This window comes from Diprion similis, chromosome 13 (assembly GCF_021155765.1).
Source record: "Diprion similis isolate iyDipSimi1 chromosome 13, iyDipSimi1.1, whole genome shotgun sequence".
Lineage (NCBI taxonomy): Eukaryota > Metazoa > Arthropoda > Insecta > Hymenoptera > Diprionidae > Diprion > Diprion similis.
In genome coordinates this window covers 5,307,817-5,364,123 of record NC_060117.1, presented here as the reverse complement: position 1 = coordinate 5,364,123, position 56,307 = coordinate 5,307,817, and the positions used below count along the sequence as shown (strand labels likewise).

Here is a 56,307-nt window from a genome sequence, read left to right as displayed (position 1 = left end):
ACGAAATCGGTAATATATTAACAATTGTTTAACAATTGTTGTGATTATTATTGTTACCTACTATAACCACGGTTAAATTATAGAATTAGATTAGGTTTGTGATAATTTGTGTATAGCTGTATTGTATAGGGTATATTCTGTGTTAAAGACTCGTGACTTTGCATAATATTCTAAACATAAATATATACGTATATAATAACACGCGTCGCTAAGAGAGCTTTAACTGAGTGTAATATTTTTTTAAATTAAATTCAAAAAAAAAAAAATATACATATATATATATATATTAAATAAGAACCTAATTATGTACGCGATAGTACATAATAAATGGTCAAAGTATTTAACCTTGTACATAGGTACCTACACAATGCATATTGCAGGAATATTTTTATTCAAAACGACAAAGATATGAGAAAAATATAGAAATAAGAATAGAAAATTATGTGATTTTTTGAAATTCTAGTTCAAACATCCAAAAAACAAATTTTTATTCTAATTCCGAATTTATATATTTCGAGATAATTCCTCGATTTGAAGAAAACAAGAAAATTTTATTAGAATCGATTCTCTGTAAAAAAAAAAAAAAAAAACAACCAAAAAACAATTCAATTCAAAGAATTTCAACTTGTCAAAATTAATGCTACGATTATTAAAGCAAAGAATTTTCTTGTGTTTCTTTCGAGCGTATAAAATATGCGTGTATTTGATTATTGTATAATGTTACGGTAAAAGTATAACGTTGTATGAAAAGTGAAGAAACGGTTTTCAAAATCGTTGCAACTATTACAAAATAACAATAATAATAATAACAATACTGTTAATAATACGTTGGGGGCCAACGCAGAAACGTGCGCGTTGTTAAAAAAAAAAAAAAAAAAAAAAAAAAAACACAAACAGAATGTTAATATTTTATATCAAAAATATAGATATACACAAATACATTTACATGTATCGAATGCAGCTTTAGCTGGTGTCTGGTATTACACACGCCTGACGAAAATTTATGCACACAATTTGCAGTTTTCACGAAAACACTGTCATTCTATTAAAAACATTGGCATTTGGATATGAATACCAGAGGCTTGCAAAAAACTGCGTTAATTTTCCACACTCGATAAGAGATTTAAAGTGTACAAGCATTAATAGCGTACATAACGATTGTGATAAAATCATACATATATAATTATATTTTTCAATTACAAATGAGTAGATGAATTCACCCGACGATTTTCCTCAATCCCACATCATTTCCTGACGTCTTCCAGTATTGCCATTCTCTGTGTATCTGCATTTATAATCTAAATTCAATTGTAACGATGTCTGAATTATTATCTTGAATGTTGACAGTAAATAATTCAACGTTTTGAAAGATGATTAGTCGAAAATAGGCTACGGTGAGGTTGAAAATGAGACGCAATTGAATGAAAAGGTTGCAGTTTTTGGGAACACCTGATTCGATCTCTTTACTCCAAGTTTCATAACCAAAAAGTTTGGAATTTCACGCTTTTGGGACTCTCCAAATTCGGAACTTCAACCTCCACTCCGATGATGGTTGCGCTTTTTTTTACGACTCTTCAGTACTGAAAGAAAAATTTAAAACAGTATTTTTTAACTAACATCCGGTTTACCAAACATCGACTTTGAGTATTCAGGATTCGTACATGGATTTTTTGCTAGGTACATACTAACAAAAAACATCGGTTTGGTGTCCCCTCTGATTTCGTTGAGACTCAAGTATTTTTTTTTATCTTCAGAAAAACGGTTTAGAGGGGTGAAAACGACCCCCAAAGTTGTACACCCAACGAGGTAATTTCTTAATGCACTTGATGGATTTTAATGAAACTAACGCTGAAGTTTTTCTATTCATTAAAAAACATGTCAGTGTTGGTTTCATTCAAATACACGAAGCGGGTCTTTGGGGGTCGTTTTCACCCCTTCAAACCGTTTTTCCCGCAGATAAAAAAAAAATACGTGTCTCTTAGTTTTCAATGTTCTAAAACATACATGAGTCTCACCAAAATCAGGTGCAGGGGGGGGGGGGGGGCACCAAACTGATATCCCTCGTAAGATCGAAGTAGGGAGAGTAAAACCTGGCGTCTGGATCCTCCTGATCGTTCATCCGCAATCTTCATCATCGTGAAGATATCTGTCGACGATCCGAGTGACGAAATTGACGAAGATCACGGCTATCCATATCCCGATGATCGTAAGTAGCAGCAAAACTGCCAAGTTGACAATGTCGTAAACCAGTACAGCGGTGCACCACAAGAGTTTAAACGGTATTAGAATGACGCCTAAAACGGTCCCCATGTGATGAGGTGTGATGAGAAGGGAGTCAACTAATCGCGACGGTTTGACGGGAGTTTAAAATTTGATTTTGGCAACTTCGGATCAAAGTCAAAGCGTCATTCGGACTGGCGATCGTGCCTCCCGAATATCGCGGAAAAAAAATTCACCGCGAGTAGTAAAAAAAGTATCATTAACAAGCAGGATATCAAAAGTAAAATTAGAGAGAGGAGAGTTAATGCTAAGATTTTGAAAATCGTCATGCATCCGGACATTAACCAATTCCATACAGATTTCAGGGTATCTGATACACCCATTATTATCTCATCTGATTAATTTTACTAATCGATTTCAGGTTATTTCAAGGTATTCGTACATCAATTTTGACATTTTTATTCGATTATACCCTTCTTCCGAACAGCTGAGTAATATAACTCTAAAAACACACTCGAAATAAAACCCACAATTCTGATTTCTGCTGTCAGCAGCTGTTTGCAGACTTCAAAGTGCTCGAGCCATATTTATATAATGGTAATACAAAATGTGGGTAAAAATGATTTCGATATTTTTTATTTAGTTCCAGGCTATCCCCTAAAGGAAAGGTGTATGTGGGGGGGGGGGGGGGTGTCCGCCATCTTGGAATAAAGGTACAAGGAATTGGTTTTTTTTTTAAATAACTCGTTACGCATCAGATTTGCAAAAAAAAATGCTCGCTTTGAAGAAAACAATTTTTTGTACCTTTAATCCAAGATGGCGGACCTCCTTCCCCCCTCAACATATATCGACGTCATTTATACCCCAGATTTTTTTAGAGAAAAAGAACTCTGTTTACTGTTTTACGTCATTTTAGAGAAAATAAGGAATTATTAGGGCTCGAATATGTTTTTTCGTCGTACCGACCGCATTTGATATTTTTATAATTACTATTTTTTAGTTTTTTTTTTTTTTCTTTTTCAAAAATTAAATTGAACTGAAAAAATCAATTTGATGCATGAGAATAATTTTTATATTTACAACTAAATCTAGGAAGAAAATAATTTGTAAAATATAAAAGAGTTTTTAGCTTGAGTTTGTCAATCGAAATGAATATCCGTAAACACATTATCATCAAGTTCGAAGTAGTTCATTCTACGAAGAATTTCAGATCCGGCAATAATTATTGTATTGATATTTTGTGGTAGAATGAAATTATGAACGAACTTGCAAGACGCTATTTGGATGTTCAATCATATTACTGTATAACAATAATAATTTATTAATCACATACAATTTATAGATTCTTACGTACTCCTCAGAAAAATGGAAACACAGTCCTGCACAGCCTGTAAGAAATAAATGTAATTCTTCCTGGCACCATAACGTCAAACGACTGTACTCTGACATAATCGTTCTAAATTTCTCCAGGAGAAAGGTCACCGAATATACTACGAACTTTCTCTCAAGGAGGAATCGGACCTTGTCCACGTGGTTGACGCAGGTGTGCAGCATCGAACGCAAGCCAGCGAAGTAGGCATACTTTTCAAACGAGCAGCTGCGAGTGGACAACGAAAATTCATGGCCTGATTGGACTGTGCGAGAGGTGAAGACCGACTGCGTGACTTCCTGCAGGCGAAATAATTAATCCGAATATAAAAGCTTAGTCAAGTCGGAAAGCGGTTACCTCCAGGACCTTTTCGCCAACTTGGTTGTCTCAGTTCCTCGTCTCAATTCTCGGCTTTTGAAACTTTTCTGCGAAGGATAAAACCGTCAAGATTAGAAAGAAGTATAAGATAGGAACTGGAAGAAATGACGTCTTAGACACGAAGACGAGTATTTTGTACCTTCGCCTAGTCGTCCTTGGCTGATTTTGGCATGTTGGCCCGCTTGTAATGGTAGAATATGTCGATGTTATCGTCGTAAGTCTTCTTCAAAGAGCCGCACTGCAGCGAGTCCGCAGCCAAGTAGCAGGCTCCAACGGCAGCGGAAGTCTTCAGACGAAGGAGAGTCAGCTCATCGACTCCGGGGGTCCCGTGAATCTGCTCGACAAATCCCTTTTTCATGTACGGCCACGAATGCCAGACGGATCCAACGCAGACGACTCGAAGTCCACCAGGAGACAGAAGCAAGTCCTGAAATTAAGTCAAGGGAACCGTTTATAGGGTGCAAGAAAATGTCAACTTTGCACTTCGAGTAGGTAGCATAAACTTTGGAGATTCGAAAAGGAGACGATTTGGTAGTTTTTTTTTTTTTTTTTTTTTAAAGAGGAAACTTTTCCAGTTGGATAGGTTAAAAAAATTTTACGTTCTGGTGGGTGAAACTGCCAAATCACCTCTTGATAGACTTTACTTTGGAGGGTGGTTTCACCCCTTTGAAGTGTTTAATGGCGGATAAAAAAAAATACGTGCTGCTTAGTTTTTAGTCAACTATAACATATTACAAAAGAAATCAAATCGGAGAGATCGAACTGGGATACCTTCCTGTCAGTTGGTTCAATTCAACTTCGCGTGGCATTATTCTTTTCAAAGGACGTGCCATTCCGGCTTAAGGTGCTTATGAAGACGCGTTGTACACCTCGAAAACGCGGGGATGCAAAACTCCTATACCGCTCAAGCGATCAGAGTGAAACTTGGGCAATTAATGCCTAATTTTGGCAAAAAGTGGAGCTACTTTTTACTTTTTTAAAATTTGGAAAAAAATTTTGCAGATTGGTTACCACCCATAGAAATTGGCCAAATTTTCAAGTTGCACTGAATGGATCGACCTATCCGGTATGATGCCACTCGGCGTTGATGAAACACACATTTTGAGCCTAGTCCCAAGAGATTTGATCGTGAAATGACGAAATGGCAGCTGATTTGGTTTTCGATTACGAAGAACACCGAAATCTCATTTTGGCGACATTTGTTACCGACATTAAGCGTATGCTGGTAATGTATGCGTGTAGTGTCGGTAAAAAATTACCGGCAGGCATGAAAGGTCGGCAACAAATGTCGCCAAAATGAGATTTCGGTGTACTTCGTAAGCGAAAACCAGATCAGCTGCCATTTCGTCATTTCACAATCAAATCTCATGGAACTAGGCTCAAAATATGTGTTTTATCACCACCGAGTGGCATCATACCGGATAGTTCGATCCATTCAGTGCAACTGTGAAAATTTGGCCAATTTCTGTGGGTGGTAACCAATCTGTAAAATTTTTTTCCAAATTTTAAAAAAGTAAAAAGACGCTCCACTTTTCGCCAAAATAAGGCATCAATTGCCCAAGTTTCACTCTGACCACTTGAGCGGTATAAGAGTTTTGCATCCCCGCGTTTTCGAGGTGTACAACGCGTCTTCATAAGCACCTTAAAAATGGTCTTACGAGCTGATCTATACTACTTGAGAGTACAACAATGTCACTCACGTTATGCGCCTTGGTGGCAACGACTTGAACATAACGCGCCAAGATCTTCCCCGTATCTTCGAAGAGTAGAAGGCAGAGGGGGTCCTCGTGCTCGCAACCTTTCGCCAGTTCTTTGGCAAGCATCGCGAACTTGCTTTTATCAAAGTTTGCGTAGAGGTGGGGCAGCAGGTCGGTCCTATCTGCCACGTGAAAGAAGTTTCGCATCGCTGGCCAAACGTAGCTGATGGGTCGTGGTGACTTTTCAAGGTTGTCCATATCGTCGAAGACGTACTTCGTAGCGCGATGGGCTATCCAATAGGCTGCAGGAATTGATTAAATTTTCGCTTCCATTTTCTTATTCTTTCCAAAAATGCTCTGAACTGTGTAGTCTGGGTTCAAAGCAATGATGGAAACAAGCCCCCCCCCAAAAAAAAAATGGAAACCATACCGAGAAATTAAAGAGTAAATAAAAAAAATCTAACCACTGCCTTCGTCTCCAATCATGTGACCCCATCCTCCGCAACCGTGTTTCTGCCCATCTGGATTGATGAGTAGAGCATTACTTCCGGTTCCCGCAATCAGAACAACACCACCATTCTGAATGCCGGTTTTTATGCTCCCCAGGGTATCGGATCCTATGAAGTACTGTCTAGACGCCGTTGGAAACTCGTGGAAAAGCGTCTCCCTTAAGTGACGGTTGCTTTCGTCTTGTTCGCAACCACTCAAGGTCAGACCCTAAGTTGCAAATTTGAGAATTGGGTCTGAGATAAGACCGTGCAAGTACACTACTCCAGTGGTCATTCCATGTTATTCTATTCATCAGCAATCAGTGACAGAGTTTTAAGTGACTGCAAAACGTCAGGGCTGCCACTTACCACAGAGTCCAATGGCGATGACGTGCGAATGTTCAATTCCTTTTTAGCCATAGTTATCATCCCGTTGATCCTAGCGGCTGTTTCTTTCATACCGAGTTGCTGCAAGAGAGCAATTTCAAAATCTTTCACTTGGTCGTTATAACTGGCGACTTTCGTTATTGGAATACTTTGATACTCCAACGCTTACCCAATGATTCGTCCCCGGACCTTTCATCTCGATTAACTTCTCTCCGTGTCCGTTCATGATTATGAGTGTCGAGTGAGTGGCACCACTGACATAAAACAGTAATCAGACATTGTCAAACAACGTTTACAAAAGAGGACCTGCCATTGGTACTGTTTTACAAATTATTTTTCAACTTTCATTTATGTAATAACGGCTATGAAATCGTGGTGATATCATGGCGTAGTTTTTTCACGAAAATAACTCGAATCGCCGTGACAACGGTATAAAACCGTTGATTAGATAAGATAGAAGTCGGAAAGAATTCGCAATCAAATAAAGTGCTTGAAGCCGTTTGAAACGTGCTAAGTTTAGCGGTGCTGGGTACCTACAGACGAAGATCCAACCAACCAAAACAAGTTATCAACATCAAAATAAGTTAAGAGAACCTCGATTTCAGTGTTACAAGAATTGGAATTCATCGATACTACGTTTGGCCAATATGACTTTGAAATTGTGTGCCTCGACTCTCGCTGTAAGAAGCTTTATTTATTATTGACTGGTCTCGACGAACTGTTGTAATTGGAGCAAAGGTCAGAATGCATGGAATATTGTTCTTGGTAAAATAAGCACGCATCATTCCAAACTAGTGACACAAAAACGTGTGGAAAATACCCGATGACACGTGATTTTCTTGCAATGTTTCAACAGAGGTTAAAGTATGTCAAGTTTTGACAAGTCGTGAGGTTTAATCAAGTATTTTTCCAAACCAGATGGAGTTTTTGAAAAACATTAAATGTCTGGTTCTAACTCTGCATATTTATTTCAATATTTTAAACGACCAAGTCTCGGAGCTTCTAGTAAATACCACCGATTTATAGATCAATTTGTCCCACTTGTTGGATTGTACGTGTTGTAAGTATTGCCTGCGTGAAAGACCATAACAGAGTGACAAGACCAATTGCGAAATGGTACTTGAGGCAGAAATCAATTTGAAACAAATTTATTTACTAACAATAAAAATTTGCATACACTTGTGTACCAGACGAGCACGTGTGATCTATACACTCTCCACTACCGCTGGGATTCTCTTTGGGTCAAAGCGTGTCACATTTATCTCATTATGTCCGAATAATTAATGCTAAGTGCTTATCTTTCGAGGTATAGTCACGCCAGAAAATGTTTTATCATTACCAATTGGAATTACATACTTTTGTTACAACTAAGTGTACGAGAAATTTTAGGTAAAACTAGCCATAAATCCATGAACGCTAGGGTGATTTTTTTTGAACGACTATATTTTTTTTCAGTCCTCATCAAAAAATTGGTCTATGTGTAGAACAAATAATTCACTAAAAGTTATAGCTCTTAATATTAATATTAAGTATTCGCCCAAGGCGTGAAAAGATTTCCCATATAAAATACACGTGAATCGAAGCGTTGTTTTTTCAAATCTCTACAACTCAGCAGAATTTTATGATATCACATTGGTCTTGGTCGCAAATTACGCAGAATTGAACGATCTTCAAAAGTGTTTAGAACGGCGTAAGTGCAACTTACATTTGTGAGGTGGTACAGGGCACTAAAGTTGATTTTTACCCAAGATTCTCCTTTTTTCGCTGTTATCTCCAAAATGATTAACTGTACCACAAAAATGTGAAGAATAACTTTGTTGAAAATTTGATTTCCTACAAGAAAGGTCCTTTAGACCAAAATGCTCAGATTGATATTTCTTGAGATATCGAAATTCAACTTACTTGACGTATAAAATTTTTATGTTCTATTGAATTAAACGTTTTAATCTAATATAACCAATAAACATCATGGTTTATTGAATCAAACGTTTTGAATTACTGATATTCCAATAGAATAGATCGAATGGATCAAATCGAATCGAAAAAAATCAAATTCCAACGCAATATCAATAATTTAAAACGTTTGATTCGATAAACCATAAAAATTTTATACGACAAAAAGTTAAAGTTCGATATCTCAAGAAATATCAATCTGAGCAATCAGGTCTACAGGACCTTTTTTGTAGAAAATTGAATTTCCAACAAAGTTTTCTTTCACATTTTTTTGGTAAAGTTGATCATTTCGGAGATAACAGCGGAAAATGGAGAATTTTGGGTAAAAATCAACTTTAGTGACCTGTACCATCTCACCAGTGTAAGTTGGACTCACGACGTTTCAGACACTTATGAAGATCGTTCAATTCTGCGTAAATTGCGACCAAGACCAATGTGATATGATAAAATTCCACTGAGTTGTAGAGATTTGAAAAAAAAACCGCTTCGATTCACGTGTATTTTATATGGGAAATCTTTTCACGCCCTAGGCGAGTACTTAATATTAATATTAAGGGCTATAACTTTTAGGGAATTTTTTTTTCGACATATAGAACAAAATTTTCGATGGGGACTGAAAAAAAAAAATAGTCGTTCAAAAAAAATTCACCCTAATGAATACTATTTCATTGTAGGCACCTTAAAATTACTTTCAAATGCTGGAACTTTTCGCTTCCGAATATGCTTCAACAGTTGTCCATCAAAGTTGTTGGAAGCTCGTCAATCAGACACTTTGAGAGAAGTGTGTCAAGTGGTAAGTATAAGCCAAGACTCACCCTTCAACACCGCCAATTCTTATTTCATCCGCAGAACGTTCCTCGAGGTTCGGACTTTCGGCGGTTCTATTAACCCGATCATCATCACCCACTTCATCATCCGTCTTGATTTCTTCGGACCCTGCAGCTGCTTGTTCTTTTCTCTCATCTCGTTTCGCTCGTCTCAATTCGTTCTCATTGATCTGAGCTTTTTTTTCCTGACTCACTGCCACCACCGGCTTCTGAAGATCCTTTTTACCCATCATTTGGCACCGCCTTTATTGCCCTGTTTCGTAACAACGAGCAAGGAATTATTCCATTCAAATTATTACCGTCCGGCTAACCAATTTCAACATCCATTTATGTCCCGCTCGAAAGAATATTATTCAAGGACAATAATTTATGATTGAACCTCTTTAACCCTCAGGACGATCTGCATTGTTTAATAATAGGCTCATTTGTAACGAAATTTTCCGTTATGATGTGTGCAATTTTTTTTTATTCTTACAGTATAATCAATGTGTGACATTTTTTTCGCGAATTTAAACTTTTGGCCCGCAACCGTAGAAGAGTAATTGCAATTTTATATTTGAATATTATAACAACATTTTTATATTTGTTGATAATATAATCTCTATTGCGCAACTGACATTAATTTCTGTGAGATTTTTCACCGCTCCGTCGAATTGTTTCTTGTTGTTGTTGTTGTTTTTTTTTTTCACGTTAAAATTCTGTGTAAATTGAAAGGTAAAAACGCAGGTGTCGGTGACATATGGAAAGTTATTTTTTTTTTTTTTTTTTCTATAGCTGTCGCGTTTATGTTTCTGCAAACTATATCGGCGTGCATAATTAAGTTAACTGTGTAAGGAAACAGGCTGCCATATAAAAATATCGAACAGCTTACGATTAGTCTAAAAAAAAATAATAACGTTATTCCTTGCAGATTTGAGATAAAGTAAAACATCTTGTGTGTAAAATTTTTTGTGATTCTATGGGATAATTATTTGGAAAATTTTTATACACAATACGTATATATGCAACGATATTTGAAAAAAGGTTGAAAATCTTCGGGAGAAAATTAACGACTAAAAATACTTCGAGTATTAAAAAAACGAGTTTTAATTACCAGTGATGTCCTGAATCGGGATTTTCGACACCGGTCGAAATCGATCGCAGCTAGAAACGTCAAAGTGAAATTTAGCAGTTGGACTACACTGCGGTGAAGGTATTCGTGGCACTGTCAGCGCTGATCGAGACTAGTAACCAACCGTTCGCTCTCTACTCAAGTCGACGATTCGAAGTGAAAAGTGGGGAAGGGGCGGTCACGTGACCGCTCCTGATAAACTCCTCGCATTTAATAAAGAATTATTTTATTCTCGAGGCTATCGCCGACATTTTGCCAACAAATGACATCCAGATGTGACGCCTGACCGCGCTCGACAATCAATTGTTTCATTTATATATATGGGGCATTCCGTGACAGCACGATCAAGATTCTAAGTCGATGTCTTATATTGGCTTCATAATTTTTTTTTTTTTTTTAACCTATATGGCGAAAATAAGATTTATTTTTTTTTAGGTTATGAAATTGAATTTTAACAAGTTTTTCTTAATTATATATGTTTTTGTTGTGGATGATCGTGAGATTACGCAATCGATCACCGCAATCACATCCAGTTGTGATGTTATTACGGTTCCTTTCGGGCGAAGGAAGATTGAGAGAAAATAAGAGGGACTTGAATTGTGGAGTTGAATGAATCATGAAATTGTCAAAGATATGGAGAGCGGAATTGGAAGACGTGGAGGAGGGAAAAGGAAAGGTGACTAGAAAGTGTCCTTGATGGAGGTTAGAATTGAAGTGCACGAAAGGTAACGAGAATCCAGAATAGTGGGGAACAGAAATAGCAGAGTTATTGGGTGATGGTCCTGGATGGACACTATGTGGTTGGTATGAGGAATGTGGGAGGATCAGCAGGTACGAAAAGTTGTAAAAAAAATCAGGATTGAAAAAATCATAAATTCATTCTGAGACATCGACCTACAACTAGAATTTTGATCGAGATGTCATGTCATGGAATGCCCTATATACGTATCATCGGCGCTTTTCGTTTATTCTAGTCATTTATTCTGATTCGAAACTTACTTCACTGCGTGCACAAAATTGAAGGAATTACGCTGTTATGTACCGACCGAGCTGGGAATTCTAGACTATATCGATCGATAGTTTCTAAGTGGGTTCAATTCCGAGGCGATTCTTTAAAATGATTTCGCACTGAACTCAAACATCACAAATATATATATATTTATATCGCTCGATCTCGATCGACTTATGACTTAGAGAGAATTCTATAGTCAGTCCTTACCGACCGAGTTAATGAAATGTCACTGATTTCGATTGTTATCAGAACCTACGCATCTTTGATCCGAAAAAGTCTCGATGCTAAAAACAAAAAAAAAAAAATATTAATTTTAAGTTACAATAATGCCAGAAAATGTACGCGGAATGAAAAATATTGTAGAATGAATACTTTTGTTCGGTATTGTATGTAAAATTGCGCTATCTGGGTCACGAATAAGGAACGCTAAGACGAAAAAGTTGCTTAATTAGTTTACGATCGTAGGACAATAATAATTAGAATAAAAAATATATATTAAATGACAATTTAAGGTTATTGATTTTAATTAAGAAGTTTTGTCTTACTTTATTGAAATTATAGCCGATAGAAGGATCAATTTATGGTTTCAAAAAAAAAAAAAAATAAGACTTCAAAATATTACTTTTTTGATCGAAAATACAAAGTTTTTGAAGAATAACAATAATTTTTGCTAGTTTTGAAGCTTTCGTAGACACAAAAATCATGTTTACCGATGTAATGGTCAAAATAAGTGACATTTTTTCGGGTCGGTAAAATGGAACGAGTCTAAAGCTAGCAGCCTGGCGACTGATTATAATGTAATTTCACTTTTCACATTTCCTACCATCCAAGCATGTCTTCCAAGCTGATTGGGTAACCAAACTTTGTAAACCAATCAGAATGCTTGGATAGTAGGAAATGTAAAGAGCGAAATTACGTGATCGACCCCAAACCTTAGCAGCCAAACGTTCTAATGTGTATTTGAACAAGGTAGTAAAGTCCAAAATTTTTTGTGACAATACCTTGAACTCCCAATATGTCCTTTTGTAAAATTATGAGGATAAACGTTGACTTCATTTTTCTATTTCCAAAAAGTTTAACTTGTCTGGCTACTAACTCTGGCTGCTAGTTTCAGCTTCATTAAAATGGACCGACTGCAACATCTTATAAACCTTATGTTCAGACACTCCATACTTGCAAAAGTATGTAAATTTTGTATTTTTCTTGCATAGAGGCCATTATCTAACGCTGAAACAGAGGTAGAACATTCAGAGAAACGTTATCAAATGTTACCCAATCGCGGTATAGGCATTTCAGGTAAGCGTTAACTGACATAAAGAATTCGAAGTGCTTATGCTCAATGCCAGCGCACCGCTTGCTTGAGAGTAAAAAAAAAAAAAAAATGCTCGAAAAGAGATGTTAATAACGCATGAATTGCTCAACAATAATATCTCAGCAAATATAAGGTTTATTGCACGCATTTAAGAAGATAGACGATGTATAATGTACTTGAAACTCGCCGAGTAATATGAATTCACGTTTTACTGAACATGTCAATATGTATTAATAGTTAATAATGACTAATATTTAAAAAAGTAGGAATGAATTGATAGTCGTGATTAGCCTCGAGACGATGCGTATTGTCATTTCGAGGTAATAAAGAGCGTTAATCGCACCGTCCGATGCGTTCCTTTCCAACAATCCAGTCTCTCTCTTCTAGCCTCGGTCGGTAAAACAGCGACCTACGATAAAATCTGTTTTACCTTACGATAATCGCGCCAGAGTCCGCCATCTACATACGAATTCCTGACCAAGGGTCAAAGCCACAGGCACATCGAGGTTTCCGAGACATCCGTAACGGCAGCACTGAAACAAAATTTCGTTTAGATAGAGGCTGGCTGTGATCAGCGAGAGAGAGCAAAGCTGGCACGTCTATCAGAGTGCCGCGAGGGGCAAGAGCGACAGCGAGACCGCGCGCATTGCCGTCGTTGATCGTCGACGGCCATTGACTGACCTGTCATGGGCAACTTCCAAAATGGCAGAAGCCGTGCAGATGTTTTTGTTCCTATTTAAATCGAAGTACAGACGAAAAGGCGACGACGCCTCGTCATCCGAGTCCGTTTCTATACTCGCTAGTGTTGTGCCGTGGGTGTTGTGGATCGTCGTGATTTCCGCGTTTATCCGAAGGACCAGCGGTGCCGTTTCTTCAATCGACGAGACAACCTCCGTCTGCAACCTCGATTCATGCGTTAACGGTGATTGCGCCAACGGAACATGCCTCTGTCACGAAGGATGGCAAGGACCCGCCTGCCAATATTGCGGCGGCAAAGTAAGGTACGATCGGCTTGTCAAATCGTCATTCAAAAGGCTTACAAAATACTTACAAAAGCGTCTCTCTCTCTCTCTCTCTCTCTCTCTCGAGACTCGAGACTCGAACGTCTCGTCGAACGGTCCTCGCAATCAACTGGATATGATCCTGTCGTTTCCCGGCGAGCTCTGCACTTTTATTCTGCATCAAACTCTTATCTTTGTTTCATCGCACATCCTCCTCCTTCTCCTCCCCCCTCCCCACCGTCCCTTTCCGCCCTCTTTTAACCACCGAAATACTAGTAATTATCTGTGCATACGGATTGTATGAATGTACTTTTCACCACCGCACCGTATTATTAACTGTTATGGCTGACGTTTGCATCAAGCTTTTTCACACCGCAACCGTCTTTTGTCTTTGCGGCTACGTTCGGTAGAGACTGGCTTTTGTTTTTGTACGAGATTGTCTGTGACTGACTGACGCCTGACAATTCGGGCGTAACGTACGTACGTACGTACGTTCGTACGCAGCACCACGTTATACCTACTTCAACTTGTGACCAACGAACACGGTCACTGGCCCATGAAATTTCACAACTGACGAAATTATAACGAATAAAGTCGTTATTAGAAGTCCTTGTGGGGTTTTTTTTTTTTTTTTTATGTCGCACAATTTACGGATATCCAATTGTAAGCGATTTTTAATTTTTTGTCAGGACTTGAAACGACGATGTTCGATGATTTTTTTTTTTTTTTTTTTTTTTTTTTCTTTCTATCAGACTGAAATTCGCAGCGATACGCAGCTGTGATGCGTATTTGGTGAAAATTTTTTTTTTATTTTTCAACTTTTGGATTACTTGATAATATTAGTAAACTTTTGACACAGCTTCGATAAACTCAGAACTTTTAAATTCAATTTCTTTGGGTATTCTAAAAGAGCGAAATAATGATTTTTATTTCAACCTTTCGATTAACGTTAAACGCATCTAAATTCAGTCTCGTGATTTTTCACGGGCTTAACATAGAAATCGGAAACACCCGTTTTGTTTACAACGCGATCTACTCTTTCTGGTTTTTTTTTTTTTTTTTTTTTTTTTTTCCGTCTTTTCTTTCCTTTTAAACGTATCTGATACCGCATTTGGCGGAACCGAACGTGGTTCTTAAAATTCTGTGGGTTAGAAAAGAAGATTCATTACAAGGATGCCAGATGTTTCTAACCGGTTAGGAGTCGACATTTCTATGCGGTTGAAGTTAGTAACGTTAACGAAACGATATATCATAAACGATAAAAAAAAAAAAAAATTGTTATTGAACAATTTCAGAACATTTTTCAGTGATTTGAATTTTCGGAATAAAATTATATTTTCTTTACAATGATTTGTTAAATTTTTGAAACTCATAAGGGATACGATTTGGCGATTTTTACCTAAACACGCCACCGTTGCGCTTCTGATAAATGAAAAATTGTTCAAAAATTTTTTGAAGAAAAAGTAAAACAAACCGAGTAAAATCAGTATCCTTATACACAAACACTGATGAAACAGGTTCAAAAAAAAAAAAAAAAAAAAAAAAAAAAATGATTCAGAGTACTAGCTTTGAAGTTATAAAACTTTCGAAATGAACTCTTTATGAAATTCAGCAAAACTTTTTACCGTTGAACCCATTCTTGCCCTAAAACTATAGTAGTCAACGAGAGTTTTTTGTTTCAGGTTTTTCGCATTATCTTCAGCCAAGATGGTGTGGAACCTCTTTAACAAAACTTTTTCGAGACTTCTTGGGGCTGAAATGTATTTGTTGTACTATATCTTGTTCTTTTTATTGTTCTTTTTTTTTTTTATGGCGGGGTTGAGACGGGATTAGCTGAAGGAGTTAGGAAGGATTTGCCGTTATCGTTTGGTCCGAAAGGAGAACAGAAAGTAAAAGTTGTGAGAGAATGGTTTTAGAGGTGCTGCTGCTGGCTGCTGAAGTTAATCGTACCAAATTCGGTTTAATCAGATACAGAAAAAATTCAAAACTTTCTAAGTCCAATTGCATCAATCCCGTCCATCAACAACTTCAGACAAATCGCGTTATTGGATGCGTTTTTTTTTTTTAAATTCGACGCGTTTTTGGTACCTAGTAAAAAAATATTTACATAGGATTATACGAACGAAGCTAAATATGATTGCCAACTTGCAAACTCAACTCTCTCTCGAGATCATCATCATTATAAACAAAAGTTTCGAAACATTGAGGTTCTTTTTTTCTTTTTTTTTTTTTTTTATCGTTCCGGCATACGTCGAAGTTACTAACTTCAGTTTCGTTAGATGAATTTGGCTATTTCCCCGCATAGTTTTAGACGACGCGTCGTCGTCGTCGTCGTCGTCGTCGTCGTCGTCGTCTTAATTGACATAAGTTACTACCTAACCGTACAGAGGATGTTATAACGGTAACCAACTCGGTAAATGGAATTAGTATAGTGACGTTTGCACTGCAGAGACGCATGGATCGACGAACGATGCTAGGAGAGAAAGAGAGAGAGAGAGAAAGAGAGGCAAAGATAGTGTCCCGGATACCAAGGCATTCCTTGAAGGTCGAAGCTTATTTATTGTCGCTTCTGATAGTATGACCAGATTGAAATTAGTAACGTTAATGTTTTAACGAAATATTGAAATGAAAATCTTTGTTTTGAAAATTTAGAACGAGTTTAAAGGAATTTAATTTCCAAAATCTGAATACGATTTACTTTTTAGAAATAGATTAGTCAATTCGAGACGATCTTACACATTTGCGAAATAATGATTTTTCCCGATAATAAATCCTTTACATTAACGTTAAGAAATTCACTCTTTTATATATTTAATCCCATTTTTTTTTTCATACGAATACATCAAAGGAAAATTTTGAAAAACTTAGTTCAAAGTCACGATAAAATTGCGAAATAGTTACTACCCCCCCCCCCCCCCCCCCCCCCCCCCCGTCGACAAAGTTTTTCCTCCTGATCATTGCGACGAATGAGAAAATCCGACTTTGATCCAATATTTTTTTATATATACTTTTTATATCGATAATTTTAAATTCGATTTTTACAATCTTGCATATTTGAAGAAAAAAGAAAATTCTTACATCTGTTGCGGTCCTTTGAATAATAGAATAAAAAAAAAAAATATATATATTAGAAAAAAGAAATCATATCGTGTATAAAAATAATTTCAAACGATCCGAGAAAATCTGTTGAGTTCATATTTTATTGGCGTATGAATGTAAAATTTATTTTTTAAATAACAGGTAGCAAAACTACGCGATTGAAGTTTTGTCCGAATTTTTGGCAATCATTATATTTCACAACTAAAGAAAACAACTGTTTATACAAAACTTGAATGAAATTTTTACGACAATAGAGCAAATATACTATGAAAAACGTAACGCGTATAAAAAGAAGATAAATTTCGATGTCAGGGATGAGATTAAAGAAATTTCAAACTCTTGATAAAACCAGAATTTTTTTCGAAGTTTATACGTATCCGCATAGATTCTAGATAACTATATTCAAACAATTCATTGATGCAGCTTACAATGCAGCATACAATTGGACCATTTAGACCTGTACATAGGTGTAACCAAGTTAACAGCTACATAACCATGCAGCGACGACTAATGTGGGCTGTTACCACGCGTAATAGACTAACTAAAAAGATTCATTGGTCTCGAGTCTATATAATGGAAAGAGAACCACTGATTGTGAGTTGTGTTCACGACGGAAAAGAGGTCGTCCATGATTTTTTGATTTTCATATTAGTCCAGTACCAACACGTTTGTCTAGATTTTTTCCAAGGTCCAAGGTTATTATTAACAAATTAAGTTATTCCCTTTACATTGGAGAAGAGTTTGGCAAATATTACGTGACTGAATGACGTAACCGGTGTCGAATAAAGCGAGTCACTCGTGGCTTCTTCGGGCATGATGTAGATGTAAATTTATATATATATATATATAAGGCAGTGGGTCTTTCCTTCCTTTTCGAAAGAAGAAGATGCTACCCCTGCCAAAGTTCATAAATAATTCAAATTCACTAGAGAATAAGAGAGAGAGAGAGAGAGGGAGAGAGAGAGAGAGAAGGAAGGAGGAGGAGGAGGTGGTGGTGGTGCAGATTTCGATGGCCATGTGCTGCAGGCACCCATGCACAGTGCCTTTTGATCGTAATTCTGTAACCGGATTATCAAAGGTTTTATCATTCACGTAACGCCCTCTAACAATACCAGCTTTCTATTGGATCAAAGTCAGATAATCATCAGACGGATTTACAGGGATTGAACTTCGTCGTTGCATGTAGTTTTGAGAAATTTTTTTTTTATTTTTTTTACAGTCATGCGTTTTACTTACTGACTGTGGACAATTCCTAATTATTCGTATTTTTAATTAGAGAAAGAAAATGCAGTTATATGGGTACGAGTTGAACATTAGTTTGCTTTTTTTTTTTAACTGTCATTAACAAATATACTATGTTTGATATTAAATTGTACTGAATCGATTGATAAACCATTTAGAACAGCGGTTGTGAGTGATTTTAAAAACGGTTTCTAGCGGTTAGAAATTCATTTTAAATGCTGGGATTATTACAAATAGTTTGAAACTAATTTCAAAGAGTTATAAATTATTTCTGAGCTGCTTTAAACGGTTAGAAATTCATTTCAAACTACTTCGAACTAGTTTCAAAGATTCCCAAAAGGTTTCAAGTGGTTTTAAAATGATTAAAAACAGTTTGAAACTAATTTCAAAGAGTTACAAATTATTTCTGAGCTGCTTTAAACGGTTAGAAATTCATTTCAAACTACTTCGAACTAGTTTCAAAGATTCCCAAAAGGTTTCAAGTGGTTTTAAAATGATTAAAAACAGTTTGAAACTAATTTCAAAGAGTTACAAATTAATTCTGAGCTGCTTTAAGCGGTTAGAAATTCATTTCAAACTACTTCGAACTAGTTTCAAAGATTCCCAAAAGGTTTCAAGTGGTTTTAAAATGATTAAAAACAGTTTGAAACTAATTTCAAAGAGTTACAAATTATTTCTGAGCTGCTTTAAGCGGTTAGAAATTCATTTCAAACTACTTTGAACTAGTTTCAAAGATTCCCAAAAGGTTTCAAGTGGTTTTAAAATGATTAAAAACAGTTTGAAACTAATTTCAAAGAGTTACAAATTATTTCTGAGCTGCTTTAAGCGGTTAGAAATTCATTTCAAACTATTTCAAACTGATTTCAACGATTCCCAAGCGGTTTCAAACGATTTCAAGTGGTCTTTATACGATTACGAAAAGTTTCAAACTAACTTCAACGAGTTTTGAAATGATTAAACTAATTTCAAACCGTTTCAAATGACTTCTAAGTAATTTTTAATGTTGACACATTGATTATAAAATATTTTAAACTAATTTTAACAATTTCTAAATGCTTTCAAATAGTTTAGAGTGGTTCTACAATGATTACGAACAGTTATAAACTAATTTCAACGAATCCGAAGTGATTTCTAAGTGGTTTCAATTAACTTTAAACCGTTACAAAATTATTAAAAATTGTTCAAATTAAATTTCAAGAAGTTTCAAACGATTTATATTCAACTAGTTTCGATCTGTTTCGCATGATTAAAAAAAATCGTTTAAAAAATAATTCCAAATAAATCCAATCGATTGGAATCAAAGTGATTCCAAGCACGATTTTCAACAATTTTAAACCGATTTCAATGTAAGAATCTATCTTGAGTAATTGTGATGAGAAGTGATTTATGATGAAAAATTAAAAAAAAAAAAAAATTGTAAAACTAACCAATAAATTTTACCGTCGTAATAGCTGAAAAATTTAGTATCGACAAACATAATCAAAATCAAAATTTTCTTTCAATACTAACTATATTAAACGTTGGGAAAAAAAAATAAAAAATAAAAAACAATCGGAATAACCATATAAAACTGCGTATAAAAAACGATTTCTTTTTTTTTTTTTTTCTTTTCTTTTCTTTTTTCTCTCAATATTTAATCAATATCAATATCCCGACAACAGAGAGAGAAATCGCAATATATATATATATATATATACATGTAACGTAACTTTAAGGAACGGATGACGAAGTGTTATTAATAGAATATATATATATACATATAACACATATGGAAGTTTATTAAGACAAGGAGGAAAAGAAGAAGAAGAAGTAGAAGAAGAAGAAGAAGAAGAATAAGAAGCTGTTGCGGTATATAAAACTAATAAACGGGGGCTTTGAAAAATTCAATTTCATTAAAAACAATTTGCGTATATAAATATATAATAATAATTTAACTTTTGTCACGTGATATACATAATGGAGAAAATTGATATTATTATGCTGCTGCTGCTGCTTTTGTCTCTCGTTATTACAAAGCGTATTGAACTCCACACCTACCACCTACCACCTACCACCACCTACCTAGAAAATTAAATAGCTCGACGGGAGTTCAGGGTCTGCATTCGCCACGTTGCGTTGTTACATCCATGGCAAAGTTTGTGCTAGATTAGAGACGACATTGTGCCGAATAGACAGCCCGAATGATTTCTGTCTCTGCAGGCAAACGCGCAGGTTAAAATACAGGGCATTCCATGTCAAATTAGCAGCCCACGTACCTCACGTCCTCATAGATTTTCATCATTTTTTTTTTTTTTATTACGATTTTCGTACCGGATCAAAAGTATCGCACGGAATTTTTTTTTTTTTTTTTTTTTTTTTTTTTCACATTTTCATTTTTTTACCAGCCGGTGAATTTTGAATTTTTTCGTTTCCCTTTTCTAATATCTGGCAAAATAAAATCACACTCGTTCTGTGATTTGATATGTGATCTTTAAACACCCAGCGATAATTTGATCTCATTGTTTGATGTTTTTTTTTTTTTTTTTTGTTTTTTTTGGTTTTTTTTTTCTATGCCGAAATCGGAGTTTTTTGTTGATTTTTTTTTTTCTCCAACAGATCACGAAATTGTGAATCTTGTATGATTCAGGAATTTGTTCAGTTCGAGGCGCATATAAAAAAATCATGATAAAAATTTGAAGAAAAAAAAAAAACAAAAACTATTCCGATGCGTAAAAACTAAAAACTTGCGGTGAAAATTAAGATCCCGTTATCGCGTGATGCTGAAAAGTCAAATTTTGATTCACAGAGACGAGTGTGAATTTTTTCAGATTCTTAAAAAAGACCTTTTTGAAATTGGTTTCGATAAATTTGTCTAGTGGTTAGAGAAAATTTTTCGAAAATTCCCGAGAATCTTTCGAGTCGGTAAGAATATCATACCTACTAAAAAATGATCAAAATCGAAAAGGGTGAAGTTAATGGGCTGTTAATTTGGCATGGAATGCCCTATATTATAAATACGTTAAATACAATTCTATGACAAAAGATTCGGGCCGTGTTTTTCACCGAGTAGATTGTTAGGAAAAAAACATGAAACGATCTTGAGATGATCGGGGTTTAACACTGGTCGAATTGGCACGGAATACCCCATATATGTTTTGAAATTTTCAAATGTTCGTGGATCGGTATTCGAACCATGATGACCTTTTTCCCATTATTATAAGTTCAAATTCACGGTGTATGATTTTTCCTGAAAAGGTCAGCACACCGTTTAGTATGATAATAATAATAATAATAATAATAATAATAATGATAATAATAATCATCATCATCATAATGTATCTACTTGATTAAAATCGCAATTTGTGTAAAAGAATAATTGTTTTTCTCTGCGGCAAAACGGCCTTCATTGTTATTCCAATGTCGCAATATCGCTCGACAAGGTTTTTTTTTTTACAATATTTTGTTTATCCATTCATTATTCAACAATACGTGAAATTTGAAAAAGAAAATCTAAAAATTACATTATTTCATTCAATCAAACTTTGCAATGAAATTATTCTTACGATTCTTTCTTACGATGGGAAGTTTTCTTGTTTTTTTTTTTTTTTTTTCTTTTGGAAAACGAATGTTGTGTAGAATATAGCATTCAATTTAGAAAAAAAAAAAAAAAGAAACTTACTTTTATTCGTATTATACTCGATGATCGATCGATATCCTTTTTTTTTTATCTTCTTTTCATTTTTTGCAAACGTTCTAAAAATCGTTGAAACGCAATTGTTTAAATTGAAATTAACGAAAATTCAGAAAACTTAAAAAAAAAAAAAATATATATATATATATATATATATATATATATTCTCGAAGATAAAAACAAAATTTTCTAACCGCCAATTTCATCTTCTTACAGAGAATTTTATCGATTTAATTTCGTTACCGTTCAATATATTAAATCCAAAAATAAAAGATAACGCCTGAAGACTTATGTCATTAAACAAATGATACAATAATTAGAATAACATTTAAATTATCGTCAATCGGGTTTCACACCTTTTATCAGATATTCCCAAGGTCGAGAGGAGGTGGTCGAGGAATGGTATTCAAGAGTATAATTCATGGATATTATGGAATCAGGCAATTCTCAGGGAATTTCATATCCCTTGGAAAAAAAAAAAAACGTGGAAATCTCTGGGAATTTCATTGTCGTATATGGAATATAATAATTTTCATCCTTGGTTCGTAAAAATTTAACCATTTGGTGAGGAGAAAAAAATTTTTTCTTTCAACTTTCAGGCAATGGTCGTGAACCAAGCTTTGATTTCTTGAAAATTGTTCGTGCTAGCGAATTCTAACTAATTCGCCACACAATGAGCTGTGCTCTAGTCAAATATAGAATATTCTTGTCCGTATGATTCTTGCATTTTTTATTTACTATGTTCACTAGAACAAAAACTGGATAAACAATGTGATTTTTGTCTGAAAAAAACCTGAAATTCTCAGCGAATTTTTACGTTTTCACAAATAACTGGATACCCTGGTTACTAATGAATCAGAGCCGTTATATTATCGCGACGTGACGCGTATCTCGTCTACACAGTCATTATTGATAATTAAGATGACTGGTTGGCCTGAAATTAACAATTTTCATCGTTAACTTTATTACGATATAATTGTACGTTGAGTGAATTTATCAAATTATTACACTCGTAAGCTGTGAAGATTACTTTAAAGAGACAGGAATATAAAATACTAGAATTATAAAGAAAAGTTTTCGTCTCAAATCGCCTTGAAAGTCAAGTTGAAAGTCTTGTAGATTCGTTTGATTTTAGAGGCTCATTTTATTCAGCGACTAATTTTTATTTTTTTTTTTTCAAACACATCAATGAGACAGATTTTCTTTTTTCTCAGTAGTCTATTCAATATTAAGTATCTTTTATCAATGATATAATCATTATCAATGCAGTCTTGTAAAAAAAAAATAAAATAAAATAAAAAAATTAAAAAAAATGAAAAAAAGTGGACTTCAAAAAATTATCTTTTGAATAAAATAAACCATCGTAAAATAAAAACGAAGGCATTTACTAGTTTTTCATATTTTTTCAGTTAATTTGAAATGTCAATCATCAATATCCTAACTTTTGTTTATAATTATAGTCAAATTTTAATGACCGTTAAAGAGGTATTCTGGACTAGAAATTTGAAAAAATCCATTTTCTTTTCTTTCCATATTTTCAAAGTTTTTACCTTTAAGAATAAGTCTCTGAGAGGATTTTTGAAAATTCAAATTATTTTCGAAGTCACAGTTATTTTTCCAACTAAACCAGTCTGGCCGGAAGAAATCTTGAAACACGTTTTTGTCGAAACTACTTTTGTCGATACGTTTGAAATATTATCTCAAGTTCTGATAGACCGATTTACTTGAAATTTGTTTGAAATGTTCTTTGTATATATATCCCTCTATGGTCGGAAGCACGGATGTGAAAAAAAAAAAAAAAAAAAAAATTTGAAAAGGTCAAAAAACAGGGGCGCAGAAATTCTTCTTTTTTTTTTTTTTTTAAATCGTCGTCATTTTTTGAAAAAAAAAAAAAAAAAATTTCTTCCCCTTCCATGCTCCGGACTATTGAAGACGTCTTTACTGATAAAGAATTTCTTTGGATTTTTTGTATTCGAAACACTACAAAACTCAAAAACGATATTCCTGAAACACGAATAAAAATGTTTTTTATTTCCTTTTTTTATCTCGCTTAGAAATTTTTTTTTTAAATTTATGAATCCCTGCGCTGCAGCTGCCTGGTATTCAAGGTGATCGGCATGTATATCCATTCGACACGGCTTAACGCTACTTCATCGCCAGATTTGATCAATTCATATTGTTTTCGTTCGTTTGTACCGGGAATATTACGTGTGATAACTGCAGATGACGATGAAGCGGCAATCCCTCGCCTGAACAAAGACGCACGTGAGACACGAGGGGAGAGAAATAAAACTCATTGTCAGTTCAATCCACCCACCACCACCATCACCACCACTACCACCACCACCACCATCACCACTAGGAGAGATGGAAGCCACGGCTGCATTTGTGCATTTATATTCCCATCGGGTTTAAACAGTTTGCATCGCTTCTGCACGCTCAAGAAAATCAATATTTCCTTCTGTTCATGGTAAACTCTTGTTCATCTCCAATGACAACCTTTTTACCTTCGCCAAAAAGGTGCGACAAAAGTCACACACCCCCTCCCCCCCCCCCCCTTTTTTTTTTTTTAGGAGGTTTTCGGCTTAATTATCACTTATTTTTAACAATCGATTTATTTTAGTATCTGTAAACGTAACGTCGAAAAAAGTAAATCGAAATCGGTTGTTCTAGAAAACACTTATCCCTTTTTTTTTTTTTTGGATACATAAATAAAATATTACTTTATTATTAAACTTAATAAAAAAATTGGTTAATCAGAGCTATTAATGTGAAAATTTTTTCAATGAATAACGTATCTTTTACTTCCTTTAAGAAACAAGTCTGAGAAAAAGAGAATATTTCAATGCGCACTTTTCATTAGTAACGCACATTGTAATTGTTTGAAATCATTTGAAACTCGTCTGAAATTATTTTGCAGTAGGTTGTAATCATATTGTCACAGTTTGAAATCATTTGCAACTCGTTGAAATTAGTTTGAAATAATTTGTAATTATATTGTAACGGTTTGAAATCATTTGATACCCGTTGAACTTAGTTTGAAATAATTTGTAATCATATTGTAAGGGTTTGAAATCATTTGATACCCGTTGAAACTAGTTTGAAATAATTTGTAATCATATTGTAACGGTTTGAAATCATTTGAAACTCGTTGAAACTAGTTTGAAATAATTTGTAATCATATTTTAACGGTTTGAAATCATTTGAATCTCGTTGAAATTATTTTGTAGTAGGTTGTAATCATATTGTAACGGTTTGAAATCATTTGAAATTCGTTGAAATTATTTTGAAATTATTTGCAATGAAATTGTAACGGTTTAAAACCATTTGAAACTCGTTGAAATTAGTTTTAAATAATGTGTAATCATATTGTAATGGTTTGAAATCATTTGAAACTCGTTGAAATTAGTTTGAATCGTCTGAAAATGAATTTCAACGGCTTAAAATCGTTGAAAATTTACTTAGAAACCGTCCGAAAATTGTTTCCCCCTCAATCCGTGATAAAACACTCGATCAATTTATTGCTGTACCAACATCAAATTATTGTTATAGTTCCAACAATAATTCAGTACGAGATGACTATAATAAGAAATAATAATACAACAAATACAAAATTTTCTAATAATAATAATAATAATAATAATAAAAAAAAAACATTTCAATTTCGTACCCAGAGCTGTATTTTTTGGCTAACAACAATCCAGAACTTCTAGAACATGGGTACCAAGTGCTTAACTCGAAAACATTGTTGTTCTTATTTTAATATAATTGTTAATGTTTGATTGTTTATTTTCTTTTTTCGATATTTCAGATTGACTGAGCCATCGGGAAGCATTCACGACGGCAACGGGAACTATTCAATAGACGTGAAATGTTCCTGGCTTATAGACACCGGTACGAATTCCTCGATAAGGATGCACATCGAGGAGTTCGCTACGGAATGCGGCTGGGATCATCTTTACATATACGACGGGGACAGTGTGAACGCACCTTTGCTCGGCGTGTTCTCGGGCCTAATGTACAAAGATGGCTACCACATCCGGAGGGTGCCGGAAGTGATCGCACACTCCGGAAGCGCCCTGCTACATTTTTATTCGGACGTAGCTTACAACATGAGCGGATTCAATATTACATACAAAGTGAACGCTTGTCCGAGCAGGTAATAATCCGTAGTTTTAGTAGTAAAATACTTTGGTACGAATTTTTAATCGATCCGGAAATTGAAGATCGAAAAATCGGTGAAAATACGATTTACTTTACATTTTACAATGCAGTTATATTATTGATCTGCGATCGATCGATTAATCGATAGCTTCGAATGATCGTTTTTTTAGACTAATCGATTAATCGACGATTTCGGATAATCGGTTCCTTTTTTTTTTGACAGTTAATCGGTTAATCGTTTTTTCGACTAAACGATCAATTAACGATTTCGGTAAATCGGTTTGTTTTTTTTTTCTTCAATTCATCGATTAAAGTACGATTTCGGTTAATCGGTTATCATTTTTCAGTTAATCGATTAATCGACGGACTAAACGATTAATCGACTATTTTGGTTAATCGTTTCTTTTCTTTTTTTTCAATTAATCGATTAATCGACGGTATCGATTATCACTCTTTTGTTTTTTTTTTTTGTTTTTTTTCCTCAATTACTCGATTCATCGACGGTTTCGATTAATCGTTTATCTCGATTACTCGATTGATCATCGAAGTTGCCTCATAAAAATTCTACAGTTCGATCGGTATACGAATCGATCCCATCGATTAATATCGATTAATCGAGAAACTAAACTAACCTCAACTAATCGATTGATCGAAAAAATGTTTAATCAATTAATCGCTTAAACTATAATCGCACGTCGATGCAGTTCATCCGTGTTTCGAATTGATGAAATATTACGGCAACGGAACGAGCCTCGAATGGCGTTACTCAACGTTTGTAACGAAATAGTGAAATTTCGTGATGTTTATTCCACCTTCGTGCCGCCTCTCACCGTCTTTCCCAATCATACCAACTTCCCAGGCACATCGTTGATCCTTAAAGATTATCTTGAAAAAAAAAATTTTTTTTTTTTTTTTTTTTTATCTTGTCATCGTCGACCATTTATCACGATGATCGCGAATTCTAGTTTAGCGAATAAGTTAATTATTCATACACGTTGAAACATCGCTAAGGATGCACGTACACTCATTATGTATTTTGTTTATTAGTTAATCACTGTTGTTGCAAATTCAGTTCAACTATAATGAAATTACCACAATTTGCATGAAATTTGCGCAAATGTTAGGATAATACTTGTTTAAAGTGTTTATTGTTAGTTAATTTTTTATAATTTTTGAATTTTTGAATTTTTTTTTTTTCAAAATTTTTATCCAGACTATAAAATCCAAACAACAAAATTAAGATCATGTCGGGTGATCTAAACTAATTGCACTTCTGATAAATGAAAATGAACAAAAAAAAAAAAAAAAAAAAAAAAAAATTGCCAAATTTAAAAAATTTGAAAAAATTACACAATTGTTTTTTAGCTATCCGAAAAGTTGTTTTTGAGGAGACTGTGTGGAAAAAAATCGTCTACACCTTAATTCTAATTGTAAGGACGATCCTGGTACAATAAGCTATGCATATTATGCTCATTCAGTAAATCGTTGACGATTTTGCAATAACCTAAGTCAACCTAAGTATGTTGATTAATAGTCAGTGTCGTGAGATATTGAAACTGGAAATTCAGTTGAATCTCGGTCAACCTTTCTCTTATATTTCATGGACCGAAAACGACGAGAAAAGACAACTATTTTACACATCCTACTCACGTAGAATTTCTTTTCACACCGATGCCTGAAAGGATTAAATAACAGCTTTTCATTCCGTCACTTTCAATTCACTTCCGGACAGAAATTAGTTATCAATTGTGCAATGTTTTTCTTTTTTTTTTTCTTTTGTTTGATTTTTTTCTTTCGTACAGAGATTCTAACAGTTTATAGACGAATCATGATTTTTTACAAAGCTATTCACTTTCTGAGTATTCGTTAACTTAGGATCACGTTGACCAATGTGATCCTAATTTGCATATATATATATATATATATATATATCTGTTATTAGTAATATTAATTCCGGACGTACAGTCTAAGTAAAAAGTTGAGAAAAGATAAAACTTTAATTAGGACTTTTAATTAGGTTATGAAAAAAAATTGACGACATGAGTTTTATTTTTCTATCATGGAAAATAGAAACTTATTTTTTCATGTAACAAGCTTAGCTTTTTTTTTCCTCGAGAAAAGAAATTGGTTTGAAATTTTTTTTTGTAGATTATTATTATTGTTATTTTTTTTTTTTTAATTTCGGATTGAATTTCAACCGAATATAGATTTAATGAGTTGAAAGATTTAGGTCTTGGTAATTTACTAGAACTGGGAAAATGTCAGGGAAAACTGGTTTTTGGGTTCTGAAAAGTCTGGAAAAGTCGTGGAATTTTTTTTTTTTAATTTGTGGCCACTCGGTTATCGAACACGTGCTAAGATGTAAAAAATTTGATAAGGATTCCAATACTTATGTAATGAAAAAAATGTTCTCAAATTTTCGATATTATCTCGACTTGTTGTTTTCCAATTTTCTCAAATTCATTTCCGCTCCAAGTAGTTATTTATACGGACGTTGTTTTATTCTTGGATATTTTTTTCTCCGTTTCAAAATTTTTATTCTAACAGTTAAGTTAGTTAATTATTATCGTTGGAGGGAGCAAAATTTTTCACGAATACAATTCCTCGATATTTTTGATTTAGAATTTTTTTTAAATTACCTTCCGGTGTCGTGAATTATATAACCCAAGAGTCATAAAATAATTCGGTTAATCTGCCGAAGTGTTCTCAACGATTAGATACAAATATTTATATATATATATGTGTGTGTGTGTATGTATAGGGTATTCCATGCCAACTTAACCAGTGTTAAACCCCGACCATCTCAAAATCATTTCATAAATTTTTCTAACATTCTACTCGGTAAAAAACGCGACCTGAATTTTTTTCAAATTTTTTTATCGAACCGTTTATTTTTTATAAATATTTAAAGTCGATTGCGAATGCCCGTTTTTTTTAAATCTGAAAAAATTCTCAAAAACCCAGTGAACCGCACAAAACAATCCACCGTTAAGGAAAACGTGGGCCGAATTTTTTTCCCATTTTTTTTTTTTATCACCTGATTCGGAATTTTGAAATTATTAATCCCAAAATTATCTTTACTAACCAGAGTGGCGCGTCATCGAATTGGTGAAACCGAACATTTACAAGTAAATCGACCCTTGTTTAACGCTTTTCGATTTGATCCTGTGTTAATTTTGGTCTTAAAAATTTCAAAATTCCGAATCAGGTGACAAAAAAGTAGTAAAAAAATTCGGCCCACGTTCTTCTCAACATGTTTCGTGTCATTCGATGGATTTTCATTGAATTTCTTCAGATTTTCAAAAAATGGACATTCGCGATCGACTTCAAATGTTTATAAAAAATGAAAAAAATGTCGATAAAAAAAAATTTTGAAAAAAATTCAGGCCGCGTTTTAGAATGTTAGAAAAAAAAATGTGAAATGATTTTCAGATGGTCGAGGCTCAACACTCGTATTCGAGTTGGCGTCGAATACCCCATATATATATATATATATATATACACACACCACGTGACTAAATTTATAGAGTATGGCTTATACGCTGTATCAAATATGCCTCATGGGTCAGAATAATCGGGGCTTATCGTTCCCAAGTATTAGATACCTACGTACACCTGGGCATGCATCCTAACGCAACTATATACGTTTTTTTTTTTTTTTTTTTCCTTTTAAGGTGCCACTCGAAAAATTTTGTAACAAATACTGAAAACAAATATTATCGTAAAGAAAAAAAAACCTGGATGAGGTTGAAAAATAATATCAAAGGTCGTTAACAATTATTTTCATATTCTTTTCGTTTGTCTTTACGTTTTTTTTTGTTTTGGTTTTTTGCGAGTCACGCCTTAAAAATAAATTTAAAAAAAAAAAAAAGAGTCACAAACGAACTACCTCGAAGTTCCACGAAATATTTAACCAATTTTTGGGTTACACATTTTTGTATTGTTATGTACGGACAGTTTTTTTTTTTTTTTTTTTTTTTTTTTTTTTTTTTTTTTTTTTTTTTTTTACGTTATCGGAGAAACAAAACACAAAAAAAATAAAATAAAACAAATAAAAAGCAAAGGAAAGAAATAAAATTTCGCGACCTTTATCTATCTACTCGTTTATCAACCGATTGCCGGAAGTTTTAAAGATTATAAATATATATATATATATATATATATATATATATATATATGTATAACAGATGGACGAGTAACTGCTGAAAAAGAGATTCGTTTAGAAAGAGGTCAATCAACACGCGGTTTTCGGGTTTGTAGGTTTAAAGGCCACTCAACGTCTGCAGTTTAGTGGATTTTATTAATTTTTTTCTTTTCTCTTTCTTTTTGCATCCCTTTTCACTCTATAAACTCGTCGAGATAATGTAACATCGGTCAACAAGAATTTCGAGTCTTGTTTCTAGATGTAAAATTTTTATTTCTACCAGGTAATTAATGCAATGAAATAAAGTTTTGCTCTTGTTAAAATTAGAACTTGATATTTTTGGATTTTATGGAAAATTAACTATTTTCTTTGAAATATTTTTCTTCAAGTAAGTTACTTAAAGAAAATTTTTGTTTCGTGGTTAAATTTTTCGGCTTAAAAGTGATTCAAATGCAAAACCGAATTTCGTTCAATTCTCATTTACGATACACATGTTTTAAGAATATATAAATTTTAGTTTTTGAAAAACTTTTTTCTACATTTCCTGACAAACTTTATTTTTATATTCGGAAAACTTTTTTCACCTTCGGAAAACTTTTTCTTTACCCGTCAAGAAAATGGGAATTTTATTCCTGGAAAACTTTTTTATTTTCGTATACCTTTATTTTACATGTCAATTGAATGGAAAAATTTTCGTTTTTGAAAAAACTTTATTTCATATTCGGAAAACTTTTTGTACGTATTGATGAAATGGAAATTTAATTTTTCAAGAACGTTTTTTTTTTTTTTTTTTTTTTTCATATTTTGGAAAACTTTTTTCTAACCTGTCAATGTAACGGGGAAAATTTTACTTTCCGTAAAACTATTTTCATTTTCGTACAACTTTTTTTTATTTACGTATTAATCAAACGGTAATTTTATTTTTGGAAAACTTTTTTTCATTTTTTGAAAACTTTTTTCTCACGCTCTCCGGTAGCGTAAATTGAAAGTAAATCCAGAACTCTTCGACGCGACCATACTCTACCGTAACAAGTAAAGATCTTGATTATTGTTCGATGTATGTATAGAATGAAAATTCATTTATTTTATTACGAAGTGTAAAAATTAAAAATAAACAAAATTTTCGTTGACCTGTATGCGATTCATCGTCTTCAATGTACTCAGGTATTCCCACATCGACTGCTCGAAACACGGCGTTTGCATCGAGAGTGTTTGCACTTGCGACGCTATGTGGACAGGTGAGGCCTGCGATGTTCAGGTCTGTCCTAACAACTGTTCTTACAGTATTGGACAAGGCGAGTGCAATCCGGAACATCATCACTGCGAGTGCGTTAGCGGTTTCAAAGGTAAACAAATATCACCTCACTTGGTTATCATCGGTATGAGAAAAGTTTCGTTTTTCACACTTACCTACCTCCAGACTCAAAAATTCTACTCAACTAACACCATCCAGAAACCATAATAATAATAATAATAATAATAATAATCGAAAGATACAGTATAACACGCTACTGGTTATTGTTGTGGAAAAATTATTTACAATTCTTTTTTTTTTTTTTTTTTTTTTTTGTTTTTGTGGTAACAGAACAAAAATACAATAAAAATGTATTGAAATTTTTATCGATCGAAAGTATGGGAAATCATTCAAGTTGCTTTTTATAGCTATTTTGAAATTTTCTTGATCCCCCAACCCAAATGGTAAAGTAGTTTATGGACGGCCCCTTAATCGTGACGAGTTTTTTTTTTTTTTTTTTTTTTTTTTTTTCAATTATTTTCTCTTTGTAAAGTTAGGAACGTTATCGTAACGAAATAACGAGAAGAAATACGATTTTTTTATGGGTATAAACGGTCAGTAAAAATAAAATAACATGAAAAAATGGATTGGACAAAATAAATTAACAAAACTAACAGTTTGTACCTGTAAAAAATTGTATTTCTTCTTTTAAAGAAAGTAAGAAAGAAATAAAAATATTACATAGTAACGAAATATTATGGAAAAAATTTTACTATTCTGTTAATTTTGCAACGATTTTTGAGAACGTAACATTTCGAAATATGATTGTGTTTTGTTTTAGTATTGTTTTTACTGAATTTCAGGCAGTTTGAAAATCGTGAAATAATAATTTTTTTAGGCATGAATCCTTACGATAATTTTGCTAATTTCGATATGATCGATATGCAACATCTCGGTGATGATTAATGAGTTTTGGCTGATCTACATAAATTGCGACCAGAATCGGGCATTGATTCTGATCCAATTACCAGGCTGTCCAGTATATTCATGGAAATTATGGAATCGGGCAATTCTCAAGGAATTTGATATCCCCTCGGAAAAAAAAACGTGGAATATCTCTGGGAATTTCATTGTCGTATATGGAATATAATAATTTTCATCCTTGGTTCGTAAAAATTTAACCATTTGGTGAGAAAAAAAAATTTTTTTCTTTCAACTTTCAGGCAATGGTCGTGAACTAAGCTTTGATTTCTTGAAAATTGTTCGTGCTAACGAATTCTAACTAATTCGCCATACAATGAGCTGTGCTCTAGTCAAATATAGAATATTCTTGTCCATATGACTATTGCATTTTTCATTTACTATGTTCATGAGAACAAAAACTGGATAAACAATGATTTTTGTCTAAAAAAAAAACCTGAAATTCTCAGCGAATTACACGTTTTCACAAATAACTGGACACCCTGCGGTTACATATCAGCAGAATCGTTTCGTTACTTGGTTACTTTATTATTTCAATTGGATCCATGAATAAAGTATCGCCAGATTTATGATGGAAAGTTATTCGCGAGGGCAGCGAATTCTGTGATCATGAATAATAATTTGCTATAGAATAAAAGGTTTCGTATCTATCTATATATATATATATATACGGTGTTCGTGAAAATTCTTCGATTTCTTTGCTTTGTATATGAGTCACGCTTCGATCGCGATATCATTCATGCGAGGGTATGAAAAAACTGAGCTAAAGATAGAAAAGTAATCGCCTAATCTCGGATTTTTCTTTTTTTTTCTTTTTTTTTCTTGACCATTCAAACGCGCTCCAACGATTCGTGTAACCAAAAACCTAACCTAGAAGTTCTTCTCTTCCAGAAACTGACCGCAACGGTTTCTGCGTTTGCGATATTAACGTGTGATTGAAATTTTTCACGGACTTTATCAGCGAAGCTGTCGAGGTTTCTCAGCAGGGCTATTTAGGCCATTTAATTAACTGTCGATGGAAATCTCTGAAGCTTGTAAAAATTAAAAATCAATGGTTGGGATTAAAACGTTGGATAGTTTTCACTTGTCGACGTGAATTTTGAGTCTGGGTTTTAGATGTTGAATTTTTATTTCTTATACGTGAATAATAAATGAAAGTTTGCTTTTTTAGAAACCAAAACGATGTTTCGAATCTTAAGAAAAATGATCTATTCTTTCAAATATTTATTGTAAGTAACAAATCACTTTCATTTAAAAATAATAATTGATAACAAACTACAAATGTAAAATAATTGATGAACAGAGTTTAAAAATTAATGTTTATAGCACTTATTTTATTTTCGGATGAATTTTGTCGTATCAAACCCGAAACTTAATCAGTTGTATTGTCGTTTGTATTCTGTGAAATGAAAATTTTTGACTTGTACAGTCATATTCCTTCTTGAATTGATATTTCGGTTCGGTTGAAGGGTTGGAAAAAAATCTTCATCAGTTTTTCTAGCGAAAATTGATTTTTTTACGAGTTTTAAAGCATCGGCAAAGTTGAAGAGACTGCCAAAAATTTGGAAAAAGGTCTTTATTTTACAAGGGACTCTACGAGAAGTTTGAGAAACCGTTTGGGGTGAAATTCACCCCAATCAACCTATCAGGGTTAATTAAAGTAACCTTACCAACTAAATTTCTACAAAGTTCCTTCCACTGGCTTGCAAGAAAAAATCACAAACATAATATCTGAGAATACAAAGAAAAAGCTAATAGAATCATGATCTATCAAAGGCAAAGTCTAATTCAAATATTATTTTAATGAAAAACAATTAGAACAAGAAATAATAACAATTGTCAACAGATGTAGATCAGGTCATCACAGCTTCAATAAAGCTTCTCTTTATAGTCATAAATATTGTTGACAATGGATCATCTGAATTTGGTTACGAAAGTCAAGATCTCAAACATAAAAATACTTTTTACGGGCATGGGCATTGAAAAGTCCACTTTTTATGGCAGTTTTCGTCCCGTAAAGTGACGCTTTATACAGCAGCGAATAAAGTTGCGGAATAAAGTCTTTATTCCTTAGTTTTGATGCGCAGTTCGAAGTGCGCATCCCAAACTGCCGAATAAAGTAGCTTCGTCGAACAGATCGCGACATAACCTCACTCTTCGTTTTGCTTTTCAATGCCCATACCGTAAAAAATATTGTACTTGGCATGCCCGTAAACCGTTTTTTGGCTCGGATAATTTCAATACTCGCTTCCGGCTCGCCTTCAGCTCGTCCTGAAATCTTTATCCTTGCCAAAAAAAAAAAAAAAACAGGCAGCTTACGGGCATGCCACATAAATAGCTATTGGCAATGCCCACTTTTTGACAAACATAAAACCTGATATTAATAAAAATTGAAACAAACTAAAACCTCATCATCCTCTAGATCGTGTATCGAAATTAGTAAATCCATCCACTCGACCCTCCAAAAAAAAAAAAAAAAAAAAAAAAAAGGCTCACCGTACTCGCAAAATAATCTGCCAACCAACTAGAATCTCATGACGAAACGTTTCTCTCTTCCACCAGGAGTCGACTGCAGTCAGCGGGTCGAACGCGGCGTCTGGGAAGCGATAACATACAAAGATTCCTCGATCGAGGGGTCGGCGAGTCACTGCTCGATAGTCTGGGGTGACTCGTTGTACATAGTGGGCGGTGAGAGTTATCACAAGGGTGAAATGATATACGTTTACGATTTCACGGGAAACGTTTGGGAGACACCACATTACTCTGGTAAGCATCCCGAGCCTCGTTACGCACACTCTTGCGTTTTGTACGGCGATAAGATCTACATGTACGGTGGAGTGATCCAGAACTCGACGATCACGAACGAGATATGGGCTTTCGACGTGTCTTCCAAGGTCTGGGAGAACGTTACGGTGCGCAACAACTGCTCCAACCGAACCATGTGTGGCCCTCTTAAGGTAGCTGGTCACACAGCAACTCTGGTCCAGAGTCATGGAAAGAAGGAAAAAATGGTCGTCATCTTCGGACATTCGCCGCAGTTTGGATACCTCAACACCGTCCAGGAGTACTACTTCGGTGCCAGAGAGTGGCAGATCGTCGAGACCTCAGGGTATCCAGTCAAGGGTGGATATGGTCACAGTGCTTCGCTGGATCCATTCACTGAACTGATTTACGTCTATGGTGGTTACGTGTCCGAGTCCCAGAGCACTCAGGTCCTTACCAGCATTTTGTACTCCTATCATCCTAACTCCAAGGAGTGGAGATTGCTCACCTCGGCACCATCGGCGCGATTCTTTCACTCCAGTGTCTTCGTTTCCGGTGGTCTGATGCTCGTTTTTGGTGGAAATACCCATAACGACACCGTCCATTCCCACGGTGCTCGGTGTTATTCGTCGGACACGATTGCCTACGATGTCACTTGCGACTCCTGGCATCAGTATCCAATGCCGTCCGAACTCTCTGATCTTCCAAGGTTCGGACATACCGCAACGATATTCAACTCAACGATGTACATCTACGGAGGTTTCGACGGACAAATGCTGTCCGATATGATAAGGTTCAGACCTGGTACATGTGAACACCTTACCATACAGAAACAATGCGTCAATTCAACAATTGGCGTCAAATGTGTTTGGAACAAACGCGAAGGACGCTGCGTATCGATATCAAGGATACAGAGACACGTTCTAGAAGATGACGAGGCACACGATGGTATCTACATGAGATGCGTCGACGGATCACCACCTCGTGGCATGTCCTCGCACAAGGAACTTTGCAAAATACAATCGGACTGTGCGTCCTGCGTTCAAACCTCCTACAGTTGTGTTTGGTGTGGTAAAAGCTGCGCCCATGAGACTTGCTGGGAGAATGGAAACTCGGCTATGATGAAACCGATGAAGCATCTGGAGCAGTGCGAATTTCACTCAGAGGCGGAATGTCTTCAGCTTCATACTTGTCTCGCCTGCTCGAGTAATCCACGTTGCATTTGGTCCTACGATAGGTGTAAACCGCAGTCCAAGACCACCGTTGTTGGCAATAACACCACGGTTCAGACTCAGGTTCAAGCTCTGACTATGGACACTTGTCCTATATCATGCAGCGAGTTTACATCCTGTAAAAACTGCACAGAATTTGAGTGTATTTGGTGCCAGAATGAGGGGAAATGCGTTGACAAAAATGCTTATCCGGCAAGTTTTCCTTACGGACAGTGTCGCGAATGGACTACTAGTGACAACAGGTGTCGGTCAACTGAGACCGGAAGGGAGTGGTGCAGCTTTTATTCATCCTGCACCGGATGCAGGTCCGATCCGGGATGCGGGTGGTGCGACGATGGCTCTGGGACTGGGAAGGGACAGTGTCTGGAAGGTGGGGCCAGAGGGCCCACCGCTAAGGGGACTAACACGTGTCCCAACGACGATTGGTACTTCACCAAGTGTCCAAGTAAGCATATGAGACGTCGTTGAGTTGAGGGTGGGCTCACGCTATGTATTATTTTTCTTTTTTTTTTTGTTTGTTTGTTTGCTTTCTATGTTTTTTTGAAATTTTTTAACATCTTTGCTAACTAATTGTCAATTTGTTTGTTGTTTTTATTTCCCCTTTCTTTCCATTAACCATTTGACTCGACGATGTTTCGAAAATGGTTCTTAAAGAGTTTTTACTCTTTCTCAAGAAGTTAATTTTCAAATTACACATATGATTTATTTTATTGATAATTAAGTTAGAAAAAGATCATGAATTTTTAACGACAAATTGAATTCGATGTCAAAACAGTGAGTAAAATTTTATTCAAGATATTATGTCCGAGTTTCAGGTGAATTGGTTTAACCGATTTTGAGCTATCGCCAGCACCGTAAAACGTGTTACATGTGTTGACGTTATTGTCAATAACATTATGTGTTACATATCAATTGATTTTAATCAAACTAATATGTAAACGAAGTTCGATGTATATACTTTCTAATGCATCAAACTCTTATTAAAGTTAATCCTTTGTTTTCGAGATGTAAATTTGCAAAGTTCAAGCAATTTTACAGATGTTTATACTTTTAAATACTCCTTTAACCGATGATGTAGGATGGAGTCTTGGACAGTATTTCTTTCACGTTTCAACCAATGCAATTGGTTTCGGTAACTCACTATTTTATTGCGAGGAAGACAAGCACTTTGTATCTACTTTGCGATGGTTTGTAAGATCCATATTGTTTGGGTCTACCTCAAAGTCACGATTCAAGTTCCATGAATTAATCAGATTGTAGATGTGTTTTGATTTAATAAAAGTTACCGAATTACAGAGAATCTTTTAAACATACTGTGGAATGGCAATTTTGACCAAAAACGCATCGCTGCGTAACCATTAGTTTAAACATGAAACTTTTAATTCGATTCTTCTTACAGGCTGCCAGTGCAACGGGCACAGTACGTGTCTTCCAAACAGTAGCGTGTGCATTCAGCCATGCGCAAACTTGACCCACGGACCTCACTGCGACAAGTGTGTTCCAGGATACTTCGGCAGTCCCTTGAACGGTGGAACTTGCCAACGTGAGTTCATCCCTGCAGCTATGGTTGAATGACGAGCATGTAACATCCAATTTTTAGCGCATCGTAAGAGTTTAAAGTTTTGTTTTACAGCCTGCGCCTGCAACGATCAAGGCACTCAATGTATCAGCGATTCTGGAAAGTGTTTTTGCACAACAAAAGGCATCACGGGGGATCATTGCGAAAGGTGTGACGTTAATGGCAGATATTACGGAGACCCTACGAACAAAGGATCCTGTTTTTGTAAGTTGAAAATAATTAAACTCTTCTAATACGATACTGAGAATTGAATTTGTATAGAATTGTCGCTATCCTGAGAACAATCGACCGAATTAAAACTCCTACATTTATAATTGATTCGTTGTTCGTATTCGGTGGAATTCGATTGATGTACTAAAAAATATTAACATTTTTTACAGACAATCTGACTATCGATTATCAGTTTACGTTCAACCTGAGCAAAAAGGAGGATCGACACTACACTGCTATAAATTTTAAAAATTCACCCCCAAAGTCGGATGTGGACGCTGATTTTTCTATAACCTGTTCCGTTCTCGCCAAAATGAATATCACCATACAGAAAGCTAACAGTCCTGAGAAACCGTTACTCTCCGGAGCAAACTGTACGACGTACAAACACAGATTCAGTAAGGCTGAATACAATTTTGGAAGCGAGGACAACAATACTCTGACCACTTTCTACGTCTACGTTTACGACTTTCAACCACCACTGTGGATTCAAATTTCATTTTCACAATATTCTAAATTGAATCTGCAACAGTTCTTCATTACATTTTCCACGTGAGTATTTTAAATTTAAACTCAACCGTTCGATTATCGGATTAAACATTAATCAAATTACAATCGCATGTGGCATTAAAAATGAAACTTTAACCTTTTCATAAAAAAAAAACTATTATTCCTAATCGAAAGCAATCAAATTGAGTCAATATTATCGATAAACTCACTTTTATGAAGTTTTAGCTACCTGTAAACTATTAGACTCGAACAAAGTACTTTCGATACTTATTTTCTCAAATTGGTGCATAAAATTCATTTTTCTTAATACAGTTTTACTTATTTGAAATTGCCATATCTGGAAAGTTGATAGGGGTAAAAAAAAACTAAATACAATAACGTTGACATTGATTTTCAGAATGTTTACACGTCGGTGTGATTTGGCTTTGAATTCATTCGGCAACGTAACTGATATTGGGAATCTTTTCTTTTGATTTAATCCTCAGGCAGTACTAACTTGTAAACTAGAGAATACATGTCCCCTTACAGATGTTTTATGGCATTACTCCTCGTCGCCGCTGTACTGTGGAAAATCAAGCAGAAATATGACATGTACAGAAGACGACAGCGATTACTCGTCGAGATGGAGCAAATGGCGAGCAGAGCCTTCAGCCAAGTCCTCGTCGAGATTGAGCGTCGCGACGTTGAACCGGTCGTAACTGAGCGAATACCCAACACCGAGATGAATAATACTCGCAAGAAGAAAAAGGTAAAATCTCTACGACTTTTTTAATCGTAGAAAAAAAAAAAGTACAAAATTATTTACGCTAAATTGCTTCTCGACGTAAGATTCTGAATTACTTTTTGTGCATAATTATTGATGACTTTGAAGAGATTTCAGTATTAAATTATCTCTACAATGAAAATAATTGTATCTTTTGAAAGATTTTAGTAAACTGAACTAATTACAAATCACCAACGTCATTTTTTTTATTTGGCTTCGCAGGTGATCAGAAAGAAAAACAAAAAAAAAAAAAAAAAAAAACACCACGATTAGTAAAATCGTTGCGAGTTACAAATAGTAAACCAATGCTTGAATAAATAATACCGTTATCCAAAATCTGGTTTTTCATATTTGTAGAGAATTCATTTACAAGCAAAATAAGCTCTAGTTGATTAAAATCATTTGAAATATTGCGATTTTTTCATTTTCATCAAAGGATATCATCAAAATCATCAATAATTGTATTATTGTTCCTGAATCTTATGCTTTTATTACTGTTTATCTGTGTCAAAGGAATATTGCTTCAACTAAATCCAACTCGATTACGTTCGTTGCATTTTCAAATCTTCGTTACGTGAAATTTCAGTCTTCACAGCTCTCTGACCGCGCACTGTATGTTCGATATATGAAAAAATGTTGGCACAATAATCGATTCGTGATTTTTCAGGGCGCTCCAAGTCCCATCGCTCTGGAACCATGCTGTGGAAACAGAGCTGCCGTTCTGTCTCTCCTGGTGCGACTGCCTACAGGCGGCGAAGCTTATACGCCTGCTGGCCAAAGCGCAGGACTTGCAGTTGCATCTGCTCTTGTAACTCTGGGGAGTCCAAGAAGACCATCGCAAGAAGTGACGACAAAAGAACCGAAGAAATCCCGAAAAAGCGCTAGTCAGCATCCGGATTCGACATGCATATAGCGATAGCTCTGTGTCGAAGCGAGGTTTTCAACATTCGTATCTCAGCCTGATCCGCGTTTCGGTCAGAATCGAGGTAACTGTCGAATCGTCTCGTCGTATCGATGACTAAATTTCGTCTTTCGTCCAAGAAGTAAGTTCTTTGTCGCGGTTCTCCTAGTATCCTGCGTCTAAGATTGTCATCGATGATATGCGATAGATATGTTGTAGCGCTGAATCGCTTCTGGTGTTGAAACAACAGGCGCAGCTTGACGAGTAAACCGTACAAATGTTTCAATCAAAACATATCGCTCTCGTTTCGACGACTTGCCAAGTGAGATTATTTCTTGTAATTGATTAAATGGTACGGATATTTTTTCGACCTATGGTGGAACGCTGTGCGGTTTGTGGCTAGCTTTAGTTTTCACAAACCCGTAAAGAAAGGCTTCCGCAGAATCGTAAACCGTTTCAGTTTTCGATTGAAAATCTAAACCATCGCACATTCTCCGTCGTAATTAAATTTGCGGAGAACTGAATTAACGGCGATCACTGAATGAAACTCAGATTTCAAATACGCTGTTATTGGCTGACAGACGCAGAGTCAGTTTCCCATCGGAGACTCGACAAGCAAAAGATGCTTTTGAAAAAGATGAACAAGAAAAACGGGAGATGCAATTTAAAGATTAATCAATCTCTGAACTGAATTCATAATCAGATGTCCTCGAAGGAAAACTAGCGAGGACTGAGGTGAAGTGGATCTTGAAATGAAGCCGTCAAGCAGTCGCAAGCCTTAAATAAATCTATACACCTTTGCTCGTACGATGATTATTAATCGTTTGCAGATAGTGACGATACTTTGTTTTCTCCTTAAAATCAAATCTTCCTTTGATAATAAACCGCTTCGTTTTAACTATATATTAACTTTGGTAAGGTATCATCGCGGAGAAAGTTGTACCGGTAAAGGTGAGACGTAAAATTTGCGTTGTGTGTTCATAGTAAAAAGACAATTTTCATTTTAGCGTACGATGAAAAGAGTTTAGGGAAGAAAAGCATGAATTAAGATAGAAAAAAAAAAAAAAAAAAGAAAAAGGAAAAATTAACCGGAAAGAAAAGATGAGAAAATTAAACGCCGGATCCCCAAAGATATCCTCCAATTAATGTATATAGATTATTTAAGAGCAACTGTATTGGATTGGAGAATGAACTGAACCGTCGAATCTCAAGATTTAGCCTAATTAATGAGAGAACCCTCGATGATTTCTCTTGATATTTACATACAAGAAGTGGCAATTAATTAGTCTAGGAGATATTGAAAATTCACCAAAAGTTTTCAACAATTTTGTTCAGTTCCGCAGTGTTGCAATTGTAAACAATGGGACTTGAGGGCGTTGCAATAAGGAAACGATTATCTCATGATGAATATTGATATACAATTATACAAGTCCAGAAAGCTAGAACCACAAGTTACGATAGCGAAGTATAAAGAACAGAGTAAGAATAATATAATGTATAATACACGCTGCATCGTCTCTTGTGAAAATATTTTAAAACGTAGACATGACACTTCCCTGCATCACATGATATTAGATTACCTTAAGTATAGAGACATACATCCATGCATATAGCAATTACATTAATTCAATAACGTATTTGTATATTGGACATTTTTAATCACTCATTATAAATTAGTATTAATTATTCGTATACTTTATATTTCAATAATCCATACTTTCGTTCTCTGTGTCGTTGTTACGAAAACTCTAAACCTAAATAATTCCAGAATTCCAGGATTTTTTTGATTTTTTTTTTTGTCTTCTTTCATACGGAGTCGGAATAAAATTTTGTGTTTCTTTCTTTCCTACAGATTTTTACAAAGGCAATATACTTGAATTATTATATGCCAAGTGTTGTTGGTTTTAATTAGATATCTCGCAATATCTTGTTCTATCTTCAGTCAGTAATTACCCTTAAAAATTAAACTTAAACAAAAGTTGTGAGTTCGTTTCCAAAAGCATTTCATTTAATCATCCGCAATCGAAAAAGTACGCGTTGCTCTCACTCATACATTCATTCGTAATTTCACTCGTGATATTAAAAACTTTTTAGCCGTTATCAGAACCATTAATCCCAATATCTTCCTTGATTTTTCAAATTTAAATGATTATTTTTTTTCACCCCAAAATCTTACACCACAAACCAAATGTCACTCCGAAAGACCTCATTCGATTCAAAGATCAGGATTTTTATACTCACGTTACTTTCTTGTTTAATTGATTTTTATTCTATTAATAGGATGAAAAAATTGTCAAATTGAACAAGGAAAAAAAATTTTTTTTTCACTTTTTTTTTTTTTACCAAAACTCGAAAGTACATTCAGTTTATTTCTGCGAATACGTCCAGAAAATTTTCAAAATGATGATTCAACAATGAACGACGGGATACGAGCCCAGTCTTTCTATTAATCCGATTCTTAGATCTATAAAAGAATAGATGATACCAAAAAAAAAAAAAAAACAGCAAGTATAAATAATGTTGATAACAATTGTTAAGATGAAATCCACTCAGTTTAAACTTAAGCGTACAGAATATATACACGAGATATTTCAAAGAACGAACAAGCAACCAGGCAAAGAATGAATGAATGAATGAATAATAATAATAATAATATTGAAAAAAAAAAAAGAAACAGAAGAAAAAATAAAACAACAATAAAACGTCGAAATCTCTAAGAACGAAAAACCCATGAATTAATAAAGTGAAAAAAAAAAAATGAAACGAGAAAATGGAAATGTGCAGTAATAGGTAAATAGCTGCCGAATACTTTTTTAGGATAAAATAAAAAACAAAAAAAAAAACAAAACACGTCTGTATGTAATAATCGAAATATTTATTTTTATCCGAACGTAAACATAAAGTTTGATAAAATACTAACAGTTAAGTGATACGAAGTATGTAACGAATGGTAAATCTGACATTATACATATACGATATAAAAAGAAAAGAGTCTGCGCATAGGATATTAAATTTTATTGTCAGTACGAAGTATATTATTATTTACTACCATTACTAAGATTAATATTATGACTATATATTATTAATATCGTAATGGAAATATTTCTGATAATTCTTAAATTTGAACGAATGAAAAGTATTTTCTTTCTTTCTTTCTTTTTTTTTTTTTTTTTTTTCTTTGTCCTTAAGTTGAACAATTTCTTTGGGTGCTTATATAATCGATTTTCTTCGTGAAATACAATGAAAAAATTACCGTTTTTACATATATGATGAGGATATAAAAATTTATATATATATATAGACGAGATCTGTCGCGTTGTGACCATTTTAATAACGTAATAGCTTTCAACGCGAAATATCTCGGTTTGTTTTTTTTTTTTTTCGATTTTTTTTCGTGTTTTTTTTTTTTTTTTTTGTGTACCTAAAATCTTTGTACACGTTTTATAATTTTTCAGATTGAATTATAAGCTGAGGAGGGGGTTAAAAAAAAACTTTCACGAAATCCACGATACGGTTTATTGTGTAAAATATTCAAAAGGGACAAAGGAAAAATTTTTCCGCTTAATTTTAATTCGGTTTGAAAGTATTTAAAAAAGTATTTAGCCGATTTGAAGAATGGAAATTTAAAATTCTGGCTAAGAACAGTTTTCGTTATCCTTTGCTTGTCGTAAAACTAGTATCTAGACGTAAACGTCACCGTATAAGTGAAAATAATACTAACAACAATAAGACACGAAATATATTCGAAAAATGAAAAATCTTTCAGACTTCGGCATTAGCGATTGGTGGATTAGTTTTTTTGATTTTTTTTTACATTCTCGATTAAAATACAAAATCAGTAACTGATAATCGTTTACAGAAAAAAAAAACGAAAATAAAATCATCACAGAGTTAGAATGACACGAACTTTGATTCTAATAGCCGTAACTGAATTATTTCCAAAATTTTTTTTATCCAATTAACGTTTCACCTCTAACCGAGGAAAATCATTTTCATTTATGGGCTATTTCAGCTCAACTCACTCAGCCATTTAATATGTTTCAAAAAAAAAAAAAAAAAAAAAAAAAAAAGTAATCGTAAAACAAAGTTTCAATAATTCCGAAGGATATTATAATGTTCGCAGTCATGTCGGGGTTTTTTTTTTTTTTTTTTTTTCTTAATTCTTAATTTTCATTTCAACTACATCACGTGTTCAAAAGTGGTTCGAAAAATCTTTCCCAGAGTCGAACGTTACGAGGAAATTCGAGATTATGAATTTCTAAGTTCTTATTACTTGGAACTTGACGTGAAGTCTTGTTATGTTTGATTTGAATTCCTGAACTCGAATTTATCGAAATGCCTTTTTTCACCGAGATACTACGGTTTACTTTAATCCCGTTTGTTTTTTGTTTGTTTTTTCTTTCTTTCTTCTTTCTTCTATTTTCTTTCTTTCGTGAGTAATCAAAATCGAAAATATAACGCGGTGTCAACGGGTCTTTTGAGTTGAGTGTGTTATGCCACTTATGTACTTTTGCATCTGTTATATGAAATTAAAAAAAAAAAATGTACTGTAATCGTCGCGGTATTCTTATCTATTATAAAACGGATGGATATAAAATTATTGTAAAAATGATTGCGAAAACGAGGAAAAGCTCGTTTCGTAATATTGTATGAGTTGAAAGGAGGCGCTGAATCAATCAAGCTTGAATCTATGAGAAAGCGAAAAAAAGACATAATAGAAAGTGGACACAAAAAAGAAGTAAAAACAAAAAAACAACAAAAATCACGGTCGAGTGAACATTGAATTTTCAAATTGTACATTCAGTTTTTATCTAGTCTATATACCATAAACGCGTTTAACAAAGCAGGTAACGAGAGCAGTGAGCGTCGATTCACTAATCTGCTTGAAATGCGATTGGTTTTAAACAGAAGAGAGATAGAGTAAGAGAGAAAGAGAGTGTGAGAGAGAGAGAGAGAGTGAGAGAAAGAGAGAGATAATAAAAATCATTTGATACGAGATAACGAAAATGAAACCAAACGATTCAAAGAAAGCGCAATTGAAAAGTACATAAGACATACCTTTAATAGCTCAACCATTTTAAGACTGGCAAATGGCATTTCTCGTAAAAACGATATTTTGGAATCATGGCCGTATTTTTGTGGTATAATATTAGACGAAGTGTGAGGAATGAATGTCGAGTGTGTGTATAATTACTGGATGGTATGAATGATGAATTTATTGTATTATAAAAATAAATAAAAAAATATTGTTTAAATAAAATTGATATACATAATTAGTCGATGTGTTTCGTTTTTTTTCGTTACTTTTTACGTGTATTCCAATTCTTTAGACATTATTTTTCTTCAGAAAGCAAGTTCAGCATATTTAGAACGCTTTTTTTTCTCTACAACATGTATGTTCAAAATGTGGACAACTTTTTACGGCATTATTTGCACTAAGTAATGGTCAGAGAATTCAGGATCTCATCAAAGGTCACCAAAGCGGAAAATATTACATACGTGTCGAAAACAATGTTTAAACGAAGTTCGCAGATTGTAGATTATGCGATTATGGTGAAAAGCTATAATAATAACCAAATACTGGTTTCGACTGATCGTTAGTTTAATTTATTGTTTTTTATTAATGATCAGAGAATTCAGGTTTTCATCAAAGATCACAAAAGCGCAAAATATTACGTAGCTGTTTAAAATTAATGTTTATTAAACGCAATCTGCAGATTATCCCATTTCGCTGAACGATTATAATAACAATCGAATACTGGTTTCGAATGATCTACAACATTTCTTAGTAAACCGGTCATCTTGATTTATTTTTAGCAATCTCATGCCTATAAGTTCAAGCTCAGAGTTTGAGACCTCATATTCCTGGTTCTTCATTCATAATATTCATTATTTTACAGAGAAATTTCACGGCCTCTAAGATGAAATGTTTTGATATCAACTCGATGCTCTTAATGCCCATATTGTTTGTCCTGCTGCTGTCATTATCAGCCGTTCAATCACGTGAGTACATTCTAAATAATTCACCATAAGGACCATATCAAATGATTTTGATTTGTTCATATCAGCAGTTTATATGTTCAAAACTGTTCGATCACTGAAGGATTCGGTTCACCCTAGTATCCAGTTAAATGAATGAATATACGAGTTAAATGATCCAGTCAATGATACATTATACTGATATTTTCATAAAATTTCCTCTATACAGAACGATTTTACAACTTTTATATCAGTCGCTGATTTTCGCCAGTTGAACTAAACGTAACTCTTGTTAATCCTACAGTCAGCAGACGAGATGTTGCTACAGATGATCAATCATCGAGTGAAGAACTCCTTCCACGCGACTGTGGCAAGGATTCGGGCCAGCCATTGGACGATGGGAGCAAAACGGGCCTGTTGGACTTTCCGTGGCTGGCTTTAATAGAGTACAAAAAAGGTAAATATTTACGAGATTTAGTTCACCGTGCAACGTACCAAGTCCCATGGGAATACTGCTACTTAAATGTAGTTGAAACATTTGATTATTCATTTTTTTAAATATTATTGGAGAAGTCATTTATTGGTATCCATGCGTTTCTGTGTATACGGAACAGTCTGTGCGCCTGACGCACTGACAAAGGCAACCGGAATTACTATCCGGCTTCTTCCAAATAGTAATGCCGGTTGCTTTTCTCAGTGCGTTAGGCGTAAAAACTGTTGAAGATATGCAGACACTCACGGTATATACATCCTGATTATAGGCAATTTGAAGTACACACACTCGTACTTGTATCCCAAGTTGCCGATAATTAGGTATTAATTTAGTAAAATCGATAAAATATGTCGTGAATCACATGATAAATTACGAAAGCACGAATCATCAGGGGTATTCCAGATCAAAAATCATGTCATCAACTCTATCGTAAACTATAAAAGCTTGGATCTAGTATATTAGATGATTCGGGCTTTTGTAATTAATTATATAATTCCTTATATATTTTAACGAATTTACAAAATAAATCGTGCAATAAATTACACGAGATAGATATAAATTAATAAAGATTCCTACGTCATTGCTGGCTGGGGAAAAACTAAGACTTCCGGTCGTGATCCCATTAAGCTCAAATTCAAGGTTCCGAAGGCCGATTTTGCGCAGTGTTCTACCACCTATCAAAATTTCTCGATCAATCTTGGAGAAGACCAGTTTTGCGCTGGAGATTACAGGCTGGATAATTTCTGCGGCGGTAACGGAAGCGGGCCTTTAATGCAGTTGGAAAAGACCAGTGAGGGGAAATCACGGTGGATTGCTTCTGGGCTTGTTTCTTTCGGTCCCAATCCATGCGGCATAAAAAATATGCCGGATGTTTACACCAAAGTTTCCAATTACTTACCGTGGATAATCTCAAAAATTAAGGCCTAGGCGTAGCTATGAAAGCGCACTTATAATATAATCGATACTCGATTGAAAATACTTTCTAGCTTTAATAAATATTATACTATCCAAAATTCAGGTGATCCTTATACCGTATTACTATGCCATATACCGATCAGGCAGACGTGATTTCGATCCGCCCCGGAAAAGCTGTGTTATTCTTTATTGATTTTTCCTTTAAACCTAATCTAATCATGTAAACAATCACGTGATAACTTACAAAATAATTTGCAGAACATTACAACTCATGTATAAAAATCCGTGATGAATTTATTAATAAATCCAATTTTGGAACCGGTCATAATATTTTGTGATTTATCATGTGAACTGTTGGGTACTTTCTTACGTTATACGTCGAATGAACATTGTCACTCGGGTTCAAATTACGATGGAGGTTGGAACGATCGGTGCGACTCATTTGACTGGTTGATGACCCCACAGGAAACAGGTTTTTCATCTGCACGTCATTGCTAATAAAATCTGCATATAAAAGCTTGCTTCGAGTACAAGGCTTCACACCTTCGGTGGAGCCGCTGCTCATGGTTGGTCACTGAAATTAGATTGTACCCACTTGTCATCGAGCTTTTCACTACTTGTTCCACAAAGTTTTGGCCACTTAACGATGCAGTGTTTCAACAACGGCGCTGTGCTTAAACTCGCATTTACACTCTTGCTGCAGGTATTTTCGGCAGTCCAATCGCGTGAGTATATTTTTTACATCTAGTTACTTAATTACTTTTAACTTAATAACTTTTTCGGTATTCATCTCGGAAACACTAGATCAAATTTCTTTCTCAAAGACAGATTATTTAGTATTATGTAACGTTATATATACTTGTACCAATTTCGAATTTAATATCCGTGCCAAATCCATACTGAACATCGACTCTCTCTCTCTCATACTCTTTAGTCAGCCCACAAAATGTCACTACCAAAGATATTTCGTCAGCTGAACTTCTTCCGATTGATTGCGGTAAAGATCTAGGCAGACCGTTACGCGATGGATCCAAAACTGAATTACTCGAGTTTCCATGGCTGGCATTGATGGAGCTTAAAATACGTGAGTGACATTAACAAAATTACGATATTCCAGATGATCGCATGTCTTCGCGACCTTTCGTCCTTCATCGAACCCTTTCTCGAACGTTTTCAAAGTGTCTCAAAATCCTTTTATAAAAATCCCCCAATATAGTCACACGAAATTTTTCTACCTAACTATTCAACGGTTTTTCGATACCTTTAGCCAATGGCCACGTGACGATACCATGCAACGGAGTGTTGATCAGCAAGCGTTACGTGATGACCACCGCTTATTGTGCGAGGACAAGTAACACGTCTTTGAAACAAGTCAGCTTTCGTCTTGGTGAGTACGATTTAAACAAGGATGATCCGACGAGAATCAGTGTCGAGGAGGTGATAGTTCACGAGGACTTTTCGCCGGAGTCACCCGGGCATTGGGACGATATTGGGCTTCTGAGACTGTCACGAGACGTGACTTTCACCAAGTATATTCAGCCAGTCTGCCTTCCATTGGAATCAAGGACTTCTGACGAGGGCGAGTTCTACGTGGTTGGTTGGGGCTTGACGAAGGATTCGAAGAGAAAACACAACCCTGAAAAGCTCAAATTCAAGCTTCCAACGGTTGACTTTGAGCGGTGTTTAAGCCTCTTTCCAAACATTAGAAAAGGTCAATTCTGCGCTGGTGGTGCACCGGCGGATAATTTCTGCATTGGTCATGGAGGTGCTCCTTTGATGAATTTGGAGAAGACTAGCAGTGGAGACAAACGGTGGATCGCTTCAGGCATCGTTTCATTCGGTCGGACTAACTGCATTGGCAAAGACTTGCCGGAGGTTTACACTAAAGTCGCTCATTACGTACCATGGATACTATCGAAAATTAGGGCGTAAGAGCGTGTCGAATAAATAACGACATGGACCACCTCATTTTACTTTTTACTCCAGCTGTGTACCTAGATTGAAATAAATCATCAAATCTTGGAGATATTTTTTTTTATCTCATAATTAATGATCAATTTACACAGTAACCGCAGCGATGTTCCGGGGAACAGTTTGAGTATATTGTTAAAATCCAAGAATGAAAACGTTACTTGTCGCAAGTTTAATAATATTCAATAATATCCGAACAAAAGTTTGGAGTTTTTAGAGTTAATACTGTAATTGTTAATTAACGAGTTTACGTTATCTGTTGAGAATTCATTCATCGTGAGCTGGATTATACACGGAAGCAGGTGTTATGGGATAAACACCAAACAAAGTCACAGTCACGGGATTAGGGGCGGAGAGTTGATAAACAAGAGGGGTAGCGATTGCTGGATGCTGATAGCGAAGCCAGTCTTGGCCGGGCGACGAGACCGATCGGTCTTCGTCTCGTGATTGTGAATTCGTTACAATTCGACAAGCGAAATCAAGTTTTCCCGCTCTGCAGTTTCGCACGCCAAAAGCTGCCTGTCGCTGGTACGGTCGGTAAGTCATTAGACGATGAGTTGTATCAGTAGGATCATCGAAAGCTGCTGTTTTACCGACAGTAGGTAAGCGAATGAGCTTGCGACCAGATGTTGGTTGGATCTAGAAATCTGGAAGAACGACTTACCTACAGCTGGTATTGATAGATTTTGGATTTTTCAATAAAACTAAATTCGTATTAGGCAACTTGTTCTTGGACCTCAATTCCACGAACAACCAACCAAGGAAGGTTCTAGATTTCCCGCTTTTATTTCTTTTGAACCAGAAGTCCTGTTGTCGGATGGATTTTTTTTCAGGATTCCTTGCCTCCACAGGTAGAATTCCTACGATTGTTTTTATTTTTTTATGCCTCAAAATTTAAAAGAAGAAAGTAGATTCATATTCAGGCCTTTCTCTTTGTAGTATTCGTAACTGGTTTCAATTTTTTGACGCGTTTCCAGGATCCATCCAAACAAACATCACAAGAGAAAGGACAAAATATGAGTTTTAATTTCTTCTTCCGGATTCGGGGCCATGGAAAAATAAAAGCGATCTTAGACGTTATTCCTATGGACTTTAAGAATCTTAATGAATAAAGAAATATAAGAAATAAAAGCGAAGAATCTGAAATCCAACAAAGACCAAAACACGTATTACCAAAAACATTTTTTCGGTTTGAGGTGATTGTCCGTTGTGTTCAAGGGCCGAAAATTTCTGTGAGCAGGAATCATACGATTCCTCTAAATACGAACTACGTCATGAATCTTTCATCCCAGAAATCTGTTAATAATTGAAAAAAAAAAAAAAAGTTTGACGGAATGTCACCGTTAGAAATGAAAGAAACTCCGTGAGTTTGAAAATATGATGAAGAAAAAAAGGTATCGAAATGGTCGACGCCATTTCCTGTAACCTCGGTTAATCACCGCCCCAAAGAGAATCTCTTATGCCTGATCCACAGTGAGCAAAACCGCGTAGGTATTATAACGAGTGCGAGAATGTGTTTTCTGCGTCTGGTTGTCGAAGGCTGGAGGCACTGATAAGCGATGTTGTCAGCATGGGGTCTTTATAGGGCCTTTTAGAGCCAACAGCACTCTATTCCCCGCCATGCACCCCCGCCTTGATGTACTAGACATGTGTGCTGTATCCAATGTCCGACAAGGTCAATATCAATACGGCCATTTGTGCCCAGAGTTTGGCGTACGATTCGTTCGACCATTTCTGCGATATCTGACTGCCTGAAATTCGCCGATGCGTGGAGAAATTCACGGTCCACCAACCAGGATGCATGCCTGATTCTTATACTTCAAAAAACCTCGTAGCCGTGCGATATCGAAACCGTTTTATTGGAAAGATCAAAGCTATGTTGGTTCCTATATATCTATATATATATATATATATATAACACTGATACTCAGAATCAATCGCCTATTTCGATTTATACTTATAATACAAGAGTCGAACTCTTTAGTACCTATTTAGTATAGTCACAAAGTGCTTTCCTGAAGAAATCTATTCCAGCTAAAAGTCCCAGCTCTAATTGGATACCTTTTTCTGAAACTGCGAATTGCTCTGAAGACAGTAAAAATTTACTACAACACTCGGCTTGGCAGGTCGATCAGAAACTCGGATTTGAGAGGATATTATTCTGGTCTAGATTTTTGAAAAAATACTTTTTTTTTACTCCATATTTTCAAAGTTTAGACCTTTACGAATAAGCTACTAAGAGGATTTTTGGAAATTCAAATTATTTTTGAAGTGACAGTTATTTTTCTGACGCGCTAACTAAACCGAACGAATTTTGAAACGCGTTTTTCTCGAAACTACTTTTTTCGATACGGTTGACATGATATCTCAAGTTCTGATGGACCGATTTACTTGAAATTTGGTGAAAATGTCCTTCGTATATCCCTCTATGGTTGGAAGCACGAATTAAAAAAAAAAATTTGTTACTATTTTCAAAAATTTCGGAAAGGTGAAAAAACGGGGGCATAAAAAAAAAAATTTTTTTCGTTTCGTTTTTGTCGGCTTCTCTTCTTTACTAATAAAGAATTTCTTTGAATTTTTGTAGCCTCCACTTTACCACCCTGTAACTTTTTGTGTTTTTGAATTTTTTTTTTCTATCGTTGAAACATTAATAATGTTCTTGTAAAAAAATGGATGTTAAAAATGTTTCTTATTCCATTTTTATCTTGCTTAGAAAAATTCCTAAAATTTAGGCCTCTAGACCTAAAATAATACCTCCTTAAGTGCCAGCAATTAAGCACGGCTATGCTGAAAATTTGCTGTTGCTAAACGAGCTCTGGGTTGCGGATCTCGTGTACTCTGATAGTATACCTCGTCTGTGGCTCAGGTAATTAATTATACCCGCTCACTCAAAGCGTCTAATTTAAGCTGAATTGCATATTACTGCGGAAAACTTGTTTTTAATATAATTCCAACGGATATATGGATACCAAAATATTCCGTCACTGGTTTCTCGTTTTAGTATGTAACTCAAAATTTTATGGTGTATTAGTTCGCGGCGTTCTTAACCCTTTCAGTCACGTAAAACAGTGTTTTTTTTTTTTTTTTTTTTTTGTTTTTTTGCCACCTTATAAGTATTAACTATACGTATCCTTGTATGTATTTTTCGACGCTGAATGCGTTGAAAAATTTCAAAAAATTAAAAACAACCCCTAAAATGGGGTGAAAACGGGTTAAATAATTAACACTGTTTTAGAGACAGTGTTCTTCAATGAGATTTATGTGAATATTTGTTTTGAGAGAGTCAAATTTTAGGCAGAGAATAGATACAACCCCCAATACTATCATGATGTAACCCTAAGAAGGGTAAAAACTATCCCTATGCATTGTATTTTGGAAATCTAATTGCCATTGTGAGATTTCTATTAATAAATTTCTCCGTCACGAAAACACGTTTTTTTTTTTAAATAAGTTTATTTGTAACGATTACAAAGAATTATAGATTCAAAAAAGTTTAAGTATTTCTTCGTCTGAAAATGGAAGAAAAAACAAACAAACAGGATTTTGCGTGGAGTATAAAGAAAAAGAAAAAGAAGAAGAAAAAAAAATAAAAAAAATTCCGAGTTTCTATAGAGATAGATAAATTTCTATTCTATACATCGAATGATAAGCAAAACTTTTAGTTTATTAGTTATAAAGTTTTTTGTTGTACTTTTTACGTTGATAATTAAGTCTTGAAGTTTTTTGGTTGATAGCTAATACGAGTGCCTATTCGAAAAAGAAAAAGAAAAACGTTTTCACCAAGATGTGATAGACAGTATAATAAAATCATGATGGGAGATTAAGCTTAGGGTTTGATACGAGAAAGTCGATACGAAAATAGACGAAATGCGATAAAGATTAATTTTTAAACTTTGTCTATCAATTATTTTACATTTGTAGTTTGTTATTAATGATTATTTTTTAATGAGAGTGTATTAAACGCAAGATTTAAGTTATTGTTTAATTGTTATTTACAATAAATGTTTGAGAAAATAGATAATTTTTTTTTTTTTTTCTTTAATCCAAAATATCGTTCTGGTTTCTACAAAAACGAACTTTATCTACTGAAAATTATCATTTTCATCTAGACTGAAAATTCGTGTCAACCGGTAATTATCATTATTATTATTATTATTATTATTATTATTATACATGTACAGAGAATTTATTTGGTGTACTGATGACGTGAGGTAGTTTCGTAAGAGTGAAAACAAAATCATTGAAATACATTGAATCCAGGAATTAAAGGAAGGGAAGTTAAATTAAATTTTGCTATTTAAATTACTTCACCAGTCATTAACCGCACAACAGACGTTTTAAGCCTGCATTCACCCCCAACCTGCAAGGGCTCTGACAATTATTGCGATCTACCTAACGAAATACTTCCGGTCTAGACAAAGCTTTTATTACTATGCGTCTGGTGTATTGACTATTTAAATATCCATGCAGTCAGTGAACCTCGAGAGAAGATTTAATTTATCTGGTCATTGCAATAAGAATTATTGAAATTTTTCACTCTGGGGATCAGATTCAGTGTTCAGAACTGAGATGCTCACTTTTTATGATTTTAGATATTTATTTCGCACGATTTTTGCGATAAGGAATTTTCAAATATTTGATGATTTCCGCTCTGAAAAATATTTTCAACTGACTTCAACTTAGGAACACCAAAGTTTTAAATTCAAGTTGTTTCGAATGAAATTCCTGAAAAGTTTACAACATATGGGGTATTCCACACCAACTCGGTAAAAAACGTGACTTGAATTTTTTTATCGAATCGTTTATTTTTTTATAAATATTTGAAGTCGATTGCGAATGTCCATTTTTTAAAGTCTGAAAAAATTCTCAAAAATCCAGTGAACGACAAAAAACACTCCTCATTAAGGAAAACTTGGGTCGAATTTTTTATCTAGTTTTTTTTTTTTTTTTTCACCTAATCCCGAATTTTGAAATTTTTAATCCCAAAATTATCTTAACTAACTAGAGTGACGCAGCACCGGAATTGGTGAAACTGAACATTTGCAAGTAAATTGACCCTTTTTTGACGCTTATCATTTGATCCTGTGTTAATTTTGAGTTTAAAAATTTCGAAATTCCGAATAAGGTAATAGAAAGAAAATAGAAAAAATATTCGGACCACGTTTTCATCAATGCGGGGTGTTTTGTGTCGTTCGCTGGATTTTTGAGAATTTTTTTAGATTTAAAAAAATGGGCATTCGCAATCGACTCGAAATATTTGTAAAAAATAAACGGTTTAATAGAGAAATTTGAAAAAAAAAAAAAATTCAGGCACGTTTCTATTTTTTTTTTTTTTTTTTGTTCTACAAAATCGAAGTCAGATTAATTTCAATCGGTGGAATAGAACTTGACCAGAAATGTCAAACATCAGGGAAACTTAAATAAGCAAAATTTGTATCGTTTTAAGGGTTAAAAAAATTTTTTGCATCCCACGATATAAAATTTTTCAAAGATCGATCGTACGGTAAATGAATTCTCCGAGAATTATCGGAGACGAAAAATCATCGCAGCAAATTGTTATTTCATTCAATTGCGAAAATTTCGAAAAGTGGTAGAATCTGAATTCGGTTAAAAAAATTCAAGTACTTTACGGAAAATCATTCGAATTTATATTCCCGTCACTCGTTGCGCAGGAGCGAACGTTTTGTACATCATACGTGTCATATACCCGCAACCATCAAAGCTAAGGGTTTCCGTTTACGTAACAAAGGTTGCATGAAAATTCCGTAGTTCGACCACGTATTTTCAATCGTTATTTTCCTCCGCTGGGTATCCATGGAAATGTGGATTTTTGGCAATTACAGGCGTGGCATGAAGCAGGAAAAAAGCTCCTTTTACACCAGCTTCACCGATTTGTGTACATCGCATTTGAGCGACTCGCAAAGCTCCGAGTTTGCTGATTTTATTTTCGTATAACACATGCAGTCCGATATTGTTTTGTGCTCTTCGAGTATGCCTGAAATTCTATTCTTGTTATCTAAATCTCACAAAAGTTACGTGTCCAAATGGAAAATTGAATGAAGGTTCAAATGTGAGATTACAGAAGTAGATAAAAGTGATGAATTAATTAACAAGTTCAATGAAATCAAAGTGTGTTACGAAATTTTTTAAGTTAAATGTTTATGATTCGTTTAATTTTCCAGAAGTATTACTCAGTTGCTTTGCGAATGAATAAATAATTTTTTGGTAAAACTATAAACAGGTATTTGAACAAAAAAAGGTTTCGAAAAATTTTAAAAAAAGTGTTATTTTCTTGAAATTTTTGGGCAAGTCTGCTTGTTATTGAAATCTTCATCAGATGTATAAAAGTCTTAGAATTTTATGAAAATAACCAAAATCAACGAAACAAAAAATAATCGGAGTTTGTTAGCTTTTATTTTTATTTTTTTGTAGTTTTTTAGAGTTTTTAGAATCGTTAGAAAATCTGTTGAAAAAACTGTGACAAAATAATTGAGGGTTTGAAATCGTATTTGAATTTCGTAAGTAAAGTGCGCGGATGAAGATTTGACGAAACAAAAAATAGATCGCGTTACAAAGTTTTCAAAAAAATTTTCAATCTGATTATTAATCTCATTATCATGCCTTCCTGCATCACAATTATTACATACAGAGATATTTTCTTGTAAAGTTTGAATAAAATTTACCATCGTCGTGTCGTCTTGT

General features: G+C 34.5%; 4 protein-coding genes across 5 annotated transcripts; 3 read left to right on the top strand and 1 right to left on the bottom strand.

Moving 5' to 3' along the window:
- Positions 1-3,525: 3,525 nt before the first annotated feature.
- LOC124414089 (N-acetyl-D-glucosamine kinase) lies at positions 3,526-10,541 on the bottom strand. The gene is made up of 8 exons (XM_046894996.1): positions 10,413-10,541; positions 9,308-9,572; positions 6,709-6,793; positions 6,522-6,620; positions 6,129-6,381; positions 5,668-5,966; positions 4,107-4,394; positions 3,526-4,014 (listed from the first exon to the last, which is right to left on the bottom strand). Exons 2-7 carry the CDS (start codon positions 9,550-9,552, stop codon positions 4,113-4,115), a joined length of 1,263 nt encoding a protein of 420 aa, XP_046750952.1. The 5' UTR covers positions 9,553-9,572; positions 10,413-10,541; the 3' UTR covers positions 3,526-4,014; positions 4,107-4,112.
- Positions 10,542-13,336: 2,795 nt separating this feature from the next.
- On the top strand, positions 13,337-40,863 carry LOC124413902 (attractin-like protein 1). Of its 2 annotated transcripts, none has more exons than XM_046894702.1 (9): positions 13,337-13,755; positions 25,578-25,925; positions 31,239-31,420; positions 34,852-36,729; positions 37,684-37,827; positions 37,918-38,067; positions 38,244-38,625; positions 39,112-39,331; positions 40,014-40,863. In XM_046894702.1, the coding sequence occupies exons 1-9, from the start codon at positions 13,457-13,459 to the stop codon at positions 40,257-40,259; spliced, it is 3,849 nt and encodes a 1,282-aa protein (XP_046750658.1). In that variant the 5' UTR covers positions 13,337-13,456; the 3' UTR covers positions 40,260-40,863. The 2 variants fall into 2 exon arrangements, with proteins under 2 accessions (XP_046750658.1, XP_046750657.1); XM_046894701.1 differs by having other exon boundaries at positions 39,091-39,331.
- Positions 40,864-46,201: 5,338 nt separating this feature from the next.
- On the top strand, positions 46,202-47,646 carry LOC124413822 (CLIP domain-containing serine protease 2-like). The gene is made up of 3 exons (XM_046894611.1): positions 46,202-46,250; positions 46,531-46,683; positions 47,288-47,646. Exons 1-3 carry the CDS (start codon positions 46,202-46,204, stop codon positions 47,644-47,646), a joined length of 561 nt encoding a protein of 186 aa, XP_046750567.1.
- Positions 47,647-48,249: 603 nt separating this feature from the next.
- LOC124413903 (CLIP domain-containing serine protease B9-like) lies at positions 48,250-49,588 on the top strand. The gene is made up of 3 exons (XM_046894703.1): positions 48,250-48,359; positions 48,569-48,718; positions 48,902-49,588. The coding sequence occupies exons 1-3, from the start codon at positions 48,281-48,283 to the stop codon at positions 49,564-49,566; spliced, it is 894 nt and encodes a 297-aa protein (XP_046750659.1). The 5' UTR covers positions 48,250-48,280; the 3' UTR covers positions 49,567-49,588.
- The last annotated feature ends 6,719 nt before the right edge of the window (positions 49,589-56,307 follow it).

What these genes read in the sequence shown, in the direction of transcription:
- LOC124414089 (XM_046894996.1), bottom strand. Translation starts at nt 9,552, where the DNA reads ATGATGGGTAAAAAGGATCTTCAGAAGCCGGTGGTGGCAGTGAGTCAG. An exon ending in AGAATTGGCGGTGTTGAAGG is followed by an intron (nt 6,794 to 9,307) that starts GTGAGTCTTGGC and finishes GTTTTATGTCAG; the next exon opens with TGGTGCCACTCACTCGACAC. An exon ending in CATCGCCATTGGACTCTGTG is followed by an intron (nt 6,382 to 6,521) that starts GTAAGTGGCAGC and finishes TTTGCAACTTAG; the next exon opens with GGTCTGACCTTGAGTGGTTG.
- LOC124413822 (XM_046894611.1), top strand. Translation starts at nt 46,202, where the DNA reads ATGCCCATATTGTTTGTCCTGCTGCTGTCATTATCAGCCGTTCAATCA. An exon ending in ATTATCAGCCGTTCAATCAC is followed by an intron (nt 46,251 to 46,530) that starts GTGAGTACATTC and finishes TTAATCCTACAG; the next exon opens with TCAGCAGACGAGATGTTGCT. An exon ending in TTTAATAGAGTACAAAAAAG is followed by an intron (nt 46,684 to 47,287) that starts GTAAATATTTAC and finishes AAATTAATAAAG; the next exon opens with ATTCCTACGTCATTGCTGGC.
- LOC124413902 (XM_046894701.1), top strand. Translation starts at nt 13,457, where the DNA reads ATGGCAGAAGCCGTGCAGATGTTTTTGTTCCTATTTAAATCGAAGTAC. An exon ending in GTGCGTTAGCGGTTTCAAAG is followed by an intron (nt 31,421 to 34,851) that starts GTAAACAAATAT and finishes CTCTTCCACCAG; the next exon opens with GAGTCGACTGCAGTCAGCGG. An exon ending in GAACGGTGGAACTTGCCAAC is followed by an intron (nt 37,828 to 37,917) that starts GTGAGTTCATCC and finishes TTTGTTTTACAG; the next exon opens with CCTGCGCCTGCAACGATCAA.
- LOC124413903 (XM_046894703.1), top strand. Translation starts at nt 48,281, where the DNA reads ATGCAGTGTTTCAACAACGGCGCTGTGCTTAAACTCGCATTTACACTC. An exon ending in ATTTTCGGCAGTCCAATCGC is followed by an intron (nt 48,360 to 48,568) that starts GTGAGTATATTT and finishes CATACTCTTTAG; the next exon opens with TCAGCCCACAAAATGTCACT. An exon ending in ATTGATGGAGCTTAAAATAC is followed by an intron (nt 48,719 to 48,901) that starts GTGAGTGACATT and finishes CGATACCTTTAG; the next exon opens with CCAATGGCCACGTGACGATA.